Raw genomic sequence first — 72,089 nt, forward strand, 5'->3', positions numbered from 1 at the left:
ATCACACTCCTGACTTGTGCCTTGTAGATGGTGGACAGGCATTGTGGAGACAGGAGGTGAGTTGCTCACTGCCGAATTCCCAGCCTCTGACCTGCTCTTGTAATCGCAGCACAGAGCTGGCTTGTCCAGTTCAATTTCTGGTCAATGGTGTTACCTAGGATGTTGATAGTGAGGGATTCAGCGATGTTAATGCCATTGAACTTAAAGGGGAGATGATTAGATTTTCTCTTATTGAGATGACCATTGCCTGGCACTTGCATGGCTTGAATGTTACTTGCCACTTATGAGCCCAAGCCTGGATATTGTCCAGATCTTGCTGCATATGGACATGGGCTGCTTCAGTACCTGAAGAGTCACAAATGTTGCTGAATATTGTGCAATCATCAGTGAGCATCTCCATTTCTGACCTTATGATGGAGGGAAGGTCAATGACGAAGCAGCTGGAATGGTTAGGCCGAGGACACTATCCTAAGGAACTCCTGCGGTGATGTCCTGGGACTGAGATGATTGACCTCCAACAACCACAGCCATCTCTCTTTGTGCTAGGTATGACTCCAAGCAGTGGAGAGTTTTCCCCCAGATTCCAACTGACTCCAGTTTTGCTCGTACTCCTTGATGCCAAACTCGGTCAAATACTGCTTTGATGTGAAGGGCAATCACTCTAGCCTCACCTCTGGAGTTCAGCTCTTTTGTCCAAGTTTGGATCAAGGATATCATGAGGTCAGGAGCTGAGTGGCCCTTGTGGAACCCAAACTGAGCATCAATGAGCAGGTTATTGCTGAGCAAATGTCTCTTTATAGCACTGTTAATGACCCCTTTCATCACTTTACTGATGATCGGGAGCAGACTGATGAGGCGGTAATTGGCTGGATTGGATTTGTCCTGCTTGTTGTGTACAGGATATACCTGGGAAATTTTCCACATTGCTGGGCAGATGCCAGTGTTGTAGCTGTACTGGAATAGATTGGCTAGGGGCGTAGCTAGTTCTGGAGCACAAGTCTTTCGTACTATTGCTGGAATGCTGTCAGCGCCCAACTCCATTGCAGTATCCTGTACCTTCAGCCATTTCTTGATATCATGTAGAGTGAATCAGATTGACTGAAGACTGGCATCTGTGATGCTGGGGAACTCAGGAGGAGGCCGAGTTGGATCATCCACCCTGCATTTCTGGCTGAAGAAGGATGCAAATGCTTCAGCCTTGTCTTTTGTACCAGAGAGCCGGGGATGTTTGTGGAGCCTCCTCCTGCTGTCAGTTGTTTAATTATCCACCACTATTCCCGAATGGATGCGACAGGACTGCAGAGCTTAACTCTGTCTATCACATGCTGCTTCTGCTGTTTGGCATGCAAGTAGTCCTGTGTTGTAGTTTCACCAGGCTGACACCTCATTTTTAGGTATTGCTAGTGCTGCCTCTGGTATGCCCTCCTGCACTCTTCATTGACCCAGGGTTGATCCCCCGGTTTGATGGTAATGGTAGAGTGGGGGATATGCTGGGCCATGAGGTTGCAGATTGTGGTTGAGTACAATTCTGCTGCTGCTGCTGATGTTCCACAGTGGCTCATGGATGCCCAGTTTTGCATTGCCAGATCTGTTCGAAATCTGTCCCATTTAGCACAGTGGTAGTGCCACACAACATGTTGGAAGGTATCCTCAATGTGAAGAGGGGACTTCCCTCACCACCTGCTGCAGATCCAGTCTAACAGCCATGTCCTTTAGGACTCAGCCAGCTTGGTCAGTAGTGGTGCTAGAGAACCACTGTTGGTTATGGGTATTGAAGGCCCCCACCCAGAGTACATTCTATGCCCTTGTCACCCTCAGTACTTCCTCCAAGTGGTGTTCAACATGGAGAAGCGCTGATTCATCAGCTGGGGTGGGGCAGGGGCAGAGTCGTAGGTGGGAATCAGCAGGAGGTTTCCTTGTCCATGTTTGACCAGCTGTCATTAGACTTCACAGGGACCAGAGTCAATGTTGAGGACTCCGAGGGTAACTCCCTCCTGACTGTATACCAATGTGCTGCCACTTCTGGTGGTTCTGTCCTGCCCATGGGACAGCACATACCCAGGAATGGTGGTAGTTATTTCTGGGATATTGTCTGCAAGGTATTATTCTGTGAGTATAACTATACCAGGCTGTTGCCTGACTAGTCTGTGGGACAGTTCTCCCAACTTTGGTCGAAGCCCCCAAATGTTTGTAAGGAGGACTTTGCAGGGTCGACAGGGCTGGGTTTGCCATTCTCGGTGCCTAGGGCCAATGGCGGGTTGTCCATCCGGTTTCATTATTTTCTGAGTCTTTGCACCAGTTTGATACAACTGAGTGGCTTACTAGATCATTGTAGAGGGCATTTAAGAGTCAACCACATTGCTGTGGGTCTGGAGTCACATGTAGGCCAGAGCAGGTAAGGACAGCAGATTTCCTTCCCGAAAGGACATTATTGAAGCAGATGCTGATGGGTTTTTACAACAATCAATAATGGTTTCATGATCACCATGAGACTATATTTTTAATTCCAGATTATTATTAATTGAATTCAAATTCTACCATCTGCTGTGGTAGGATTTGAACACATGTCCCCAGAGCATTAGCCTGGGGCTCTGGGTTACTAGTCCAGTAACATCACCACTATACCACCACCTCCCCAAATCCGTGGTTATCACCCTTCTCCTAAAAAACAGACAACCCTTGGCCCACTCTGTCCTTACACACTAACGCGTCATCTCCAAACTCCCTTTCCTCTCCAAAGTCCTTGAACATGTTGTCACCTCCCAAATCCATGACCATCTTTCCTGGAACACCATGTTTGAATCCTCCCATCAGGTTTCTACCCCTGTCACCGTACTGAAACAGCTCTTATCAAAGTCACAAATGACATCCTATGTGACTGTGACAAAGGTAAACTTTCCCTCCTCATCCTTCTCGACCTGTCTGCAGCCTTTGACACAGTTGACCACACCATCCTCCTCCAACGCCTCTGCACTGTCGTCCAGCTGGGTGGGACTGCTCTCACCTGGTTCCATGCTTATCTATCTAATTGTAGTTAGAGAATCACTTGCAATGGCTTCTCTTCCTGGTCCCACACCGTTAACTCTGGTGTCCCCCAATGATCTATCCTTGGCCCCCTCCTATTTCTCATCTACATGCTGCCCCTCAGCCACACCAAAAAACACATTCTATCCCCAACACCCCTCCCTATCTCTAACTTCCTTCAGTCCCTACACCCGTCTGCAACTCTGTAACCTCCAGATTTACACCCCTCACTATCTCTGTCACGTCCTTTAACTCTACAGCTTTCCTTATCTCTAACATCCTTCATCCCCGACAACCCTCCCTTTCACCGTAACCTCCTCCAGCCGCTACACCTCTCCCTATCACAATCATCCTCCAGCCCCTGCACCTCTCACTATCTCTAACCTCCTCTGGACCCTACACCCCTCCCTATCACTGTAACCTCCGCCAGCCCCTACACCCCTCCCTTTCTCTGTAACCTCCGCCAGCCCCTACACCCCTCCCTTTCTCTAACCTCCGCCAGCCCCTACACCTCCCTATCTCTGGAGACTCCTCCAGCCCCTACACTCCTCCCTATCTCTGTAACCTCCTCCAGCCCTACACCCTCCTTATCACTGTAACCTCCTCCAGCCCTACACCCCACCCTATCTCTAACCTCCTCCAGCCCTACACCCTCCCTATCTCTAACCTCCACCAGCCCTGTACACCGCCCTGTCTCTGTAACCTCCTCCAGCCCCTACATCTCTCCCTATCTCTGTAACCTCCTCCAGCCCTACACCCCTCCTATCTCTGTAACCTCCTCCAACCCTACACCCTCCCTATCTCTGTAACCTCCACCAGCCCTGTACACCTCCCTATCTCTGTAACCTCCTCCAGGCCCTACACCCCTCCCTATCTCTGTAACCTCCTCCAGGCCCTACACCCCTCCCAATCCCTGTAACCTCCTCCAGTCCCTACACCCCCCCTATCTCTGTAAGCTCCTCTAGCTGTACCAATTTCTGAGATCTCTGCTCTCCTCTAATTCTGTGTCGTTAATCTTCCCTGATTTTAATCGCTGAGGCATTAGCAGTTGCGGTTTTAGTTGGTGGGCCCTAAGCTCTGGAATTCGCTCCCTAAATCTCTCCACCTCTCTCTCTGTCTCCTTAAGGACACCACTTAACACCCGTCTGTTCATCCGAATATCACTTTATGTGGCTTTGCGTAAAATGTTGCTGTATGATGCTTCTGGGAAGCACCTTTGGATGTTCTAGAACATTAAACGAGTTATATAAAAGATAACCTGTCACCCCACTGCCCCTCTCACACCCACACCCTCTCCCTGTCTCCCCTTTCCCTCCTCCTTCTCCTCTCTCGACTTCCTTACCGCTATATCCTCCCTCACCCTGTCCCACTCCCCTTCTCTCATCCTCAACCTACTCTCACTCTACCCAATCTGTCTCTCATCCTCACTCACCACCCTCCCTCACCATTTCCCCATCCCAACCCCTGTCCCACACACTGACTGTCCCCCTCCCATTCCCTGCGTCCCTCCCTCTTTCACTCCTCCCTCTCCATCCAGTCCTCTGCACTGCGTTTGTTATGAAAGTGTACAGAGAGCTTGACTGTGTATCTAACCTTTATTTCTTCTCCAAGCTCCCTTTATGTGTATTTTCACTAAATGAAGAATTAGTGAAGAACCTCACAAGGATGTGGTGCTCAGTAAAATGCTCAATTATGTCAGGAATGGCTGGTCTAAATATCACTTTATGTGGCTTTGTGCAAAATGTTGCTTTATGATGCTTCTGGGAAGCACCTTTGGATGTTTTTTGAACATTAAACGAGTGGTGAGAAATTGCAGGAGTATTTCACATGTAGAAGTGAACTGAGTGTAGATCAAGGCTGTCTCCTATGAGGTTTAACAGTCATTATTCTGCCCATGTTTAGAGAGAGATTGTTAGAGGAACTTCATCAAGAGCACACAGGGATAGTCTGTTTGAAAGCAGTAGCAAGAAGCTATTATTGGTCTCCAAAGATAGATCGAGATATTGAAGAATTGGTGAAAAATTGTGGTGTGTCTCAGAATGAGAAATGATCCAACCAGATTCCTTTCATTCCATGGTCAAACACAAGAAAACCGTAGAAATGAGTACATGTCGATTTCTTTGAAGTGGAAGGGAAAGAGTATTTTGTTGTCGTCGATAGATATAACAAGTGGATTAATGTCGAATGAAGCAGAGTTAGCGTTTCGGGTCAGTGACCCTTCATCGGAACTGACAAATATTAGAAAAGTCACAGGTTATAAGCAAGTGAGGTGGGGGTGGGGCAAGAGATAACAAAGGAGGTCTAGATTGGACCAGGCCACATAGCTGACCAAAAGGTCACAGAGCAAAGGCAAACAATATGTTAATGGTGTGTTGAAAGACAAAGCATTAGTACAGATTAGCTGTTAATATACTGAATACTGAACAGCAGCAAGTGCAAACCTGAAAAAAAAAAACAGTGGGTAAGCAAACTGAACAAACTAAGATGAAACGAAAAAAAATGCAAAAAAAAGATTGTAAAAAAAAAGGGAAGAAAAAAATAACTAAAAATGAAAGTAAAATGGGGGGCTGTCATGTTCTGAAATTATTGAACTCAATGTTCAGTCCGGCAGGCTGTAGTGTGCCTGATCGGGAGATGAGATGTTGTTCCTCGAGCTTGCGTTGATGTTCACTGGAACACTGCAGCAAGCCCAGGACAGAGATGTGAGCATGAGAGCAGGGGGGAGTGTTGAAATGGCAAGCAACCGGAAGCTCAGGGTCCTGCTTGCGGACCGAGCAGAGGTGTTCCGCAAACGGTCACCCAGTCTGTGCTTGGTCTCCCCAATGTAGAGGAGACCACATTGTGAGCAGCGAATACAGTATACTACATTGAAAGAAGTACACGTAAATCGCTGCTTCACCTGAAAGGAGCGTTTGGGGCCTGGGATAGTAATCTGTAACCTCATGGCCTGGCATATCCCCCACTCTCCCATTACCATCAAGTCAGGAGACCAACCATGGTTCAATGAAGAGTGCAGGAGGGCATGCCAGGAGCAGCACCAGGCATACCTCAAATGAGGTGTCAACCTGGTGAAGCTACAACCCAGGACTACTTGCATGCCAAACTGCATCAGCAGCATGCAATAGACAGAGCTAAGCGATCCCATAACCAACGGATCAGATCTAAGCTCTGCAGTCCTGCCACATCCAGTCGTGAATGGTGGTGGACAATTAAACAACTAACTGGAGGAGGTGGCTCCACAAATATCCCCATCCTCAATGATGGGGGAGCCCAGCACATCAGTGCAAAAGATAAGGCAGAAGTATTTGCAATAATCTTCAACCAGAAGTGCTGAGTTGATGATCCATCTCAGCCCCTCCTCAAGTCCCCAGCATTACAGATGCCAGACTTCAGCCAATTCAATTCACTCTGCGTGATATCAACAAACGACTGAAGACACTGGATACTGCAAAGGCTATAGGTCCTGACAATAATCCGGCAATAGTGCTGAAAACCTGTGCTCCAGAACTTGCCGCACCCCTAGCCAAGCTGTTCCAGTACAGCCACAACACTGGCATCTACCCAGCAATGTGGAAAATTGCCCGGGTATGTCCTGTACATAAAAAGCAGGACAAATCCAACCCGGCCAATTACTGCCCCATCAGTCTACTCTCAATCACTAAAGTGATGGAAGGTGTCATCAACAGTGCCATCAAGGAGCACTTGCTTAGCTATAACCTGCTCAGTTTGGGCCTCTCAGCTCCTGACCTCACTACAGCCTTGGTTCAAACATGGACAAAAGAGGTGCACTCAAGAGGTGAGGTGAGGGAGTGACTGCCCTTGACATCAAGGCAGCATTTGACCGAGTTTGGCGTCAAGGAGCAAAACTGGAGTCAATAGCAACCAGGGGGAAAACACTCTGCCGGTTGGAGTCATACCTAGCGCAAAGGAAGATGGCTGTGGTTGTTGGAGATCAATCATCTGAGCTCCAGGACATCACTGCAGGAGTTCCTCAGGGTGGTGTCCGAGGCCAAACCATCTTCAGCTGCTTCATCAATGACCTTCCTTCAATCATAAGGTCAGAAGTGGGATGTTCGCTGATGCTTGCACAATCTTCAGCACCACTCGTGACTCCTCAGATACTGAAACAGTCCGTGTAGAAATGCAGCAAGACCTGGACAATATTCAAGCTTGGGCTGATACGTGGCAACATTCACGCTGCACAAGTGCCAGGCAATGACCATCTCCAACAAGAGAGAAACTAACCACCTCCCCTTGACATTCAATGGCATTACCATCACTGAATCTGCCACTATCAACATCCTAGGGGCTACCATTGACCAGAAACTGAACTGAAGCAGACATATAAATACCATGGCTCCAAGAGCAGGTCAGAGGCTAGGAATGCTGCAGCGAGTAACTCGCCTCTTGACTCCCCAAGGCCTGTCCTCTACCTACAAGGCACAAGTCAGGAGGTGTGATGGAATACTCTCCACTTGCCTGGATGGGTGCAGCTCCATCAACACTCAAGAAGCTCGACACCATCCAGAACAAAGCAGACTGCTTGATTGTTTGTGGATGGTGTGCTATTCACTCCCTTCACCACTGATGCACAGTGGCAGCAGTGTGTACCATCGACAAGACGCACTGCAGCAACACAACAAGGCAACTTAGACAACACCTTCCAAACCAGTGACCTCAACCAACTAGAAGGACAAGAGCAGCAGATGCATAGAACATCACCACCTGTGAGTTCCTGTCCTAGTTACACACCATCCTGACTTGGAACTGTATCGCCATTCCTTCACCGTCGCTGGGTCAAAATTCTGGAACTATCTTCCTAACAGCAATGTGAGTGTACCGACCTCACATGGACTGCAGCAGTTCAAGAAGGCAGCTCACCACCACCTTCTTAAGGGCAACTAGGGATGGGCAAAAAATGCTGGCCTGGCCAGCGATGCCCACATCCCATGAAGGAAGAAAAGAAAAATACAGGTTACCGTCAGCCCAGCTGATCCATATTGGTATTTACCCTCCTGTCCTCCCTCCATGAGGGAATAGTCCTAATCACACATCCCTTCATCCACCTCACCAACCTAACCTCGAATGTCGACAGTTTCTGTGTCAAACCATTAACATTGTAAGTGAATTCTACAGACACAACTTGGGAAAGAATCATTTACAATTGAACACAGGCTGGGAGTTCCATCACCCCTGTTGACCTGGATACAGGATTACTGGTGGAGGCAATGTCATTCATTCATTTACCTTGATGGATGATTTCCTTCATTTCTCTCCATCGTTTATACTGTAAAGGACCTTTGTATGTCCCCAGGCACACATTCCCAGACATAGCAGTGGGCGTCTCCTCAGAAAACCTGCCAATAGCATTAATATCTGTCAGAGAACACAAGGACAGAAGAACATCAAGAACTAGGAGCAGGAGTAGGCTATACACCCCCTTGAGCCTGCACCACCATTCAATAAGACCAGGGCTGATCCTCAACCTCAACTCCACTTCTCCACCCCATCCCCATATCCCTCGATCCCTTAAAGTCCCAAAATCTATTGATCTCAGCCTTGAATATTATCAGTGACTGAACATCCACAGTCCTCAGAGGTAGAAAATTCCAAAGATTTACAACCTTTGAAGAAATTTCTCGTCTCAGTCCTAAGTGGCCACTCCTTTACCCCCTCGTTTGAGACTCTTCAGCCAGGGGGAAAACAGCTTCTTCACATCCACCCTGTCACACCCCCTCATTGAAACAGAAGATTGAGATCAGCTCTAAATCCTGTGAACTTTTGTTCTACTTTGTCTGTGGCATGTAGGTCTGGAGACCAAAACTGTACACAGGGCAGCACAGTGGCGCAGTGGTTAGCACCGCAGCCTCACAGCTCCAGCGACTCGCGTTCAATTCTGGGTACTGCCTGTGTGGAGTTTGCAAATTCTCCCTGTGTCTGCATGGGTTTTCTCCGGGTGCTACGGTTTCCTCCCACAGCCAAAAGACTTGCAGGTTGCTAGGTTAATTGGCCATTAGAAATTGCCCCTAGTATAGGTAGGTGGTAGGGAAATATAGGGACAGGTGGGGATGTGGTAGCAATATAGGATTAGTGTAGAATTAGTATAAATGGGTGGTTGATGGTCGGCACAGACTCAGTGGGCCGAAGGGCCTGTTTCAGTGCTGTATCTCTATACTAAACTAAACACTCTCGGTGTGGCCAAAGCCCTGTACAATTGCAGCAAGACTTCCTTCCTCTTGTACTCCAAGCCCCTGCAATAAAGGCCAATTTTATATGAAGTGAGTTAACACTACAGGATTCAGACTAGAGAACACAGTGGGATGTGGAACTGCTACATCAGCAATAGTTCATTATTGACAATACATATCTGTCCCTCCAAGAACTAACCTCCTTGAAGATAAAACAGAAACAAAGTTAGTTTGTTGTTGCAGCTTCATGGAATACAAAAGCACGTTGAAGTGAATTAAAAGCAAAATGCTGCGGATGCTGGAAATCTGAAATAAAAACAAGAAATGCTGGAAATACGCAGCAGGTCTGGCAGCATCTGTGGAGAGAGAAGCAGAGTTAAAGTTTCAGATCTGACCTGCTGCATATTTCCAGCATTTCTTGTGTTTATTACTGAAGTGAATTAAACTGGGTGAGGTGAAAACCAACTTGGGACAGTGCATTCTCATCAATTCCACACTCAATGTACCCTGGACATACATTCCCAATAGATTTCATCACTTCACTGAAGCTTCACTTTGTTTTTATACTTTACAAGAAGTCCTCTGAACAATTAGAGTTATTAATTAATATCGGCACGTGAGAAAGAATCAAAGTGGATTTTTTATAATCCGTTCATATGATGTGAGCATTATTGGTAAGGCCAGCATTTATTGCCCATCCCTAATTGCCCTTGAGAAGTTGGGGTGAGCTGCTTTCTTGAACTGCTGCAGTCCGTGTGGTGTAGGTGCACTGACAGTGCTGTCAGGGAAGGAGTTTCAGGATTTTGACCCATGACAGTGAAGGAATGGTGATATAGTTCCAAGTCAGGATGGTGTGGGGCATGAAGGGGAACTTGCAGGTGGTGGTGTTCCCATGTGTCTTCTGCCGTTGTTCTTCCAGTTGGAAGAGTTCACAGGATCTGGCTAGAATTCCAGGACCAACATAAAGCTGGTTTGTGCTGAGGAATGTCAGGTTGGCAGCTCAGCTCCAAGTCAGAAATATGTGGGGCTCGAGATGGGAAATCAGGATAAGAAGCACTGCAGCCCAGTGCTGAGGGGCTGCTTTGCTGCCAGAGGTGCTGTCCTCATCCAGCAGTGATAAGCCAAGGCCCCTCTCCCCTCATTTTCCCCATTCCAGTAATTAATATCAGGATGTTAAAGATTCTATCACACCATTCCCCCCTGAAGTGATGCTAAACCTTTATAAAATACTAGTTTGGCCCCAGCTGAAGAATTGTGACCAATTCTGGGCCCCACACTTTATGAAGGATTTGGTGAATGTACAGAAGAGATTTACTAAAATGGTTCCAGGAATGAGGTTATTACAGTTACACAGATAGACTGGAGAAGCTTGGGTTGTTCTCCTTAGAGCAGAGAAACCTAAAAGGAGATTTTATCGAGGTGTTTAAAATCATGAAAAGGTAAATCAGGAGAAACTGTTTCCAATGGCTGAAGGATCGATAAGCAGAGGGCACAGATTTAAAGTGATTGGCTGAAGAACCAGATACGACATGAGGAAAACATTTTACACAACGAGTGCTCAGGGTTTGAAATGTACTGCCTGATACCCCCTTTTAAACCCATTTAATGCTTCAAAAAATAATAAATAAATAAATTAGAATTCAGCAAAGTTGAGCCAGAGGAAGGGAAACTACGAGTCACTGTTCAGACTTCTAAGGAGGGAGCAAGTGAGAGTTGAGAAGTTATGTGATATAATGGGTGACATTAAGAGATGAATGAAGATGAATTCAAGGTAAATGATGACAGGTGGATAAAGGGACACATATTAAACAGGGGGAAGTTAAATTTAGGATGGTCAGGAAGTTCTTCACTCATTGAGGACACATGGGATGGATTTCCAGATAGAGGGTGGAGTGAAGAATCCAGGAACCATTGCACAGACAGATCAGTGTGATCATTGAGCAAAGTGAAGAAGAAGAACTGGAGATTCTGGAGCTGGGATGGGGAAAATGGCTCCCCCTCCCCCACCCATCAGCTCAGAGTGTTCAGATGGATTTACTCTGCTGTTATTATGTAATTATTTTTGTTTTAAAGAGTAAAGTATAAGTTTGGAATGTAATAAACAGCTAATATACTGGTAACAAAATTAAACCCCATGGGATTAATAGGGATATTGGGTGCATGGATATAAAATTAACAAAAAGACAGAAAGCAGAGAGTAATGGTCAATGGTTGTTTTTCATTCTGGAGAGAGGTTATACAGTGGTGTCCCCCAGGAGTCAGTATTAGGAAACTGCTCTTTTTGATAGATTAATGACTTGGAGTTGGGTTGACAGGGCATCATTTCAGTTTATAAAGGACATAAAATTCAAATGTAGTAAACAGTGAGAGGGACAGTAACAGGACATGGACTGGTAAAATGGGTAGAAACATGGCTGGTGAAATGTAACAGAGAAATGTAAAAAATTGCATTTTGGGAGGAAGAATAAAGTGAGACAGTATAAACAGATTGAAACCAATGGATGTCAGCAGCAGAAACCCTGGCTTAGGTTCCCCTTTGTTGCTGAGCAACCTGGAAGCCAAGTTACAGATATCCACCATTGCCATGGCAACGAATCATTGGGAAGGGACAGATACCTTCAACCAGAATCAAGGGGAGGTGGGGAGGGAGAGGAGAAGAGCACAGTGTGGACCTTCAGAACGGTCAAGTCACTTTGATCCAGTTTGACCTCAATGTTAGTGATGTCCAGCTCAGTGGAGAAGAATATCATGTGCATTTCTGTCAGGTGTCTTTCCATTCCGGTCAAGTTACTTTCCACCTGAGCTTCCAGCTTTTCCATCAACCATTGCTCTTGGTCATTGAGGAACTGGTGCAGGTCAGCAAACTGCTGTGTAACATGGAAGATCAGATTACACCCCATTTCCTTAATGAAAGAGGAAGAAATATACACAGGTACTTTAGAATTAAGCAGAATTGACAGAGAGATCACTGGTTTCCAGTCAAGAAGAAAATAAGACAAGTCCTACAATATCCTCAACATTCTCCAAACTAAACAATTGTGAGACCCACACTTGCAGCCTTGGCCCAATTGGCAGCCTCTCTGACAAAAGTTCATGGTTTCATGACCCACTCAAGAGACTGGAGCACATGATCTTGGCTGAAACCTTCAGTTCCGTACCGAGGGAGAGCTGCACTGTCAGAGCTACCAACCTTTGGATAAAATATTAACCTGAGGCCCTTTCTGCTCTCCCAGGCAGATGTTCAAGATCCCTTGGTCCTATTGAAAAGAGCAAGGAGTCCTCCCAATGCCCCAACTGACATCCCTCCTTCAAAACTGTATCAGAAACAGATTAACTACTCAGTCATTTATTTCACTAGCACATGCAAAATGGCTGCCTCATTGAAGGAAAACTTGCATTAATATTACACCTTTTACAACCTTGAAACTTCCCAAAGCACCAAGTGTAGTCACTGTTGTCATGCAGACATTAGCCTGTGTAACAGCCACAACACACACACAGTGACTGCAGATTGTAAACCTCTCTGGACACAGGTAGATCAGACCAACTTACTTCAGTTTGTAGAATCTCAAGTCCTTGTTTCTGCAGCACAACTTTCAAAGAGAGCACCTTCTGGTTTAGTGAGTTTAAGAAAGCAACTCCTTTATTCTGCAGTGGAGACAGGAATGACATGTCATGAACTGTGATATCTGGATACCAGACTCGTTCTGTAAAGTTACTAAGTAGAATAGAAGTCAGAATTACCCCATGATAAAGTATACAGGAGACCCCAGTCCACCTTCATGTACTGACTGAGTTGTACATTTCCACCATTCCCCCCATCACCATTCTCACCATTGAGAAGGGATCCCATACCTTACATTTTGCGATGAATTCAATTCTCTCTCTAAATTTGTGCTGCTTGCAAAGTTTCGAGTCCCTGCACACCAGGCAGATGAACATCCCATCCAACTCACAGATCAGGGTCAGTTTCTCTTGGTGTTCCTGGCACAGACGCCTCTCCTCCTCAGTCACCTCCTGTGGACCGGTCAGCCTGTGAATCTTGTCCACCACATTCCTCAACACACAGTTGGGCTGCAGGGTCAACTCTGCAGCATCCTCACTGCAATGGGAACAACAGACAGACCCTCCCTGCATCTTCCTGTCGGACACAATATCGGAGCAGCAGAAATTACACTCACAGACCACTAGGACAGGATCAACAAATAACCCGAAGCAAAGGGGACAGATGAGGACTTCTCCATAACTCCTATTCTCTGCACTACAATCCATGAAACAATCAATCCTGAACCTAGACAGTTACTCATATTAACCCAACAGCTCTTCCCCTCCTTTTAACAAACTGTGCACTCACAGCAGAGGAATAAATCAGATACATTCCTTCCACATGAATGTACTTTACTGGATCCCTTTCCATCTAATTGAGTTTAATTCATTCCCCAATGCTGCAAAGTTGGGTTGCCTGGTAAAGTGGATCTCAGAACTCAGCTCCAATGATGATTGACAGATGTAGCAACTTCCCCATTAACCCTGTCAGTACCTTTGACTGGAACCTGTTGAAGGGGCCAATTGTCCCAATCTCTCCAGCACAGGAGCAATACATTCTACAAGTGCCCTTCCTGAGATACAATTGGACCTGACAAACTAAAATGATATTGTGATGTTAAATGAGGATTTGATTCTGCCGCTCAATGACACCGTCTGTATCCAGCGGAGCTCACTGGTCATGGAGTCTCTTGGATTGGGGAATGAAGCCGCTGACATTGGTGCCAAAAAGCTGGATCTCCTGCAGTTACAAAGTGGTGAAGTGTCTGTGTTCCCAGTTAACAGTCTGCAGGACTATAATAACAGGGTGATAATCACTGTGGAGGATGTTTAACTCCTTTCCTCAGCTGTCGGTGCATCTCAATCTGAAATGTGATGCTTTGATACCTATTAAATGTTAAAGATTGAATTTTCACTGAATGAATGTGGCCCCTGTATGATTTGATACTGATGTGACCCTGAATGATTGTGTTCCATACATACATGGCTCTACAACATTCCCACAGTGTGATGTGCCAGGATATCTCTTCAAGGCAATTAATGAAAACAGGGAGATTCATAGAAGGAGGCCATTCGGCCCATCGTACATTTTAAAGAGCTATCCAATTATTCCCACTCCCTTGTTCTTTTCCAGAGCCTTGAAAATGTTCCTTTTTCATTTATCCAATTCCCTTTGGAAAGTTACTATTGAATCTACTTCCACTGCCCTTTGAGGCCATACATTCCACATCAAAACAAACTCAATCCAGTCCGGATGGGATGCATCCTCAGTCACTGAGGGAAGTAAGCATGGAAATTGTGGAGGCTCTGGCCACAATCTTCCAATCCTCCATGGATATGGGGGTGGTCCAGAGGACTGGACGATTGCAACTGTTACACCCTGTTAAAAAAGGGGAGATGGAGAAATCTGTCAAATACAGGTCAGTCAGTTTAACGTCAGTGATGGGGAAACCTTTAGAGGCAATTGTCTGGGACAAAATTATTGCCATTTGATAAAATATGAAATGAAAGCCAGCATGGATCTGTTAAAGACAAATTGTGTTTGACTAACTTGATTGAGTTCTCTGATTCAGTGAGGGAGAGGGTTGATGAGCCTAGTCCGGTTGATGGGTGGTACAGTGGCGCAGTGGTTAGCACTGCAGCCTCACAGCTCCAGTGACCTGGGTTCAATTCTGGGTACTCCCTGTGTCTGCGTAGGTTTTCGCCGGCTACTCTGGTTTCCTCCCACCACCAAAAGACTTGCAGGTTGTTAGGTAAATTGACCATTATAAATTGCCCCTCGTATAGGTAGGTGGTATAGATAGTATAGGTAGGTGGGAGGGGAATAGAGGGACAGGTGGGGATATGGTATGAATATGGGATTTGTGTAGGACTAGTATACATGGGTGGTTGATGGTCGGCACAGACTCGGTGGGCCGAAGGGCCTGTTTCAGTGCTGTATCTCTAAATAAAAAAAATGGTGTGTAGATGGACTTTGAAAACACGTTTGACAAGTTCCACATGATAAATTTGTTTGCAAAATTAAAGCCCATGGTATTAAAGAAACAGCATGGATACAAACTTGTCTAAGGAACAGAAAGTAGAGAATAGTGGTGAGTGGTTGTATTTCAGATTGGAGAGAAGTATACAGTGGTGTTCCCCAGGGGGGTGGTATTAGGATCACTGCTCTTCTTGATATTTATTAATCACCTGGGCTTGGGTTTACAGGGAATAGTTTTAAAGTTTACAACTGATACAAAACTCTGAAATGTAGTCAATAATGAGGCAGATAATCACAACGTCAGGAGGACAGAGATAAACTGATGAAATAACAGATGAAATTTAACACAGAGAAGTGTGAAGTGATACATTTTGGTCGGAAGAATAAGGAGAGACAATATGAACGAAATGGTACAATTTTAAAAGGGGGGCAGGAACAAAGAGAGTGGGTGTTTGTACACAAATCTCTGAAGGTGAGAGGACAAGTTGAAAAGGCTGTTAAAAGATCCTCAGCTTTATGAATAGAGGTGTTGAGTACAAAAGTAAGTTGTTGTTGTTATGCGAAAGTTCTGCTAAATCTTTATAAAACACTGGTTAGGCCTCAGCTGGAATATTGCATTCAATTCAATTCAATTGAGGGCACCACACTTTATAAAGGATGTCAAGACCCTGAGGAGAGTGAAGAAGAGTCAGAGAGGCATAACAGCACAGAAGGAGGCCATTCAGCCCATCGAGTACATGCTGGCTGTCAATAGAGCAATCCAGTCAGTCCCATCACCCGCTCTAGCCCCATAGCCCTGTAAACGTATTTCCGTCAAATGCCCATAAAATATTCTTTTGAAATCATTCATCATCTCCATTTCCACCAACCTCATAGGCAGTGAGTTCCAGGTCATTACCACTCGCTATGGAGGAAATGTTCTTCCTCATATTCCCCCTGCACAAAACCTTAAATCTGTGTCCTTTATGTTTGATCAGCGAATGGGAACAGATTTTCTTTGTCTACCTTATCTGCAGTTATATGGAGACAGTGGAGAAGCTGGGATTGTTCTCCTTAGAGCAGAGAAGGTTAAGGGGATATTTAATAGAGATGTTTAAAATTATAAATGATTTTGATGGAGTATATAAGGAAAAGCTGTTTCCACTGGTAGGAAGGTCAAAAACAGAGGACACAGATTGAATATGAATGAGAGAGGAGGAAGAGAGAGAGTGAGAGAGAGAGTGAGAGAGAGAGGGACAGAGAGAGAGCGACAGAGAGAGAGGGTCAAAGAGATGTGGGAACAGAGAGCCAGGGGGGACAGAAAGAGAAGAGACAGAGAGAGGGAGGGATCTGGGGACAGAAAGAGTGTGATGTGGGAACAGAGAGAGAGAGATAGATGTGGGGACAGAGATGGGGTGATGGTGGTGGTGGACAGAGAGAAACAGGGAGACAGAGACAGGGATCAAGATAATTCCTGACAGATGGACATCTATCTGGAATACTCTGTATCGTTACATCAAGCATGCAGGCAGACATTGTCTACTTCTGCAAGCAGAAACAATGTGAAGTCTTCCACTACATCAATGTTAAACATAGTGATGAGAAAGTTAATAAATTAGTCTTCTCATTTAAACCTTGTTCACAAAATAGCACATTTTTTGTGATTTTGATGAATAGTAAAATACATTTCTAATGCCTTTATCTTTCCGAAACTTGCTCACGGACCCCCTGTGTAGAACAACAATTATTACGCGGCCCCTCATGCAAAAACGTTGGACACCACTGGGTTAGAGTCACACCTAATAGTAAGGAGGATGGTTATGGTTGTTGGAGGCCAATCATCTCAGCTCCAGGCAATCATTGCAGGTGTTCCTCAGTCCAGGGTTCTCGGCCAAACCATCTTCAGCAGCTTCCTTAATGACCTTTGTCCGTCATAAGGTCAGAAATGGGGATGTTCACTGATGATTGCACAATGTTCAACAACAATCGCAATTGTTCAGACACTGAAGCAATTCATATCTATATGCCGTTAGACATGGACAACATTCATGACTGGGCTGATAAATGGCAAGCCGCATTTGCACCACACAAGTGCCAGGCAATGACCATCTCCAAAAAGAGAGAATCTAAACATCTCCCCTCAATGTTCAATGGCATTAACATCACCGAATCCCCCATTATCAACATCCTGAGTGTTATTATTGACTGAAGCTTAACTGTACCAGCCCAAATAAATACTGAGGTCAAAGAGCAGGTCAGAGACTGGGAATTCTGCAATGAGTAACTCACATCCTGACTCCCCAGTGCCTGTCTATCATCTCCAAGGCACAAGTCAGGAATCTGATGGAATAATCTCCACTTGCCTGGATGGGCACAGCTCCAACAACACTCAAGAAGCTTGACACCGTCCAGGACAAAACAGCCCACTCGATTGGCACTCCATTCATCCCCTCCATCACCAACGCACAGTGTAGCAGTGTGTACCATCTACAAGATGCACTGCAACAACGCACCAAGGCTCCTTCGACAGCATCTTCCAAACTCGCAACCTCTACCACCGAGAAGGACAAGAGCGGCAGACACATGGGAACACCACCACCTGCACATTCCCCTCCAAGTCACACACCATCCTGACCTGGAAATATAACGCCGTTCCTTCACTATCACTGGATCAAAATCCTGGAACTCTCTTCCTAACAACACTTTGAGGGTACCTACACCACATGGACTCTTGTGGTTCTAGAAGGCAGCTCACCACCACCTTCTCAAGGGCAATTAGGAATGTGCAATAAATGCTGGCCTTGCCAGTGATGCCCACAAACCATGATTGAAAGAAATAACCTTTCCGCCTCTCTATTTTCCTTTGAGGCCCTCCTTAAAACCAACCTTTTTGACTCAGCTTTTGGTCATCTGCCCTCCTATCTGCTGTTGTAGCTTGGTGTAAAAGTTTGTTTGATAGTCACTCCTGTGAATCATCTCTGGAGGTTTTACTATGTTAGTGATGCCCTATAAATACAAGTTGTTGTTGTTGATTAGAATGATTAAAATTTACTTGGGAGGGTGGGGAATTGGGACAGCTGGAAGTCAGGGGGATTCCTATAAAATTAAAGACCAATCATATCTCAGGATTTGGTGTGTTAGTGCTGTATAATCTCCCAAATTAAAGCCTGGCTTTCCCTCTGACTGATGCTGATGGGGAAGGGGCCTGTGGGCTCAGTGTCCACTGCCGGAAGTGACCTCACTGCATAGACACCATGGTCAATATGATCACTGCTGCCTCTTCCCCTCTTCAGTCACCATCTTGTCAATACCCGGAAGTTATTTCACCATGCAGACATTACTTTTTTCCAAAAATATAGTTTATTCATAAAATTTGTAAAATTATATTACTTAGCAGTTCAAACTTACATTACATAAAAGTGCAATACAATTGAATTTCTTTCAATACAGTATGTGTCAATCTGAGGTGCTACACCACACTGACTTATATCATGTGTACAAGGTGTGTGATGATAATAAAAATTACTGACAAAATCTGAAGAGTTATCAAAAACTGACTTGGTCTTTTAAAAAATGGACCTTTCTTTAAAAACTGAGCAATGCTCCAAAATGGCCACCAAAGGCCAACTTGGCCTTTGGACATTTAAACTGTCTGACAGGGCCAAATGAAAATGTTCAAAGCTCAGGGGTGTCAATCGCATCTATCCTACACCCATTCTAAAATATTTCAGAATTGAATGGGTTCTTCATAAACAAAGAAGGTGTGAAGTAGCCACATCCTGCGCCATTGTGCGATCACCATGGGTAGAGACCAATGCATCTCCCACCCAGAGGTGAGATGTAACACATCTTTACTTTGGAAAAAGCAGCCTAGAGAGAGAGAGGATGAGAGACACCCAGAACGCAGCATCCAAGAAGCTTGTTACCAGCAAACCAGAAGGCATGTAGAATTCTACATCTGCACCTATACAACAGTGAATTATAAGTAATCCACTGACTTTACCTGAACTTTCAACCAAGAGAGAAATCTACAATCACGTCAGGCCTGCAACCAATGAGAACTTGACTTCCAAAAGAATTCAACAGGTTATCATGAGTCACCCAAAACCTACCCCTCACCTGGCCACTTATAATTGCTCACCCCTTTTTTCTTCTCCATCAGCGTCTTCGTGTCTGTGTGTGTTTGTGAGCATGCACAAGCGAATGCAAGAGTGGATGTGGATGCAAACATTTCAGATTAAGGTGTATTCTTCTGTTTGTTCTCTACAGTGTTAGAAACTAAAGAGATGCACCAGATAGACTAATAACTACACTTCTTAAAGAAGCAACATGATAAAAACATAAATGGGTGTGAATCTAAACCAAATACCTTTTGATGGCCACATTTAATGCTCAGAGGTTTGTAAATCAGGAAGAAATATCCCATGACAAGTTAAACAAATTAAGTATTGAAGATTTAAAAAACATAGCTACAGATATGGGAATCACTTTCAAAAAAAAGGAAAGGAACTTGAACTGGTGAAAAGTTTAGCTAACCATTTTAAACTTACCACTGAACCAGAAGAAGAAAGCCTGGAATCAGAGTGCAAAAAAAATAATTCTAGCTGGATTTCAGTTGCAGATGAAAAGGGAGGAGATGCAGTTTCAAAAGGAAAAGGAAGAGATAGAGTTTCAGCTTCAGAAGGAAAGTGAATAAAGGGAGTTTCAGCTTCAAAAGGAATGAGGAAAAAAGAGAGTTTCAGAGGGAGAAAAAGGAAAGAGAGGCAAAACAGTTTGAGTCAGCAAAGCTGCAAATCCAAAATGAGAATGCTACCAGCCACTCAAAACTTATCCTCAATTCAGAGCAAAACTTTGATGTATTGAGAAATAAGTTCCAACATTTAATGAGGAGGAGGTGGAGTCATATTTTATTTCATTTGAGAAAATAGCTACCAGGCTAAAATGGCCAAATGAATTTTGGACTCTCCTCTTACAAGGTAGGTTCATGGGTAGGGCTCGTCAAACTTTTTCTCTGTTATCAGATGAAAGTTCTTCTGATTATGAACAAACTAAAACTGCAATTCTATATCCATATGAGCTCGTACTGGAAGCAGATAGATAGAAATTCAGATACAGCTGGAAAAGACTCACAAAGACTTACATTGAATTCGAAAGAATTAAACACATGGCTTTTAATCACTGGATACGATCTCTCAAGCTAGAACCCTCATATGAGAATTTGAGAGAAGTGATGTTGCTGGGCCTTCCAGCCACGGACTTAATTTGGGTGGAGGTGGGAAGGTGGCGGGGTCCCCATGTTCTTCCTACCTCCAAACTCACTGCGGGGGAGAGAATAAAATTCCCAAAACTGAACCAATCAACTGGTAAGACTCGATAAAATACCAAATAAATCAGATCTCCTACTGAGGTCCCTGGCATCACAGATGCCAGTTTTCAGTCAATTCGATTCACTCCATGTGATATTGTTAGAATTTGCTTGCATCCTATCAAAGTTAATCACATCTCAATGTGATTGTCAGGTAAGGATTTGTGTTAACATTGGAGATTAGTCAGAATAATGGAAGTAGCAACTAGCAGACATATTGTCTACATCCCATGTGAGGTGGGAGTGTGAGGTATTGGCCAGAACACTGGAACATCACAAGAAGTATTGCATTAACTATCTGCTATTGTCTAGGTCGTCCTGTTCAGGTCAGGTTGAACTGCTTCACAGTTAAACTATCAAGATGGCAATGATCTCAAGTCTGGCGTTTCGCCATGAAGGAACCTAGTTTCAATATGCATTCTGGGCATCGTGTGATATGACTCACAAAAAAGGGGTTACAATGATCAGGGAACAGCCTTCTAGAGAGGGAGAGCTCTCAGGATGATCAGAACTTCAACCCGTACGGAGGTCAAGCTTGATCATCTCGGGTCTTCAGGAAACCAGGTTGCATGAGTCCATTGGACAACTGTAATAGTTATTGTACTATTAGTGTCTGAGTAATAAACTTGCATTTGAACAATGTGCTCAAGCCTAAATCACGGAAATCATTTAATTGGGTTTAAGAGATTTCCTAACATACTGGCATCCCCGGGTGGGCCTTGAGTAAAAGTGTTGAAAGAAACACAAGGTGTTTTGCTAGCCATGGTTCCGAAGAAAGGGGTATGGGTCGTTACCAAGTGAAATAAATGAGTGGACGGTCTCTCAGTCTCAGTTACCAGTTGAGTACAGGAGGTAGGTGTCATGGTAGAAGAGTTAGTCATTACTATTCAGAAATATGTGGACAAGAAGCTAGGAGCAGGTAAATCATCAGTGCCTGAGGTAAACAGTCTGGGACAGGGGTCAGAACTACATCAAAGGTTACAGAAGGAAAAGAAAATTAACGAGCATGATTGAAACACCATGATTATTCTGTGGCAAATGCAGAAAATAACCAAATTAAAAGATGAATTAAAAGGACAAAAGGGAGTGTTGGAGATGAACCAGAGTCAGGTTGAGTGAGGTTAAGAAGCAGTTAGAAGATAAAAAGCAGCGATGTGAGTCTCTGTCCAGATCACTTTCTTATTTAAAGATTGAGATTGGTGATAAGATCAGAAAATTGATGCAGTGTGAGGCAGAGCTGGGAGAAAAGAGAGGGCTGGTAGAACAATACCAAAGGAAAACCCATGAGCTTAGTCCTGTCCTAAGGGGTGTTCTTAGGCAACGTGTGGAGGAGCAGAAAATTACTGGAAAGGGAGACAATCATGTTGTTTGTCAAAAACAGATTTGGGAGTTGAAGGATAATTTGGAGCAACAGCGGGGTCTAATGTTCACTGTATCAGGGAGACAGGTTGGGAAGCAGGAAGGTTTCATGGGAGGAATAGAGTGCAATGATCTCACATGCTCTACATGGGAATATGAATGTAGAAGGGAAGAACAGAGTGATCTGAATGTGAGTTATGATAACAGTGGCTTAGAGGGAAAAGGGGTGATGATGCCCCTTGAGGTAACAAAGAGGGGAGGATGTGGGAACCACCACAGTACTGTTTGATGTTCTGCAGTTAAAAGAGAGAGCTCAGAATATCCCACAGATTAGACATAGGGAGGATCTGAGTCCCAGTATAACAGCAATAGAGCAAGTAGCTGACTTATATAATTGTGATGAGGGAGAGAGGGTGAAATTGGTACTGCATGTGTGCCATCCAGATGTGTATAAGTCTCTTCCTACCTCCATTAAGAAAGGCACTGGGACCTGGAGAGGGGTGAAAGAGGCAGTGTGGAAAGCCACAGGTCATGGGTCAGCATCTGATCACAGCTCCCTAAAGGGCCTGCTGGAATGCAAGCAGGAGGCTAGCGAGTCCCCGAATGTGTTTACAGACTGATTATGGAATCACTATCAGGCAGCCTTTCCTGGGCACGATCGTGATAGTGATGACCCTTTCAAAGTGAGAGGGGAAAAGTTTAGGGGGGATATGCGTGGAAAGTTCTTTACGCAGAGGGTGGTGGGTGCCTGGAACGCTTTGCCAGCGGATGTGGTAGACGTGGGCACGATAGCGTCTTTTAAGATGTATCTAGACAGATACATGAATGGGCAGGAAGCAAAGAGATACAGACCCTTAGAAAATAGGCAACATGTTTAGATAGAGGATCTGGATCGGCGTAGGCTTGGAGGGCCGAAGGGCCTGTTCCTGTGCTGTAATTTTCTTTGTTCTTTGTTCTTTTTTTAAAACAGTGGATTCAATACCTGATTGGGGCTGTGTATGAAAGATATAATGTGATTAATGATGGTTATGATCCCTCTAATAAAAACCACAATGAGGAGTGGGTAAAGGGGTGGATAAACCAGAAGTGGGAACAAGTAAAATCCCAAAAGGCAAAGATCCATGTGATCCAGCCCCCAGGTGTACGTCCCACAGAGCCCCCATGGAGAAACGAGGGGAGCCCACAGTATGGGCCTCCTGCCCGGCACTCCCCTAAAACCCAGACTCGGTTATCTCCAGGGTGTTGGAACTGTGGCCAAAGGGGCCATTTTTCCAGGCAATGTCCAAATGGGGGATCTAGCAGGCCTCATGGGAAGGCCTGGATAGGAAGAAGGACCGATGAGGTGGAATATTTATGGAAAGAAATTGAGGAATTAAAACGATATGTGAGCGAATCCAGGAAGGTGGGAGACCAGGTGATGGCCCAGGTCGATTGTCAAGAGGGGAAATGGAACCCAAAGTTCCAGCGTCCTTACCCGATTATTGACAAATTAAATCCACAAGTATATAAAATACACTGTCCAGGGTCCAAACGGAAAAATGCAGACTGGTGGATCCATGTTAACCAGCTGAAACTGTATAAAGGTCCTGTACCTAAGGGGAAAGTAGACAGTTTAAAAATGATCATGCTGGATAATGCTGATGAATGGTGACCACATGATGAACCAATGGCCATTACTGACAGGGAGCTGTGGCCCCGTCCAACTACCCAGCCCGTGTGGGTACGGTCCGGTGACTATACGGCCCCGGGACCCTCTCCTTCACCCCAGTTACCCTCACACCAACCAAAACAGGGCCAGAGGCGAGGCCAGAAGAAACAGTAAACAGACTGATCAGTAACCAGATACTGTGTTTGATCACTTCCCAGGTATGGTGAGAATCATTGGGTGTATGTGTGTGATAATCGAATTGAGCCTGATTCATATGTGCCACTCAGCAGTGATTAAGGGTTAGGGCCGGAGTGACCCTCAAGATGAGCGATATAAATACAATCCGACCAGAGAAGAAGAAAGGGTGAGAGAAATTGAGGAACGACTGAGTCGACAGTGGAACTGCCGCTGGGAGGTGGCAAGTCCTGGTTACATGGAGGAACTCTTGGATGGGAATCGAACTATTGGTGCACGTGTGGAGGAAGGGAATGGGGTTCGGGTAAAATGTATTTGTAATGGTAATGGAACAGCAGTGGGGATCCGGTGGCGGTGGTTTCAAACCAATTCAGCATGTTTGCTCCTCCTGTAGGGGATGTCGGGGTGCCCTATAAGGGGAAAATATCCAGACAATCTGATGGAAAGAGTGGCCTGCTACTAATTCAAACACTAAACTGGTCTCAGTTCTGGAATAGACACAGTGGTAACATCCGTTGTGAACCGGGTGATGACAGTGCCTATGTCAGCTCTCGGGTGAGGTTAGAGACCATTGGGAAACCAGGTCAAATCATGGCCGGAAGTCCAGCTCCACCTTGTCCCATGTTACTCCATAATCCACAAACAAATGAATTAGAAGTGATGGAATCAGGTGATTTGCTCTATAATGATGTGCGCTTTGAAATTGTTCTGGTTGTTTTTAATTTAACCTCTCTGCCTGTGCCTGACGGATTGTGTCACAGTAACTACCTGAACTTGTTTCACCTCATGTTAAATGAAGTGTTCGGGGAGGTGCAGGTGAGGAACCACTGGACAGATTGGAGGAGCCCTGACTCAGACATGGGTGAAGGGCTGAAGACCCAACACAAACGAGGTTTAGCCGAATGGGTAGGGATAGGAGTCACCGCCGGTGTGGCCGGCCTGAATTGTATAGATGTCGAGTCTATGTGGGAACATGATGAAGTCATGTAGAGGCAACTGAAGGGGCTTTTAACCAAATTAAATGACCAAAGTGGGATCTAATCCATGAACAAGGTAAAACCCTGTTATCCACCCGAGAGATAGTAGCGGCCATGCAGTCCCTCTCGGATAAGTTCAATGAGATTATTGGTTCTGATGCAACATGAATGAGATGCATGGAGTCCATTTGGTTTAAGATCTCTAACAGCTTTATTACAGTTAATCTGTTAGCTACAGTACAGAGCAATCTATTTCCAGAACCTTCATTTGGGTATTACATTTGCAGAGTGATGCTGGCTTTGAGTCACATGACTGCATCCTGGTACTTAACTCATTTTCATACTGAGATCTGAAAGGGACATCACTCTTCAGGCGTTCACACAACATTCCATTTATTTCCAAATATAAGTCTTGCATGCTAAAAGTAAAATCACACAATATTACATCACATCAAAATTAGTTATACGGGATATAGATTATAACATTTACAGGTATAAGGATAGGAATTGTGAAATTTACAAGTGCAGAGGCTTAACGATCCATATATCCTTTCAGTGGTTTGACAACACTTGCTTGGGGAATTTGCATCTCAGCTGTTGCTGTTTTTTTGAGGTTTCTCTCTTTCTGCATTCAGTTTCTGTTGTTCTGCCTTCAGCCTGCTGACATACTCTGTTGCTTTTCTCAAGGTGACCATTTCTGAGGCCTTGTCATTCTTGGAAAGTTCCGGCACCTCATCTTGAAGAGCCAGGAGACAATGCTTCAACTCATTCCTCCTCTGCTTCTTCAGGGCATTGTGTGTCCTTTGCCTCTCCTCATCCACCACGACAGAAGGCCTGCGGCTCAAGGTTGAGGACTTATCGAGGGAGCAGCCCTTGGCCTCGTGGAGGTACCTGTCAATTCTGGTTTGTTGTGGTGCTGGCAGTTCTCTAGAGAGCAGAAGTGAAGGCGCAGTACAGTTGTGCTGTCGTTGCATTTGCAGACTGCACCGTTTGATGCTGATGAGAGTCTGCGAGCAGGATCTGGTCCTTGGAGATTTCCCCTTGGCAAAGCTCCCCACTACCAGCCTCTGCTTCTCAGTAGTGACAATGTCAATCTCTTCTTCTGAGTCGCTGGAGGAAACACTGCCTGTTGACAAAGAACTTTCACCATCTGAGTTTGGATCTTCATTCTCTTGGTGTGGCGTCTCTGAGATGAAGCTGATACATTCCAAACCAGAAGCACTGAGATCCTGGAGGAACTGGGACTCAATGCAGACACCATTGGTCTCTTCTGCTATAATTGGTACCTTCATGACCTCGTGGATGGTTATAATGTTGAGGTCCTTACATGCTGGTAGTCCTGTCACTGCTGGTTCGCTCATGTCAACCAGGTAACATATTAGTGATTTCCATGCTGACTTGCCATAGCAGCATTTCATTGTCAGTGTGTCACTGCAAGGGATGGGTGACCCATTGTATGTAGATAACTTGGCAGTTGCCGGTTGTATTATTAATTTCCAACGACTCTGGTACATATCCTTCAGGATTTGGACTGGTAGGATATTTGCACGAGCCTGGGTGTCATTCTCAACCCTGAGTCTTATCGAGTCATAGAGTTATACAGCACAGAAACAGGCCCTTTGGCCTATCGTTTCTGTGCCGGCCATCAAGCACTTAACTATTCTAATCCTATTTTCCATGGGTTTGGATATGCGGCACTGGTGGATCAGGAGGGGTGCTAGGTTATGTCAAAGCAGGTCATGTGCCTTCTCTCGCAGCTGGCCTGTTATTTGAGACGGCGGTAGGGTTTGGTGCCTACCGAATCACACAAGAACATATGGTTGTTTCTGATTGCTTCAGGAGCACTGACTGGAATAATAGGATTGAGATTATACAATTGAGGAAATTTTGTGTTGTCATGGAACTGTATTTAATTTCTCCTTGGATTATAACAGTGTGCCTTTAAGAATCTGTTAAAAACAGTGCACCTTTAAGAGAGAGAGAAGTGTGCCACAGCTGCATTTTTTACCTAGGCAACAGCAGGAGAGTGAGGAGATCACATGGTATAATGTTTCAATTTAACTGTGCAAAAACCAGCAAAAACCAGTTTTGAAAGACACCAGTGAAGCATGCTTACTGAAAAAAGAGCTGTCTATTTCTCTCAGCAGAAATTCTACAAGGAGCTACAGGCCTAGTTACCTGCCTAAGGAGGGAAAATCCCTTTGAAGAGACCATTTGTATTCCTGAGGCAAAGTTTCGACTGAGAGACTGTTGATTTTAAAATTCAAGTAGACCTATTGCTGTGCTCATCATTGAAAGAACTGTTTGATGTCTGCTGCAGCTGAAGTGTTTTGAATGCCTATCTATTGAAGGACTATTTCATCAAATCTGCATGGAGACTTCAACTGGCACCCGATTATTTTTACAGTAAGATACCTTACCCATCAGGAATCTAACCCACAAAGACTGATAACCCAGTTATTAATTTATTCTTAAGAAACAGCTCTTTTTGAAAAAATTGTTCCTTTTTAAAACCGGTTAACTGTAGATTTTTGAGTGTATGTGTGTGAATAGGGGAAGTTAGGTTAAAATAAGAAGTTATAAGGTCTTTAGACATAGGTTAATCTTAATAGTGTTTAAAATTTAGTTTCATAAATAGTTAACTCTTTGTTGTCGAAGGATAGCTGGTTTGATCTATTTTATTCCAGGGGTTACAATAGTGTTTAATTTGGCTGTTTTCTGGTTGGGTGGGAAAATTTCAATATGCTGCGACATGTGGAGTGACGGGACTGAATTGACAGTGTGTTGCTCCCATCTCAGTCGTAACAGTGTGTTTGCCAGCTTTCTTTGGGCACATGGTGTTAATAACGGCAAAAAGTTCCAGTTGTTTGACTTCATCAACGTTATGTATCAGGTTCACAAAGCGAAATCCCTGTTTGCCCTCGGGCTGAAAATTGTTCCATTCTATGTCTTGTCTCAGGTCTGTTGCACTGTGGACTTAATGTATCAGCTTGCATTTTTGTCGGTCTTTGGAGCTCTCCTTGCTGCTGTTGCCCTGTTTCTGCACCTGCCCTCTGTTTGTCTGTGGTCTACTGTGAATTCTGGCAGCGTCTTTGGAGACAGATTTATTGCATAGGCAGGCCAGTGTCCTTTTGCACTGTATGCCTTGCACAGGTCTTGAAATGCAGGACAACTTTGCTGTGAGTGGGACCAAGTACACTTACCACACAGCTTGCTTGCTCTTTTCGACCTGGTCATGGTCCCAATACTGTTAGCTTCACCGAATGCTTGCAGGTGCTGTTGTCCAGCTACAATGGCTCCATATTTCCTGCCATCTTCTAGCAGTGCATGAATGCTGTGATATTTCTTTTTCCACAAGAGGTCTTTATAAAATATTTCAATGGGTATTGATGCAATAAACAGCTCTATTATTCGGTCAGGCAGCTCACTTCCTGAAAAATCACATTTGTTGCCATTAATACTGGTCTGTTGATTCCTGGGGCTGTTGCCTGTAGGACATAAATTCCAGGCAGTGAATTCTAAAATTCACTCATTACCTCTTCCAGCCCTACATCCCTCCCTAGCTCTGTAGCCTTCTCCAGTCCTTCAAGCCATCTGTAACATTTTGCTTTTGTAAGAATAAATTTGTTTTCTGAGCAGATGTGAGGAGCTGAGAATCGAACCAGTGGAGGTGGAGGACAGACTTCTGCTGCAGTTTCCGTACCTGTCCTGCAGGGGGCACTCTGACTCTCCTCCAGCCCCCTTTCTGTCATCTCCTCTCAAGGTCACCTCTTACATGCAGCCTCAATGCTGTTTGCTGTGTGTAAGCCACACCACTGGCCCCTTCCTGCCAGTGTACTTTGGGTTGTCCAGTTGACAGTCGCCTCTTGCCGGCTGCCCTGCTGCTCTTCGCCATGTGTGACCCACCCCACCCCCGTCACCCCATTCCCCACCCCCACGGGCCTGCCGCGTCAGTGTTTAGTTTAGTTTAATTTAGTTTAGAGATACAGCACTGAAACAGGCCCTTCGGCCCACCGAGTCTGTGCCGACCATCAACCACCCATTTATACTAATCCTACACTAATTCCATATTCCTACCACATCCCCACCTGTCCCTATATTTCCCTACCACCTACCAATACTAGGGGCAATTTATAATGGCCAATTTACCTATCAGCTTATGTGGGACCTTATCAAAAACCTTCTGAAAATCCAAATACACCACATCCACTGGTTCTCCCTTATCTATTTTACTGGTTACATCCTCAAAAACTCCAGTAGATTTGTGAAGCATGATTTCCCCTTCGTTAAACCATGCTGACTTTGTCCAATCCTGTTTATGCTTTCCAGGTGTTCTGCTATCACATCTTTTATAATAGACTCTCGCATTTTCCCCACTGCTGATGTAAGACTAACTGGTCTGTAATTCCCCGTGTTTTCTCTCCCTCCTCTTTTAAATAGTAGGCTTACATTTGCCACACTCCAGTCTGTAGGAACTGCTCCAGAGTTTGTAGAATTTTGGAAGATGACCACCAATTGATTCACTATTTCCAGGGCCACTTCCTTTACTACTCTGGGATGTAGATTATCAGGCCCTGGGGATTTGTCAGCCTTCAACCCCATTAATCAACCAGCAAGTCTTTGGCATGTGGGAGGAAACCGGAGCACTCGGAGGAAACCCACGCAGACACAGGGAGAATTTGCAAACTCCACACAGGCAGTACCCAGAATTGAACCCGGGTCGCTGGAGCTGTGAGGCTGCGGTGCTAACCACTGTGCCGCCTCACGTTCGACTCCTCACACAGCCTCCACTCCCAATGCTGGGGGTATTTTCACATCCCAGCGATTCCTGCTGTCATTCTGTTGATGGAAGTCTGGGGATAAAATATGCCATTCATGGACTGGAAACACTGGGACCTGCCTCTGGGCTGTTCTCAGTTGTTTTGTTCATTCATTAATTGAATAATTGATGTAACTGGATATTTCACCGCACTCTTGACCTGCTCTCTGAACTTGGACTGAGTCGCCCCGTAAATAAATGTGTTTGTGCAGCAACTTAAAGTCAGCAGCATCCATCCGACTTGTTGAAATATAGATTCCGAATCGGTGTAATCCATGTGTTCTGTTCCTGTAATGTGATAATATAAGAATTCGATAACATTTACCAACCACAGAAGTGTGAAGTTGCCGGATATGGTGAAGAGTAAAATCACAGACTTCCTTCTGCTCTCCATCTCTGGGTCACTGTGATTCTCTCCCTTGCTCTGACCCCTCAGTTCCTTACGGACTCGACTGGCCACTAAAATGTATCTGACTGTCAGAGCGTTGAACAACAGGATTAAAGCGAATGGGATCAATGGGGTTAAAACCTTATCAAACCAGTCAAATCCCACCCATTCGGGCTCTGAAAAATAGCTTTGCTTGACAACACAGAACCACGGTACATTGTCAATTATCTTTCCAGGTTCATATGTAAAGTAGAAAGTGACATTTTTTGAACAGAGCAGAATGCAGGTTGTTGCCAGAACCACAGCCGCAGTTTTCTCGGTGCAATATTTTGTTTTCAGCTTCTGGCAACAAATGGCCACAAATCGATCAAAGGTGAAAGTGATGGTGAACCAGACAGAACAGTCTATGGCTGCAAAGAGTAGGACAGCGTTAACACTACACACAGGGGTGATGTCCAAGAAAGATCCTGGGAAATAATAATAACTGATTTGCCACAGTATGACCTCAGTGATGATGACCAGTAGATCCGCCATTGCCATGGCCACCAGGTAGCGAGTGGTGCAGGTGGAGAGGCCGCACTTTCCCCGGGACAGGATCACAATCGCCAGTAAATTAACTGTAAGAGAGAGAAGGGAAAAGAGTCTGGAAATTACTGATCAAACATTCTCCGTGTCTGACCCAGACAGTAAGGGCAGGATTTTAGCACCAAAAACAGGGGGGAATTGGGGGTGGTTCAGAGGTTAAAATTTTAAAATCTCAATTCCGACCGCAAGCAACCTCCAGCGCGCCTACTTCCGGGTTTAATGGAGTCGGGAATGAGGATCATTCCCCCATCGTGTCTTGCATCAGACACTACGCCCGCCTGCTTCACTAACCAGATTGCGACCACTCTCCAGAATAGGAGACGCCTCCCCGGGGTTGAGGATCGACAGACCAGTGATTGGAGATGTCACCACTCTCAACCCCTCTGGAGATACTGACTGGACACCCCCCGATATCAGGCATTTCCCCAAAACACTGGGGTCAGCATTTGGACCGCCCTGGTCCTGAGGCCTGCTCCAGAGACTGCCCGGCCCAACTGAAAGCCAAGCCTGTCAATCAGGCTGACTTCAGGGCGGGGAACCTGTCAAGGATAAAAGAGGCAGTCTGTGGAGTTAAAACTCTGAAACTCCGCTCCCCACCTATGTCACTCACCCCTGTTAATAACCAGGCCAAAACATTGGAGTAAAAACAAAATACTGAAACTGCTGTAAATCTGATAAAAATAGGAGAATGTTGAAAACACTCAGCAGGTCAGGCAGCATCTGTGGAGAGAGAAACAGAGGTAATGTTTCAGGATGATAGACTTTCATCAGAACTGGAAGATATCAGAGATTAACAGTTTTAAAGCAATCATGTAGTCAGTGAAAAGTGGGGTAGAGGGGAAGGAAAGAACAAAAGGGAAGGTCTGTGATCGGGTGGAGGGCAGGAGTGATTCAATGAGAAAAGGGATGATGGTGCAAGGAAAATAGGATAATTAAAGAAACAGAGGATGGGTCCAGAGGAGGTGTAAATGGTTACAGCAGAATAACAGAGGGAGAGGGGAGCATGGAAAATCTGGCAAAGAGGAGAAGGCTCCAGTGGCCTGGAAAAGTGATGGAGAATGGTGGGTAGACCCCAGGGGTGTGGAGCAGCCTGCCAGCTGTGTATCAATAGGGGGATCCCCACCCCAAGCACCAGCCCACACCCCCTCCACTCCCAGTGACTCTGGTGTCGCCATCCTCCATTACCAGCACAGGCTGTCCCAGAAAGTGGGAGTAGTGGTTACAATCTGAAGTTTTTAATCTCAGTGTTGAGTCTGAGAGGCAATAAAATGGTGAATTAAAAAAATACAATACTGCTCCTCGTTAAACTTCAGTGGAAGAGTGTAGGAGGTCGGAGATAGAGAGGTCAGAGTGGGAGTGGGATGTAGAATTAAAATGGCAAGTGACCAGAAGCTCAGGGTTACACTTGCAGACTGAACGGAGGAGTTCAGCAAAGTAATCACTCAATCTGTGTTTGCTCCTCTCCCAATGTCCAGGAGATTCCATCTTCCATCAGGAGATTCGTGAGCAGCGAATACTGTAAATAAATTGAAAGAAATCCAAGTAAATCACTGTTTCACCTGGAAGGAGTATTTGGGACCTTGGACAGTGGGAAGGGAGAAGGTAAAAGAGCAGGTGTTTACATCTCCTGTGCTTGCACGGGGAGCTTCCTGGGGAAAAGGAGCTGATGTTGAGGGTGATTGAGGAGTGGATCAGGGTGTCACAATGAGTGCGGGGGAAGGGAGGGGATCAGAATATATGTTTGGTGTTGGACTTAGCTGGATGTGGCAGAAATGTTGGAGGATGATGTGTTGAACGTGGAGGCTGGTGGGGTGGAAGGTGAGGACAAGGGGAACCTTATCATGGTTCTGGCAGGGAGGGAAGGGGTGAAGGCAGTAACATGGGAAATAGGATGGACATGGTCGAGGGCCCTGTTAACCACAGTGGAGGGGAATCCTCAGCTGAGGAATAATGAAGACATTTCAGAAGCACTGGTGTGGAAGGTATCATTGTCAGAACAGATGGAACGAAGGAGGAGAAACTGGGAGAATGGAACAGAGTCTTTACAGGAGGCCAGGTGGGTGGAAATATAACCAAGGTAGCTGTGGGAGTCGGTGGGATTATAGTAGATATTGGTGGACAGCCAATCCCCTGAAATGGAGATAGAGAAGTCGGGCAAAGGAAGGGAAGTGTCAGAGACGGACCATGTGAAGACGAGGGAGGGCTGGAAATTAGAAACAAGGTTGATGAAATTTTCCTATTCAAGGCAAAATAAGGAAATGACACCAGCACAGTTATCAAAGTATCAGAAAAATTTGTGAAGGAGGGGAGCTGAGTAGAATTGGAACAAAGAATGGTTCACGTATCCTTCACAAAAGGCAGCATAGCTAGGACCCACACTGCTCCCATAGTGACAACATTAGAGTGTGGAATATCCCAGTGTTTACACCCAAGGTCCACACACCTATACTTTACAACAGGGTCCAAGCACATGGATCACGATCAGGAACCTGTGAGGGTTTTCATTCCCAGACTAGAGCCGGTGAGGAAGAGAGGAATTCCAGTGGGAAAGGTGAGTGAATTAAACAAAATGAATCAATTCCAAATGGGGCTCTCGGAATGTCCCAGCTGGAGATGGTGGAGGGAAACTGGCCGGGAAACGGCCTCATGGTGTCTGTCAGGCAAGATCCCATCCACTGTGAGTTTAAGGAGAGCTCGGGTTTACTGGACTTTGGAGCAGAGAGGGGCTGATTGACAGGGAGAGAAATGTAAATGGAATTCTGCAGCACAAAATACAAAAAAAGAAAAAAAGAGGTAAAGATAGCAGATGCATGAATACCTATTCATTAATCATCATCAGAACATAGAACAATTCCAAAAAACTACAGACCAGTTAGCATAATGTCAGTGATAGGAAAAATAATGGAATCCTTATTCAAAGATGTAACAGAAAAACATCTAGAAACACATAATATAATAAATAGTAGTCAGCACATATTCCAAAAGGAAGGTCATACTTGATCAACCTTATTCAATTCTTTGAATTTCAGAAAGAGTGGATAAGACTAATACAGATGTCATATACATTGATTTTCTAAAGGTCATTGATAAGGGTCCACACAGCAGACTCACGACTAATCTCAGAGTAAGTGTCTGGGACCAATGTCCCAGACACTGCCATCACAATGCCCGGGTATGTCCTGTTCCACTGGCAGGAGAGACCAGCAGAGGTGGCGGCACAGTGGGATACAGTCGGGAGGGAGTCACCCTGGGAGTCATCAACATCAACTGCGGACCCCATGAAGTATCATGGCATCAGGTCAAACATGGACAAGGAAACCTCCTGATACCCACCTACTGCCCTCCTCAGCTGAGTCAGTACTCCATGTTGAACACCACTTGGAGGAAGGGTGGCAAGAGCACAAAATGTACTCTGGGTGGGGGACTTCAATGTCCATTACCAAGAATGGCTCGGTAGCACCATGACTGACGGAGCTGGCCAAGTCTGAAAGGACATAGCTGCTTGACTGGGTCTGTGGCAGGCTGTGAGGGAACCAACGCAAGTGAAAAACACACTTAATATCGTGCTCAATCTGCCTGCCACAGTTGCATCTGTCCATGACAGTACTGGTAGGAGTGACCACCGCACTGTCTTTGTGGAGACAAAGACCCGCCGTCACATTGAGGATACCCTCCTTAGTGTTGTGTGGCACTCCCACCATGCTAAATAGGATAGATTTCAGCCAAATCTAGCAATGCAAAACTGGGCATCCATGAGGTGCTGTGGGCCATCAGCAGCAGCAGAATTGTACTCAACCACATTCGGTAACCTCCTTGCCAGGTATATTCCCCACTCTACCATTACCATCAAGCTGGGAGACAAATCCTGGTTCAATGAAGAGTGCAGGAAGGCATGCCAGGAGCAGCACCAGGCATACCTCAAAATGGTGTCAACCTGGTAGAGCTACAAGCTAGGAATAATTGCGTGCCAAACTGCGTCCCTATCTAACATGGACTGCAGTGGTTCAAGAAGGCAGCTCACCACCACCTTCAAGGACAATTAGAGATGGGCAACAAATGCTGGCCTTGCCAGATATGCACACATCCCATGAATGAATAAGAAAAAAAGTGGAGTTAGGGGACAAGCAGCAGAATGGACAGTGAGTTGGCTACAGAAACAGAAAACGGAGTAGGTGCAAAAGGTATTTCTTCAGATTAGCGGAAGTTGGGAAGTGGTGTTCCACAAGGATCAACGCTGGGAACATTGTCGTTCACCATTTACATAAACAATATGGACTCGGGAAACAGAAGCACGATGTCAAAATTTGCAGAGGAATCCGAGTTGTGAGTGCAGTTAATACTGAGAAAGAAAGCTTCAAAATAGCTGAAGACATTATTAATAATCATTCATAAACTGTGCAACGGACATTTAAATGAAAACATGAATTTCAGTCAAGAGAAGTGAGGTGCTGAATATTGGTCAGAAGAATAAGGCTCTGCTTGGAAAATAAGCAGCTGAATGGTGTCAAGGGGAAAAAGGGGTTCAGGGGGACAGATTCACAAATCATTTAAAGTAGCAACACAGGTTAACAGGGCTATAAAAATACCAACAAAGCACTGGAGTTCATTTCTAGAGGAATGGAATTGAAAAAGAAAGGAGCTGATATTAAACTAATATCGAACCTTGGTTATACAACACTAAGTGTGCTGTGTAAAGTTCTGGTCTCCATATTACAAAAAGGATATTAATGCACTGGAGAAGGTGCAATTATTTTAACCAGAATGATACTAGAACTGAGAGAAGTGTATAATTTATATCATTAACAGTTTATTAATATTATTTACAGATCTCTGTCTGATCTCTATTCTGAAAACTCGATATGTCTGTTCCTCAGTTATAGGTGTCTCTCCTCACAGGAAGACACCTCACTGAGTTAAGAGTGGGGATTGGTACAGGTTACATGTGTCGAGACTTTGAATGATATTTAAGAACTGATCCGTCACACCATAATCAGTTACAGAAGTGGATGATTCAATAAACACAGCCCAATATTCATCCTGTGTAATCGGCAGATAATAAAATTCACCACTCATGACCCACAGATTCTCAGGACCAAGTTGGGGGAAGGGGATTAATCATCACTAAAATACCTAAAGTGTTTACAGTAACTATACTCAGAAAGAAATGTCATTATCCAGAGGATTAGAATGCAGTAACAGTGCTGCCCTGCTGTTTCACTGTCAGTAAGTAGTTAACATCTGTTTCTGTTGGAGCAGTTCAATCGGAGACAGAGCAATATCAATACATTTCACTTTATACACTTATTACCAAACATCAGCAAAAGCCACTTTGCAATCAATTACATTGTTAAAACAGAGGTAGCTTCATGGAATGGCAAGATCAGATACCTGAAACTACGATTTCAAAATAGAACCAAGTTGTACAATTGTGCTCAGTACAATTCCACAGTGACAGATACTCCCAGTAATACACGGTCACTGGGATCAGGTATTCCACTCTGGTTAGTGACCCACACATTTTAATTTTGCACTGACTGAAACTCGCACTAATACCTTCACTCAGAGTTGCCTTCACTGAGGTCTATTTCAGCATTAGACAATATTCTACTAAATGCAATAACTTGGTAATTCAGAGAGCCTGTCAGTTACAAACAGAGGTTTATTATCAGCTGAGACAATGGAATAAAACTGCAGAGATAATTCAGGATATTTGACGTATGAAACTGATATCACTGATCGGGTGTCTGTATAACGGTGACCACTAGATCAGCATTTAACATTTATCAGTCACAGTAAACCAGATACCAGCTCACACACAGATTTGCACAACTTCAATGGTTATAGTCACTTACCAACAACACCAACGACAGCAAGAAACGGGTAATATATTTTCAAGATACTGTCAATTGGAAGATACATTTTCTGTGTGAAGTGTTGTGTCCCTTCGTGCTGCAGACAATCTCTCCGTAGTAAACTGAGGCAATACATTGCCAGAGCCTGTAATTTATACCCTATGGGATCTCCCCAGGGATATTGAGGTTGCAACATTTTTCAAACTGTTATTTTTTTTTAAATTGAACAAACAGATTACGACATCGAGTTCAGTCCGTGTTGTGATATATATTTATTTCGGAGATTGATTTGGAAATCTCCAAAGACTGGACAATTCTGATCACATTAATTAACCAATGAAAATTCAAAACTGTATTCTCCCAGCAATGAGGTTGTTCCTTCAAACACCATCAGTCCCATCTCTAGATCTCATGTTGTTTCAGTGATGTCCTTCACTCGACTGTGGTTTGGCTGGTGAAGAGCAGATTGTGGCCATCGTCCATCTGAGCCTTGAGCACCAGGCTCTCATTGTAAAGCACAGAGAACTGGGACTGCAGGCAGTGAAACTCTGGGGAGTCCTTCACCATCTCACTGGCAAGAGTCTTCAGCTGTTCCTGGGGAGGGGAGAGTGGGGAGGAGACACAGGACAAGGACAAGGTTAACCAGAGAGAGATTCACTGCCTCACACCACGTCTGTCCAATCAGAGTAAGTAATGGAACAGGAGGAGGCCATACAGCCCCAAGAGAGTGTTACACAGGAACAGGAAGAGGCTATTCAGCTCCTTGAGTCTGTTCTGTCTTTTGAAGGAAGTTGCAGGGAAGTCGTGGGGGAGGTAATTGGGGAATAAATGAAGAGTGTTAAAGCTACAGAGGATCTCTTGACAGGGAGGATGGGCTGTGGAATATTCTAATTTCACCTCAGAGGACAAACAGGACCTCGGTATGCAGGAGTGAGGTGATTTTATCATAGGAATGTTTGAACTTAGTTGTTATATCCTGAAGTATGATGGTTAAAATTGTTTTCTCTATTTAACAACCACAGAGCATGATGTTAGCTAAAGTTCTGTACAAGCCGCGACATCTCAGAAACGATGGAAAGAGTTAATTCAAACTATCCAAAGACACTTTGTTTCAAGCTGCGTTTGCTGAAAACACAGCCACTAGGTGGCGCAGTACTGGCACATGTGCAAATGCAGCCTCTTCCACTGAAAAGTCACCGTCTGCGACATCTCAGTCAGCTGCCAGGAATAAAGATGGTGCTGCTCAATTTATCACAAAAAAAGACATGAAACACAAACCCCCTCAGTGACTGCGATCGCCACCTCCATCGCACCTCCAGTCTCTCGCTCCCTCACAATCACGCTTCTCTTTCCTACTCCCTCCCGCACCAATCTGCTTGCCGCTTGCTCCCCCAGGCCATTCCCTCCCTGCGTCATCGTTGCCTCACCATAGCCACACCCTCCCTGTCTTGCTGCCACCTCCCCTCAGCCACTCCCTCACAGAATCACAGAATAATACAGCGCAGAAGAGGCCCTTTGGCCCATCGAGCCTGCACCGATACATTAAAACACATGACTTGTCTACCTAATCCCATTTTCCAGCACTTGGCCCATAACCTTGAATCTTATGACGTGCCAAGTGTTCATCCAGATACTTTTTAAAAGGATGTGAGGCAACCTGCCTCTACCAGCCTCTCAGGCAGTGCATTCCAGACCGTCACCACCCTCTGGGTAAAAAAGTTCTTCCTCAAATCCCCCTTGAACCTCCCGCCCTCACCTTAAACTTGTGACCCCTCGTAACTGACCCTGCAACTAAGGGGAACAGCTGTTCCCTATCCATCCTGTTCATGCCCCTCAATCTTGTACACCTTGATCAGGTCACCCCTCATTCTTCTCTGCTCCAGTGAGAACAACCCAAGCCTATCCAACCTCTTTTCACAGCTTAAATGTTCCATCCCAGGCACCATCCTGGTGAATCGCCTCTGCACCCCCTCCAATGCAATCACATCCTTCCTATAATGTGGTGACCAGAATTGTACACAGTACTCTAGCTGTGGCTTTACCAAAGTTCTATACAACTCCAACATGACCTCCCTGCTTTTGTAATCTATGCCTCGATTAATAAAGGCAAGTGTCCCATATGCCTTTTTCACCACCCTATTAACCTGCCCTTCTGCCTTCAGAGATCTATGGACAAACACACCAAGGTCTCTTTGTTCCTCGGAACATCCCAGTGTCAGGCTATTCATTGAATACTTCCATGTCACATTACTCCTTCCAAAGTGCATCACCTCACACTTTTCAGCGTTAAATTCCATCTGTCATTTTTCTGCCCATTTGACCATCCCATCGATATCTTCGTGTAACCTAAGACACTCCACTTCACTGTTAACCACTCGGCCAATCTTTGTGTCATCCGCGAACTTACTGATCCTACCCCCCACATAGTCATCTACGTCGTTTATGTAAATGACAAACAATAGGGGACCCAGCACAGATCCCTGTGGTACGCCACTGGACACTGGCTTCCAGTCACTAAAACAGCCATCTGTTATCACTCTGTCTCCTACAGCTAAGCCAATTTTGAATCCACCTTATCAAGTTACCCTGTATCCCATGTGTATTCGCTTTCTTGATAAGTCTCCCATGTGAGACCTTGTCAAAGGCTTTGCTGAAATCCATGTAAACTACATCAACTGCATTACCCTCATCTACACACCTGGTCACATGCTCAAAAAATTCAGTCAAATTTGTTAGGCATGACCTCCCTCTGACAAAGCCATGCTGACTATTCCTAATCAAACTTTGCCTCTCCAAGTGGTGATAGATTCTCTCCTTCAGAATTTTCTCCAATAGTTTCCCTACCACTGACGTGAGACTCACTGGTCTGTCGTTCCCTGGTGTGAGAACAGAATTTTTGAGAACAATTTTAAATTTCTAAATTGACAGATATAAGTGGACAAATTAACCCATTGGGCTCAGGGGCAGAGCCACGATGGATTCTTTGTGGGTTTTTTTAAGCAGGTGACGGCAGTTTCCAAGGCCACATGAGAACTGATGCCACAGCAAGAGATCCAGCAGCTTTGAGAATTTAAGAACTGAATTGGAGACATCAAATGTCACAGCATCTTTATCAATGAGACAAAGTGCTTGAGAAGGAGAGATAGTTGCAAGCACTTCTGTCTTTAACGCACAAAAAAATACCACCAAGTCTGGGCATAGGAAATTGGAATCAATAAACAAAATTTAACTGATATGAGTGGTTATTTAAAGCACTCAAAGGGAAATTTATCTGATATTTAAGAGGACAATCAAAGTTTTAGAAAATAACAAAACAGTGGTTTACTGTGTTGGATATTAGCAATGGGTTCTGGTCCATACTGTTGGCACAAGAGTGTCTATATAAATTTGCGTTTACGTTCAAGGGACAACAGTACATCTGGACATGTCTCCCCCAGGGATTTTATAATAATCCATCGATATTCCACCTTCCTTCAGAAGGTCGGAGTGAAAGTTAAGCTGAAAATGACACAGATAATGAAGGAAAAGGTTTCTTATTTGGGAATAGTAATAACACAGGGAAAACATGAGATAGAGCAAAAGTGAGTGCAGACAATCCTCGAACTCCCCCAGCGCAAGATATTAAAGCTCTAAGATAAAAAAGGACAGTTCCTATTCCAGGTTGTGAGATTAAACAGACAAGAAGCACCAAACCCTACGGTTACCCCCACATCCGAATCACCGACGAGTAAGGTTACGACCCAGCAGCCACAAGTGACTGATCTCCCTTGCCCTACCTTAACTGCAGGACCAGAAAATGGACTTGCGATAATAAAAACTAATAAAATTGTATATGATAATATAAAGCTTGAGTTGGTACCAGTAATATTGAATATCTCAGATATCCAGCTACCTGGCTGATGCCCTGAGAAGACCCGAAAGTTGTACAAGGTATTACTGTAACAACTGCTAAGACAAGAATTTGGTGATGAAGGAATAATAAAGGGAAAGAGACGTAAACGTAGTTTAGTGATTAATACGGGATCCTCAATTGTCAATACTATAGATTTGGAAAAGGTGGACCAGAAGGTTAGAACTCTTAGTCAGCCAGTAAAGGATATTTTGAAAAAGCATCAAAAGGGACAGAGTGGTGTAGCTAAAGTAGGAAAGGACTTGATGAATACGGTGACAGGAAGGGTGATGAGACTGCCAAGGTATTTCATAGCAGGTAGTAAGGAAGTAGGACCCATGAGAGGAAGGGTGATTTGTGAAGGAGCTGTGCAGGCAACTGTATGAGCTAAGGCAGGAGATTCTATAGAAACAGACATGAAAGAGGAACAGACAAAAGTGCCTGTTGTGGGAGACAAAGTAATGGTAAAAGGGAAGGGCCGATGGAAACACTGGTCCCAAATGAAGGTATATAAAGTCTACAGCAAATGACAGACTCCAAAATAAAAACCACTTGGTATGCAAAGAGATACCGGGAATGGAAGAAAATGTGATTTATTACATGCAGAGCAACTGAACTAATTACAGGACTGATGGGAGTACCAGAAGGTCATGCTCATACTATTAATGATATCATGTCAAATAATGAAAGTGTTTGTAATACATACAGTTCGTGAATGTTAGAACAAATAAAGGAAAATTTGAGGCAAATTGATGCGGGACAGGTGCCAGTTTGGATCAATGACACCCAGTTGGAGGACTTAGCTAGTTACACAAATGATAAAATTACCAGGTGCCAAATCAGAAAATTTAAGTTATGGAAAGGTCAGGAATGTGTAAATACAGGATCTATGAGTATTGGAGTAGTGTTGGAAATACTTGTAATTCTGAGAGATAAGTTAGGGATGCAATTATACAAAGTAGAAAATATAGGGGTGATAAGCGGAAAAGATTACATAAAATACGATGATATATTACCCTATGTTATGGAAATGTTGTGGAAATTGGAAACGAGGTAATTGGAACAACATTGTCCATTGTCTGAGTGGAGTCTGGAAAACCAGGTGGTCATATGTCCTCATCCTATAAATAAAATGGCAGAATCAAAATGTGGATTTAATGCCACTGTAAATTGCACCATGAAGACTAGGAAAGCATTGTCAGGACTAACCCATGTGGCCTATATGGGAAAGGGGAGATATTGCTTAACCACCACAGCGAAGGAGTACCAGTATGGACATAAACAGACTTGTCCGGTGAGCAACAGTACATTTTGGTTCAACCCACAAATACCAACCCAAGTAGGGAAGATGGAGTTGGTAGAGATACATAAACAAAAGACAGAAACGATAACTGTGACAGAAAGTATTAAGGAGGATTTGACAAATTACCTCCGGGAATATAAATATACTATCCAGCCATTGCCCACACGCTTGGGTAAAGAGAAGTCATTGCTGTAGTGTACTACAATCTGGAACAACAGTCCAAGATGCTACAAGATAAGATTGACGAGATAAATGATTCTACCTGGCAGGAGGACTTATGGAACTGGGGGTCAGACGTGCAGATCCACCCCTGGTTTAGAATTATCTCCCATGTCCTGATAGTGGTTTTGGGTATCATGGTGTTATATGTGATCTACTTAATTTGGCAACTTAAGAAATTAATTAGGCGATGTAAGAGGATGTATGAACACAGGTTGGACAGCTACCTGAAAAGCAATTAGTGTTCGAACTTGCTCTATAAAAGGAGAGACAATTAGTGATGCCATAAAAGGGTAATTGTATAACCTTTTCATATATACTTAAAATGAATTAATGAATGATCAATGTACTCTAAGAATGGAATTGTATTATGTTTGTACAATCGATAATGTAATAGTGATGCTTAAATGAAATTGTAATTGTACAAGTGTACTACCTTTTATGTTGTAAACAAGTAATTGAAGCCCCTGCAAAACTTATGCCTTTACAGAGTTCCCACGGGCCCCTCCTGTGGCACAAGCAGGCAACGTATTGAGTGTGACTCCTCCGGGTGTTGAAAGCTGTTTCTAAACAAGTAGAGACCATTAAAGGCACCGAGGTGGGATCAAGGGAATAATTCTTAAAAGTGTTTTGAAGAATCAAAGGGGGGGACTGTGAGAACAGAATTTTCGAGAACAAAATAATATGGGGACATTTAAGATGAAATATTTAATCAATCATGTATTACTAACAAAATAACCTCGGAGCTGCAGAGACAGCTTATCAGAAATGACTTCAGAACTTCAGGGCTGCAGAGGCAGCTTATCAGCAGAAACTAACAGGACAGCTGCAGACTGCTTAATAATAACCCTTTGTATAACAGTCAGCCTAACGGTTCACAAGGAGATAAGGGGATGGGAGACTGAAGTAAGAAATTAAAAACAAATTGACAAGGCAGTACCCCAATCAGGCCCTGACACCAAGAAACTGCAGAAGTTTGTAGACCAATTGGGAACAAAGAGTAGGTGTTACTGATTTGTATGAATAATGTAATAAGGCTTGATTTGGCGTGAAGAGTGAGTTCAGTTCAGTGGGGGGGGGGGTGGTTAGTTCGGGGGTTAGTTTAGTGTGTGTGTTGCTTTTAGTTTTAGTTCAGTTCATTGTTAAGTTTTCTGAAGATGTAACAATTAAGTACTGCAATAAAGTTTCTTAAAGCTATAGTCGGACTTCGTCTCTTTTCGTGTAACCCATGAGATCATAAAAAACTGAGCTCCAACACCTGGCTTATCTCTACAACCTTTCTTAAATAGTGGGACCACATTAGCTGTTCTCCAGTCCTCTGGCACCTCCTCCGTGGCCAGAGAGGAATTAAAAATTTGGGTCAGAGCCCCTGCAATCCCCACCCTCGCCTCCCACAGCATCCTGGGACACAAATCGTCCGGACCTGGACATTTGTCCACTTTTAAGCCTGCCAAAACCTCCAATACCTATGACAATTTGCTCAAGAACCTCAGTCTCTCCCTTTGAATTTCATATCGACATCCTCATTCTCTTAGGTGAAGACAGATGTGAAGTATTCATTCAACACCCTATCAATGTCCTCTGGCTCCACACACAGATTTCCCCCTTGGTCCCTAATGGGTCCTACTCTTTCCCTGGTTATCCTCTTCCCATTGATATACTTATGGAATATCTTGGGATTTTCCCTACTTTTACCAGCCAGAGCTTTCTCATATCCCCTCTTTGCTCTCCTAATTGCTTTCATAAGCTCCATCCTACACTTTCTGTACTCCACTAATGCTTCCATTGATTTGCTCTCCTTGTATTTGCTAAAAGCCTCTCTTTTCCTTCTCATCATACCCTTAATGTTTCTGGTCATCCATGGTTCTCTGGGCTTGTTGCTCCTACCTATTACCCTAGAGGGAACATGTTGGGGCTGTAACCTCCCCATTTCCTTTTTGAATGCCCCCCACTGCTCTTCTGCAGACTTCCTGACAAGTAACTCTTTCTAGTCTACCTTGGCCAGATCCTGCCTTATTTTACTAAAATTTGCTCTCCCCCAATCCAAAACTTTTTTTGCAACTTGTCTATTTCTTTCTCCATAAGAAGCTTAAATTGTACTATGTTATGGTCGCTATCACCAAAATGCACCCCCACCAACACATCAACCACCTGTCCAGCTTCATTCCCCAGAATTAGGTCCAGCACTGCATCCTCCCTTGTTGGATCCTCTACATATTGAGCTAAAAAGTTCTCCTGTATACATTAAGAACTCCACTCCACCTAAGCCCTTAACACGATGACTATCCAATTAATGCTGGGAAAGTTGAAATCACTTAATATAATTACCCTATTATTTTTACACACCTCTGCAAATTGTGCACATATTTGCTCCTTAATTTTCCGCTGACTATCTGGGGGTCTATAATAAACACCTAGCAATGTGGCTGTCCCTTTTTTATTCCTAAACTAGACCCATAAAGCTTCATTTGATGCCTCCTCCAAGAGATCATCTCTCCTTACTGCAGTAACTGACTCCTTAACTAATATTGCAATGCCCTCTCCTCTTTCTCGCCTGAAGATTCTATATCCCAGGATATTGAGCTGTCAATCCTGCCCCTCCCTCAACAATGTCTCTGTGATGGCTACTATATCACAATTCCACGTGTCAATCCTTGCCCTTAACTCATCCATTTTTTTGTAATAATCCTGGCATTAAAGTAGAGGCCTTCCATCCTGGTCTTACTCCCTTGAAACTTACTTCTGCTGTATTCCCTCTGACTTGTTCACTTTCCTGTGTTTAGCTGTGTCCCTATTCTGCTAGGAGTCTGTGTCCCCTCCCCCTGCTAAATTAGTTTAAACTCCTCCCAACAGCATTAGCAAACCCGCCAGCAAGGATGTTAGTCCCCCTCTGGTTCAGATTCTGGACAGGTTCTACCTTCCCCAGAAACGGTCGCAGTGCTCCAGGAATCTAAAACCCTCCCTCCTGCACCAACTCTAAAGCCACACATTCATATGTGCTATTCTCCTATTTCCATACTCACTAGCACCTCGCACTGGGAATAATCCAGAGATTACAACCTGAGAGGTCCTGCTTTTAAGTCTGCTGCCTAACTCCCTGAATTCTTGATGCAAGACTTCATCCCTCTTTCTACCGATGTCATTGGTACCAACATGTACCATGACCTCTGCCTCATTACCCTCCACCTTCAGGATGCCCTGCAGCCGTTCAGTGACATCCCAGACCCTGGCACCAGGGAGGCAACACACCATCCTGGAAACATGGTGACAGCTACAGTAGCGCCTATCTGTCCCCCTGACTATAGAATCCCCTATTACTATTGCTCTTCCTCTCTTTCCCCCTTCCTGTGCAGACAGGCTGCTTGTTGTGCCAGAAGCTTGGCTCTGTCCGCACTCCCTGGAGGAACCAACCTCATCAGCCTTCAAAATGGAATACTGATTTGCAAGCGGGACTCCTGAGCTACCTGCCTGTTTCTCTTGGACTGCCTGGTGGTCACCCATTCCCTTCCTTCAAATCCCTTAAGCTGTGGTGTGACCACCTCTCTATACGTGCTATCCACAATGCTCTCAAACTCGCAGATGCTCCACAGTGTTTCCAGCCGCTGTTCCAGCTCTGAAACCAGAGCTTCCAGAAGCTGCAGCTGGACACACTTCCTGCAGACATGCTGGTCCCGCACTGTAAGATTGCTCACTTTTATACTGACTGACTCTCGCCCCTGAAAACTGATTTAAGCCAATTCTCTAATTAACAAGGTGCAGCTGCAAGCAGAGCTTGAGTGAACCCTGTTTAAAGTTGGTCTAAATCTCACCTTCTCCAACCCAAACAGCAACTGTTAAATTAATCTGCTAAATAAAAGACAGACGAGACTGAAGATAAAATTAACCCTTAATTATCCTCAGTTACCAAACTTCCACGATAGCACTCCAATGCAACCCAAGTCAGCACTCCAGTGTTCCTCCCCTCAACCACTCACTCCCTGCCTCACTGCTGCCTCCCCTCAGACACTCTCTCCTCACCTCATTGCTTCCTCCCTTCAGCCTCTCCCTCCCTGCCTCTCCCTCCCTGCCTCACTGCTGCCTCCCCTCAGCCACTCCCTCCCCACCTCACTGCTGCCTCTCCTCAGCCACTCCCTCCCCACCTCACTCCTGTCTCCCCTCAACCACTCCCTTGCTGCCTCACTGCTGCCTCCCCTCAGACACTCTCTCCTCACCTCATTGCTTCCTCCCTTCAGCCTCTCCCTCCCTGCCTCTCCCTCCCTGCCTCACTGCTGCCTCCCCTCAGCCACTCCCTCCCCGCCTCATTGCTTCCTCTCCTCAGCCACTTCCTCCCCGCCTCATTGCTTCCTCCCCTCAGCCACTCCCTCCCTGGTTCATTGCATCCTCCCCTCAGCAACTCCCTCCCTGCCTCACTGCTGCCTCCCCTCAGCCATTCCTCCCCACCTCACTGATGCCTCCCCACAGCCACTCCCTCCCCGCCTCATTGCTTCCTCCCCTCAGCCACTCCCTCCCCGCCTCATTGCTTCCTCCCCTCAGCCACTCCCTCCCTGCTTCATTGCATCCTCCCCTCAGCAACTCCCTCCCTGCCTCACTGCTGCCTCCCCTCAACCACTCACTCCCCACCTCATTGCTTCCTCCCCACCTCACTGCTTCCTCCCCTCAGCCACTCACGCCCTGCCTCACTGCTGCCTCCCCTCAGCCTCTCCCTCCCCACCTCATTGCTTCCTCTCCTCAGCCACTTCCTCCCCATCTCATTGCTTCTTCCCCTCAGCCTCTCCCTCCCTGCCTCACTGCTGCCTCCCCTCAGCCTCTCCCTCCCCACCTCATTGCTTCCTCTCCTCAGCCACTCCCTCCCCATCTCATTGCTTCTTCCCCTCAGCCTCTCCCTCCCTGCCTCATTGCTTCCTCTCATCAACCACTCCCTCCCCATCTCATTGCTTCTTCCCCTCAGCCTCTCCCTCCCCACCTCATTGCTTCCTCTCATCAGCCACTCCCTCCCCATCTCATTGCTTCTTCCCCTCAGCCTCTCCCTCCCTGCCTCATTGCTTCCTCTCCTCAGCCACTCCCTCCCCATCTCATTGCTTCTTCCCCTCAGCCTCTCCCTCCCTGCCTCACTGCAGCCTCCCCTCAGCCTCTCCCTCCCCACCTCATTGCTTCTTCCCCTCAGCCTCTCCCTCCCTGCCTCATTGCTTCCTCCCCTCAGCCACTCACTCCCTGCCTCACTGCTGCCTTCCCTCAGCCACTCCCTCCCCAATTCACTGATGCCTCCCCTCAACCACTCCCTCCCCACCTCATTGCTTCCTCCCCTCAGCCACTCCCTCCCCACCTCATTGCTTCCTCCCCTCAGCCACTCCCTCCCCACCTCACTGCTGCCTCCCCTCAGCCACTCCCTCCCCACCTCACTGCTGCCTCCCCTCAAGCACTTACTCCCTGCCTCACTGCTGCCTCCCCTCAACCACTCCCTCCCCACCTCACTGCTGCCTCCCCTCAGTCACTCCCTCCCTGCCTCACTGCATGCCTCTAGTCAGCCAGTCCCTCCCTGTCTCACTCCTGCCTCTCCTCAGTCACTCACTCTCCGCCTCACAGCTGCCTCTCCTCAGCCACTCACTGCCCCTGTTGCCCCGTCACCCCTCGGCCGCTCGTTCCCTGTCGCTTCTCCGGTTGGTGCAGCAAGAAGCAATTGGCCAAGGGGGGAAAGCAGTGAGACTTGCAGCGAGTGGCCGAAGGGTGGTAATATTGGGGGGGAATGGAGGTGACGGTTGCAACCATTGAGGAGTGAGGCAACACTCGGACATCATTACGTCTGGCGTCAATGCATGGTGACATCCATGTGTGCATGTACAGATTAATTCTGACAAGCTGGCAAATGTTCAGACGCACTGATGACTCTGGCGATCGATATGTGCATGCTCTGCATTGTCAGGAGACACCCTGCTGTTTTGAAAGATGTTAGACTGTGAATTACCACAGGGAGACTGTTAGCTTTTGAACTGGTAAAAGACTGTAAACATGTCCAGTCAAATAGCTGTAAAACAGGACAAGTGCAGATCAGTCTCATTAAATGGTCATTGTTGATGAATAAACAGCAAGGAGCCCCCCTGAATGACAATGACAATGACCTAAACCAGGCTCAAGTTGCCTTCATAGAAGGGCAGTTAGGCAATGACTGACCAATCAGATGGTCAAATATAGGGTTATATCTAATATGGCACACAGCCAAGCTGGGAAAGGTATATACAATAAGGATTTGTAAGACACTAAGCGTGCATCATCATCAAGAAGAGAAGGAGGATCTCCAAGAGGTGAAGAGCCAGCAGGCCTCACTTTTGGCTATAGAGGCCTCCAAGATCATCTTCCGGTCCAGAGACCGCTCCGTTGAGCAGGATCAGACGTGCTGGCGTTTTTTCTTCCAGAAGATACATAGAAAGATTTCTGTGATCAGCAGCCTGAAGGAAGAGGATGGCTCGATAACATCATCGCAGTCTGACATACTAAGGATCAGCAAATCCTTTGAAGCTGGGCTGTACGATGTGAAGCCCACGGCAGCATGGTCTCCCAGTCATTCCTGTCATCTATCACGGAGGTCTTAGATGACAGTATGCAGGACAGACAGGACAAACTGCTGTCTCTGGACGAGCTGACAAAGGCTGTCAGGTCCTTCGAGATGAGTAAAACTCCCGGAAGCGACGGCTCACTGGTTGAGTTGTATTTGACTCTGTGCGATTGGATCGGCCCAGATCTGCTGGAAGTATACGAGAGTATGCTTCTGGCTGGCAGCATGTCAGAATCCATGAGGAAAGGCATCATCACCCTCATTTACAATCGGATGGGGGAGAGGGCAGAATTCACAAATTGGTGGCCCATCTCACTGCTTAATGTTGGCTCCAAGACTCTGTCCAAAGTCATAGCCAGTCGAGTCAAGTCTGCTCTGGAGTTGGTGATTCACCCTGACCACACCTGTACTGTACCTGGCAGGAAGTCTTGCGTTACTCAGGTATACGATCACCTATGTACGGGACAGGAGGGTGGACATCTGCCTCATCAGCTTGGACCAGGAGAAGGCTTTTGACAGGATATTGCACATCTACATGATGGACGTGCTCTCCAAAATGAAGTTTGGGGAGGGAATCACAATTGGATCCAACTACTCTACACAAACATCAGTAGCGCAGTCTCAATCAATGGGTGGGAACCAGAAAGTTTCCCAATCCAATCTGGAGGCAGACAGGACTGTCCTCTCTCCCCTGTCTTGTTTGTTTGCTGTATCGAGCCTTTTGATGAGTCTATTAGGAAGGATGCGGGCATTAGAGGGGTGACAATCCTAGGCAGCGGAGACACTCGGGTTAAAACCTCCCTATACACGGATGACGTCGCCATCTTCTGCTCGGATCTGCCATCCGTTCATAGACTAATGAGCATCTGCAACCAGTTCAAACTGGCCTCGGGAGCCAAAGTTAACCACGGCAAGAGTGAGGCCATGTCCTTTGGGAACTGGGCTGACCGATCCTTTGTCCCCTTCACCGTCAGGTCAGACTACCTGAAGGTGCTGGGGATATGGGTCGGAGGGACCGGGGCATGCTCCAACATCTGGAAGGAGCATATATCCATGGTGAAATGTAAACTGGGCATGTGGGAGCAGCGTTCTCACTCCATTGTGGATAAGCACCTTACCACAGGTGCAAGGTGCTCTCGATGTTGCTGTACGTGGCGCAGGTCTGGCCCATACCGCACTCTTGTGCCATGGCGGACACCCGAGCCATCTTCCGCTCTATTTGGAGATCGAAACTGGACCGTGCAAGCAGAGACACAATGTTCAAACCTCTAGACAAGGGAGTAAAAACATACTCATCCTGATGGTCACCTTTGTGTATCGCTTCATCAAGCTGTGTGTAAGTATGCAAGCACCAAGTGTCACTACACGCTAAGTTCTATTTGTCCCCGGTTTTGCGAAGGATGGGTCTGGCCACATTGCCGCGGAATTCTCCATTCAGTTGGACTGTGCCGTACAACCTATCCTTCATGGAAAAGTTTGTGCAGAGAAACACCTTTGACCACAAATCCATTAGGCAACGGTCTGCACAGAATGTCCTCGAGGCCCTGTGGGAAACCGAGATGGTGGATCCTATTGGATGGTTCCCCGAGCAGACTGCCAGTCATTTGGCAGAATGTCTCATCGCCAGAACTTTCAATCAAGCACCAAGACGTAGCTTGGCTGTGTTGTGCCTAATCTGCACTTACTCTTAAAGAATTCACAACAGCGGACTGGTGAAAGGTATATTATGTTTTGTTCTCATATCAAATCATCAAGTACAAGCTCTCACCACTTGCACAGTATACTACTCGTCAAGACACGAGGTGATCAGTCTCGGATTTGCAGCTGCCCTTCTGTTCTCTGAGTCCCTGACTCAGGGTACCTTCTCGAGTGTTGATCCCTGGGGTCCTCGTGCATCCCACATTTCAGTCAGGGGTTAATTCTTGTTTCCAAGACAATACCCTCTTACTTATTCATAGGGGTCTTGTATAATGACATAATGATAATTCCTTATTTGGTTCAGTAGGAGCACTTCTCATTTCTTACACTCTCCCATTGTTTAACTGTGGGTCTAATCATACCTCATGTCCATAGCAATTCCTTTATCTGGTACATGCAAGGACACTGAGTCTGCTAGCATCGTGGCTAATCTCATCCTGTTTCAGCCTGTTTTTCTGGACTGTCTGCAATTCCTTTGGGTCAGCTTTGTTCTGTTCCCCTTTCTACCCAAGCCCCCTACGTTTCAACACACTGTGTATTGCTGTGTGACTGGCTCTGCATTCTCAACGAAGTTCTGCCTGTTTTTACTTGTTCCACAGCTGGTGGTGAGAAGGGCTCTCCCTGTCAGATCCTTCCTGCACATCCAGAGTCTCCCTGCTTCCGCACGCTGCCCTGGAGGTGGTTGTGGTAGGGAAGAGAGCGTCATCCACCTCCTTCTGGAATGTGCCTTTGCAAAGCAGGTGTGGAAAGAGATGCAGTGGTTTTTGTCGAAGTTCATCCTGAGCGGCTGTGTAACAAGCAGCTCCATAACACAGGACTCAGTGTTCTCTGGGCTGTTCCCGGGGACACACACCAAGATAAACATCAACTGCTGATGGAGGACCATAAACCCGTGAATGATGTTCTTTGGTCTGCTGGAAACCTGCTGGTCTTCCAGTGCAAAGTGTTGTCCACGACCGAGTGTTGCAGACTGGCACGTTCCAAGGTCCATAACTATGTGCTGAGGGACGCACTAAAGCACAGGCAATCACCGCAAAGGCTCAATGGGGCAAGGCCACTGTGTAAGGTCCTCTCGCCATAGTGAACCGAGAAGTTGGAACCCTCAGGCTGTATGCACCCAAATATAATTTTGCTGTGCAATACAATTCTACATTGCATAGCAAAATAGAATGGCAAGAGTTGTGAGACAACTCACGTTCTGTATCGAAAGAATCTGTAAAATTTAAACTGTTTTGTAATGTATTTTCTACAGATTTGCATGAATAAAGTATATTTTTGGGAAAAAAAAACAAGAAGATAGATTTCCATCAAGTGACAAACCGCCCAGTTAACCGAAGGTTGAGGACTGATGTTCCATCGTGAACACAACTGCCCTTTGCTAAGTATCACGATTTTGTGCTTATTGTGGAAAACTTAATAAAGTTTGTTAAGGTTGTGAAAATACCCTCGGACCCCATGTGGTTTTGCAGCTAGTCTGAGCTGGAAGTGCCTTTCAGATCAACTGTCCCAACTTGGACTGTAATTGTAATTGACCTAAGTCTTACAATTAAACTAAAGCTAACAGCACTGCCAACAGTGCAGCACTCCCTCAGTACTGACCCTGCAACAGTGCAGTGCTCCCTCATTACTGCCTCTCTGACAGTGCAGCACTCCCTCAGCACTGCTCCTCTGACAGTGCAGCACTCCCTCAGTAATGACCCCCTACCAGTCAGCACTCCCTCAGTACTGACCCTCTGACACTGCAGCACTCTCTCAGTACTGACTTTCTGACAGTGCAGCACTCTCTCAGTACTGACCCTCTGACTGTGCTGCACTCTCTCAGAATGGCCCCTCTGACAGTGCAGCACTCCCTCAGTACTGACCCTCTGACAGTGCAGCACTCCCTCAATATAGGTTTAATGCAGTATTTATCTCTAAATCAAGATCAAAGCAGAAGTAAAATGCAAAAATATAAAAAAGTGCAAAAAGTGGTGACTCCAGGCCTCAGGCCTACACCAGCACAGATCTGTTAAATACAAATTGTGTTTGAAAAACTTGATTGAGTTCTGTGATGAAGTGAGGGAGAGGGTTGATGAGGGTAATCCGGTTGATGATATGTAAATAGACGTTCAAAAGGTATTTGATGAGTTACACGTGTTAGATTTGTTTCCAAAAGTAAAGCCCATGGGATTAAAGAAACAATGGCAGCATGGATACAAAATTGGCTAGGGAACAGAGAGCAGAGAATAGTGGTGAGCGGTTGTTTTCTCAGACTGGAGGGAAGTATACAGTGGTGTTTCTCAGGGGGTGGTATAAGGATCACTGCTCTTTTTGATACATATTAATGACCTGAGTTTGAGTTTATAGGAATAATTAAAAAGTTTACAACTGATACAAAACTCTGAACTGTAGTAAACAATGAGGCAGATCGTCACAACTTCAGGAGGACAGAGACAAACTGATGAAATAGGTAGACACGCAGCAGATGAAATTTAACTCAGAGAAGTGTGAAGTGATATATTTTGGTCGGAAGAATGAGGAGAGACAATATGAACTAAATTATACAATTATAAAAGGGGGGCAGGAACAGAGAGACCTCAGAAATCTCGGAAGGTGACAGGACAAGTTGGGAAGGCTGTTTAATAGAAGCTTAAGGGATCCTTGGCTTTATAAATAGAAACATAGAGTACAAAAGAAAGGAAGTTATGGTAAATCTGTATAAAATACTGGTTAGGCATCAGCTGAAATATTGCATTCAATTGTGAGCTCCACACTTTAGGACTGATGTCAGGGCCTTGGAGAGGGTACAGAGGAGATTTACTAGAATGGGACCAGGGATGAGGGAGTTCAGTTAATGTGGAGAGACTGGAGAAGCTGGGATTGTTCTCCTTAGAGCAGAGAAGGTTAAGAGGAGATTTGATTGAGATTTCAAAAATCATGAGGGGTTTTGATGGAGTAAATAAGGAGAAACTGTTTCCACTTTGGGAGGGTCAGGAACCAGAGAATACAGATTGAAGGTGATTTGGTAAAAGAACCAGAGGTGACATGAGGAAATATTTTTTACACAGTGAGTTGTTATGATCTGGAATACACTGTCCAAAAAGGGCAGTAGAAGCAGATTCAATAGCGATATTCGAAAGAGAATTGGATAAACACCTGACAGGAAAAAATACAGAGCGACAGGGAAAGAGCAGGGGAGTGGGATTAATTGGACAGATCAACTAAAGGGCTGACACAGACAGGATAGGCTGAATGGACTCTTTCTCTGTTGTGTGATTTTATGATTCTATCACCCTGGTTCTTTTGCCAATTATCTTAAATCTGTGTCCTCTGGTTGTCAGAGCTTTTCAGTGGAATCAGCTTCTGTTTATTTACTCTATCAAAATCAGATGATGTGAGAAAGAACTTTTTTACACAGCCAGTGGTAACAACCTGGAACTCGCTGCCTATGAGTGAGATGGAAGCAAAAACGATGAATGATTCCAAAAGGGAATTGGCTGGGCAGTTGAGTGAAATACATTTTTAGGGCTATGTGGATAGAGCATGTAATGGGACTGACTGGATTGCTCTGCAGAGAGCCTGCATTACTTGATGGCCGTAATTCACGAGAATAGTTCCATGGATGAGGAACTTCGGGTATGAAGATCGATCGGAGAAGTTGGGACTGTTTTCCTTGGAGAAGAGAAGGCTGAGAGCAGATTTGAGAGAGGTATTCAAAATCATGAGGGGTCTGGAGAGTAGATGGGGAGAAACTGTCCCACTCATGAAAGAGTTGAGAATGAGAGGGCACAGATTTTAAGTGATTGGCAAAAGAAGAGAAAGTGACATGAAGAAAAACTGTTTCACGCAGCATGTGGTAAAGGTCTGGAATGAACTGCCTGAGAGTGTGGTGGAGGCAGGTTCAATTGAAGCATTCAAAATGGAATTAGACTGTTATCTGAAACGGAAGAAAGGATAGGGTTACAGGGAGAAAGTGAGGCAAAGGTATTAGGTGAAATGTTCACTTGGAGAGCTGGTGCAGATATAATGGTCCGAATGGCCTCCGTCTGCACTGTAATGACTCTGTGACTGGAACAGAGCCTTGTCATGTGACCCTCTAACCCCTCGAGTGGTTGGGGCTTGGGCTGCTTTGTGACATCATCCTGGCTGCTGTGTGATTGGCTCCTGGCTCCTTTGTGATGTCAGCCGGAGGCGGGTTTACGGCCCTGGTTCCACATCAGTGGAGTTATTGAGGGAGGAGCTGGAGTTGGCAGCTGAAACTGTGAGTGACTTTAGACCATATCAATAAGGAAATGGAAAGAAAAGAACAATTTCATATTAAAGTAAGTAATTCAACGAAAGTTATTTTTTATTCATTTTCAGGGGATGTGGGTGTCGCTAGCTAGGCCAGCCTTTGATGCCCATCCCTAATTGCCCTTCAGGCTAGCTTGTCAGGGCGATGGCAACTTGAGGGGTAGCTCAAATTGGAAAATTGGAAGCAAGTAAAGCTGGTAACAGGAAGTAGAAAAGTATCAAGTTACATTAGAAGGCAGGCGAAACAAATGTCACGATCAAGGCGGGAGGAGTTCACTATTAATTCAGTCCCACTTCTTCACGGGTCACAGCATATCAATACATTTTCCCGCTGACTGAAAACAGCCAATTGGAGATTCTATTTTGATAAAACAGGATCTGGCCAAAGTGGACTGGGAGCAGCTACTAGTAAGAAGGCCTTCATCAGACCAGTGGGAGTCATTCAAAGAGGAAATAGAGTTCAGGGCCAACATGTACCCGTTAAGGTGAAGGGTAGGACCAACAAGTCCAGGGGACCCTGGATGTCAAGGGATATATAGGATTGGATCAGGAAAAAAAGGCAGGCTTATGGCAGATTCAGAGTGGTGTAAACAGCGGAGGCACGAGAGGAGTATCGAAAGTGTGGGGGGCGGTACTAAAAAAAGTAATTAGGAGAGCGAAGGGGAGAAATGAAAAAACACTGACGGACAAGATAAAGGAAAATCCTAAGGCGTTTTATAAGTATATTAAGGGCAAGAGGTTAACTAGGGAAAGACTGGGGCCCATTAGGGACCAAAGTGGCAATCTGTGTGTGGAGCCGGAGGACATAGGTGAGGTAATGATTACTTTTCATCTGTGTTCACTTTGGAGAAAGACGATGTAGGTGTAGAGATCAGGGAGGGGGATTCTGATATACTTGAACATATTAGCATTGAAAGGGAGGAAGTATTAGCTGTATTAGCAGGCTTAAAAGTTGAAAATCCCCAGGCCCAGATGAGATGTATCCCAGGCTGTTATGTGAGGCAAGGGAGGAGATAGCAGGGGCTCTGACACAAATTTTCAAATCCTCTCTGGCCACAGGAGAGGTACCAGAGGACTGAAGGACAGCGAATGTGGTATCATTATTCAAGAAGGCTAGTAGGGATAAACCACATAATTACAGACCAGTGAGTCCAACATCAGTGGGAAACTATTGGAAAAAATTCTGAGGGACAGGATCAATCTCCATTTGGAGAGGCAGGGATTAATCAGGGATAGTCAGCATGGCTTTGTCAGGGGGAGATCGTGTCTAAATAACTTGATTGAATTTTTCGAGGCAGGGACTAGATGTGTAGATGAGGGTAAAACAGTTGATGTAGTCTACATAGACTTCAGTAAGGCTTTTGATAAGGTTCCGTATGGGGGATTGGTTCAGAAGGTAAGTGCCCATGGGATCCAGGGCAATTTGGCAAATTGAATCCAAAATTAATTGGTGGTAGGAGGCAGAGGGTGATGGTCGAGGGTTGTTTTTGCGAGTGGTAGCCTGTGACCAGTGGTGTACCGCAGGGATCGGTGCTGGGCTTGTTGTTTGTAGTGTACATTAATGATTTAGACATGAATATAGGAGGTATGATCAGTAAGTTCGCAGATGACATGAAAATTGGTGATGTCGTATACAGTGAGGAGGAAAGCCTTGGGTTACAGGATGATATAGATGGGCTGGTAAGATGGGCAATGCAGTGGAAACAGAATTTCATCCTGAGAAGTGTGAGGTGATGTATTTTGGGAGGACTAACAAGGCAAGGGAATATCCAATAGATGGTAGGACCCTAGGAAGTACAGAAGGTCAGAGGGACCTTGGTGTACTTGTCCATAGATCACTGAAGACAGCAGCACAGGTAGATAAGATGGTCAGGAAGGCATATGGGATACTTGCCTTCATCAGCGGAGGCATAGAATATAAGCGCTGGGAGGTTATAATGGAGCTGTATAAAATGCTATTTAGGCCACAGCTGGAGTACTGTGTACAGTTCTGGGCACCACACTATAGGAAGGATGTGATTGCACTGGAGAGGGTGCAGAGGAGATTCACCAGGATGTTTCCTGGGCTGGAGCATTTCAGCTATGAAGAGAGACTGGATAGGCTTGGGTTGTTATCCTTAAAGCAGAGAAGGCTGAGGGGGGACATGATTGAGGTATACAAAATTATGAGGAGCATTGATAGGTTAGATAGGAAGAAACTTTTTTCCCTTAGCAGAAAGGTCAATAACAAGGGGGCATAGATTTAAGTTAAGGGGCAGGAGGTTTAGAGGGGATTTGAGGAAAAATCTGTTCACCCGGAGGGTGGTTGGAATCTGGAATGCACTGCCTGAAGAGGTGGTAGAGGCAGGAAACTTCAGAACATTTAAGAAGCTTTTAGATGAGCACTTGAAACGTCAAGGCTATGGGCCAAGTGCTGGAAAATTGGATTAGAATAGTTAGGTTTCTGTGCTGTATGACTCTATAACCCTATGCCTCCTCAAGCCTGTCCCACCATTCAATAAGATCATGGCTGATCTGCCCCAGACCTCAACTCCTCTTTCATGCCAGCTCCTTATACCCCACAATTCCCCTATATTTCAAAAATCTATCTACCTCCTCTTTAAATACTTTCAGTAATCTAGCCTCCACAGCTCGCTGGGGTAGAGAATTCCAGACATTTACTACCCTCTGAGAGAAGAAATTCCTTCACATCTCAGTTTTAAATGAGTGTCCCCTTATTCTGTAATTATGTCCCCTAGTTCGAGATTCCCCCACTAGTGGAAACATCTTCTTAACATTTACCCTGTCAAGCCGCATCAGAATCTTGGACGTTTCAATAAGATCTTCCTTCATTCTTCTAAACGCTAATGAATAAAGGCCTAACCTGTTTCGCCATTCTTGATAAATCAACCCCTTCATCCCAGGAATCAGTCCAGTGAATCCACTGCCTCCAATGCCAGTATATCCTTTCTTAAATACAGGGACCAAAACTATACGCAGTACTCCAGGTGCAGCTTCACCAATACCGTGTACAGTTGTAACAAGTCTTCCTGTTTTTAAACTCCAACCCCCTAGGAATAAAGGCCAAAATTCCATTTGACTTCTTAATTACTTGCTGCACCTGCATGCTAACATCTGGTGTTTCATGCACAAGAGCACCCAGATCCCTCTGTGCTGAACTTTTTTGAAGTCTCTCTCCATTTAAATAATAGTCTGCCTTTTGATTCTTCCTACCAAAGTGCATGACCTCACACTTTCCTGCATTAAACTCCATCTGCCAAGTTTTTGCCCACTTACTCAACTTATCTATATCCCCATGCAGATTCCTTATATCCTCATCACAACATGCCCTCCCACCTATTTTTTTATCATCAGCAAATTTGGATATATTACACTCTGCTCCCTCCTCCAAGTCATTCATAAAGATACTAAATAATTGAGGCCCTAGGGCTGATCCTTGCAGCATTCCACTAGTTATGATTTTCCAACCTGAAAAAGACCCATTAATCCTGACTCTCTGTCTTCTGTGTGTTAACCAATCCTCAATCCATGCTAATACATTACCCCAATGTCGTGAGCTCCTATCCCGTGCAATAATCTTTTATGTGGCACCTTATCGAATGCCTTCTGGAAATCCAAATACACTACATCTACTGGTTCCCCTTTATCAACTCTGCTTGTTCTATCTTCAAAGAACTCTAGCAAATTTGTCAAACATGATTTCCTTTTCACAAAATCATGTTGACTCCGTTTGATTGCAGTAAGCTTTTCTAAATGTCCTGCTATTTCTTCCTTAATAAAGAAATCTAGCATTTTCCCAACAATCGTTTTAGGCTGACTGGCCTATAGTTTCCTGCTTTTTGTCTCCCTCCCTTCTTGAACAGGGGAATTACATTAATGGTTTTCCAATCCGCTGGGACCCTCTCGGAATCCAGTGAGTTCTGGATCTGCATCTCTGTATCCACTTACTTTAAAACCCTTGGATGTAGGCCATCAGGTCCTGGCAACTTGTCTGCCTTTAGTCCCATTAGTTTGTCAAATACTTTGTCCCTAGTGATAGAGGCTGTTACAAGATCTTTCCTCCCATGACTAACCTTAATAATTCCTGGCGATACTTAGGTGGTACGACTACCTGTCGAACAAACGTCCATTCTTCGTCCGCAGGTCTGTGAGGTGGTCTCCATTTCCTCATCAGAACTCCATATTTAACATAATAGCCTTCTGGAATTCCTTTTGCTTCAGTTTTCGTCAGAGCTGATTGTGCCATTTTATTTAACTCTGGGTCAGCTTGCTGTGCTGTGATTAGCGAAGATTTGTTAAACATCTCATTGGTATTGTCTAATTCCCCAAGGAAAGTTTCAGATATTCGGCTATCTGTCTGTGGTGCCAATTGTACTTCCGCCAATGGAACTTGTTTAGCTATTGCTCCGGTTACTACACATGCAGGAAAAATTCCTGGAACTTGTTCCTGTAATTGTTCTGTTTCTTTATATTATTTCTCTGTGACTACGGGAGAAATTAATACTTTTGCTCCGGCCAAATCATTCCCAAGGAGTAGGACAATTCCATCTACCGGCAAACTATGGACAACTCCGACAGTTACTGTGCCAGACATTATGTCACACTCTAGGTGCACGCGATACAAAGGTATGGGTATAAAATCCCCGCAAATACCCCTCACTAAGACTTTAGCATTCAGTGCACTCTCTGGTGGAAATGTTATACCTTTCCCCAGCAAAAGAGTTTGGGTTGCTCCTATATCCCTAAATACAACTATAGGTGTGCCTGCCTCACTTGAGAGATAAGGAGTTACTTCTCCATTCAACTGTAATTCTCTATAACTTCCAGGTATCTTATTTTCAAACTCACATTGGTTTTTGTATCTGGTTTTATAGCTGCTGTCACAGCTACAGCCTGATCTGCTGCACTCTCAGTTAGGGCCCCTTTCTCTGCATTAGCTTTGTGTACCCCAACAAGTCCCATGGGTTTATCTTGCAATTTCCAGCATTCTGAATGAAGATGTTCCACCTTGTGACAATGATAACACTTTGGCTTGCAGATCTCAATTCCACCCTCAGCACCTTCCTTTCTGGCCTGAGAAGGGGGTCCTGGGGTATTCCTAGCTGTCCCTTCTTGTCTCCAGCTACTTGCATTCCTTTCACTCTCCCACCTTCTATCCTTCTGAGGTTTGTGGGGGTGACAGTCAAAGGGCTTATACACAAGCTCAAAATCATCAGTGATTTCTGCTGCTTGTCTGGTTCTTGAAAGCTTCTGTTTCTCTACATGAGTTCTCACGACTGGAGGGATTGAATTTTTAAATTCTTCTAAGGGAATCAGTTCTCTAAGGTTCTCAAACATAGCTTTCATCTTTACTAACCGTATCCAACAATCAAAATTAACTTGCTTTACCCTCTCAAATTCTACATCGGCCTGTCCAGCCAAACTCTGGAGGTTACAAAACTTCTGTCAGCAAGCTTCAAGGACTAACTGATACATAGCCAGAATAGCCTTTTTTGCCATCTCATAATCTGCAGAAGCCTCTTCAGAAAGCATGACATAAACATTATGTGCTCTACCTGCTTTGCATAAGAAGTGTCCAGCTTTCCTTTGGCCATTTCATTTGTTTGACTATTTTTTTCCAAAGAAATGAAAACTGCCTCCATAATATAAAACAAAATAGTGTGAATGCTGGAAATCTGAAATAAAAACAGAAAGTGCTGGAAAAAAAACTCAGCAGGTCTGACAGCATCTGTGGAGAGAGAAGCAGAGTTAGCGTTTCAGGTCAGTGACCTTTCATCAGAACTGACAAAGGTTAGAAATGTAATGGGTTTTAAACAAGTAAAGTGGGTGTAGGGGGGGCGGGGGGGGGGGGGGGGGTAAGAGAACAAAAGAGAAGACGTGTGATAGGACGTGTGAGGACCGAATTAACTGACAAGGTCATGGGGCAAAGGCAAAGAGAGTGTGCTAATGGTGTGATGAAAGATAAAGCATTTGTGCAGAAGGAGTGTTAATGACAGAATAATGAGCAACCCTAGCCAAAAACACAAATGTGGAAAAAACAGTAGGCAGGCACCTGGTTAAAAAAAGATAAAACAAAATAAAATGAAATAAAAAGGGCCAGTCATGCTCTGAAATTATTGAACTCAATGTTCCGTTGAGTAGGCTGCAGCATGCATAATCAGAAAATGAGGTGCTGTTACTCGAGCTTGCATTGATGTTCACTGGAACACTGCAGCAGGCCCAGGACAGAGATGTGGGCGTGAGAGCAGGAGGGCATGTTAAAATGGCAAGTGACCGGAAGCTCGGGGTCCTGTTTTCGGACTGAGTGAAGGTGTTCCGCAAAGCAGTCACCCAATCTGCGTTTGGTCTTCCCAATGTAGAAGAGACCATGTTGTGAGCAGCGAATACAGTACATTAAATTGAAAGATGTACAAGTAAATCGATGCTTCACCTGAAAGGAGTGATTGGGGTCTTGGATAGTGAGGAGAGAGGAGGTAAAGGGCAGGCATTACATCTCCTGCAATTACGTGGGAAACTGCCATGGGAAGGGGATGAGGTGTCGGGGTAATGGAGGAGTGGACCACTCCTTTGGAATCCTGATAGGTGAGGAAAGGCCGAAATAAAGGTAAATGGGTATGATTTAATTTCCATTATGGAAACATGACAACAGGTTGACCAAGACTGTGAACTGAATATTCAAGGATATTTGGCATTTAGGAAGGACAGGCAAAAAGGAAAAGGAGGTGGTGTTGCACTGATGATAGGGGATGGGATCAGTACATCAGTAATGGAGGATCTCAGATTGGAAGAACTAAATGTGGAATTTGGGTGGAGCTAAGAAACAGCAAGGTGCAGCAAACATTGGTAGGAGTTGCTTATAGGCCACCAAACAGTAATGATAGTGTGGCATGATATTATTGAGGGGATTAGAGCAGCATGTGGCATGGATAATACAGTAATCATGGGTGACTTCAATCTGCACATAGACTGGGTAAATGTAATGAACACTAATGTTGTGGAGAATGAGTTTCTGGACTGTGTTAGGGATGGTTTTCTAGAGCAGTATGTTGAGGAACAGAGTAGAGAACAGGCTTTTTTAGATTTAGTATTATGTAATGAGAAAGGGCTAATTAATAATCTTATTGTAAAAGAACTTTAGGGGTGAATGACCATAATATGATAGAATTTTATATTATGTTTGAAAGTGAGGTAGTTCAATCTGAAGCCAGGGTGTTAAAGTTGAACAAAGGAAATTATGAAGGTATGAGGGGCAAATTGGCTGACGTGGATTGGGAAAATACATTCAAAGGTATGACAGTACAAAGGCAATGGATAGTCTTTAAATAAATATTACATAGATTACAACAACTATACATTCCTTCAAGGCACAAAACCCCCCAAAAGAAAAGGCAGTCAACCGTGGCTAACAAAGGAAGTTAAGGATTGTATAAGATTAAAAGGCCTATAAACTTGCCAGAAATAGTAGTAAACCTGAGGATTGGGAGGGTTTTAGAATACAACAAAGGTGGACCAAGAAACTGATAAAGAAAGGGAGAATCGAATATGAATGCAAACTAGCAAAAAATATTAAAGACTATAAAATATTAATAAAGCATTTGTGCAGAAGGAGTGTTAAAGACAGAATAATGAGCAACCCTAGCCAAAAGCACAAATGTGGAAAAAACAGTAGGCAGGCACATGGTAAAAAAAATTAATAAAAATATTAAGGACTATAAAAGCTTCTGTAGGTACATAAAAAGGAAACGTTTGGCGAAGACAAATGTGGGTCCATTACAGGCTGAATTAGGAGAATTTATAATGAAGAATAGAGAAATGGCAGAGATGCTAAATGATTACTTTGTATTTGTCTTCACTGACAAGAAATCTCCCAGAATTAGAAATCCAAGGGACCAGGGAGAATGAGGAATTGAAGGAGATTAGTATTAGTAAGAAGTTTGTATTGGACAAATTGGTGGGGCTGAAGGTTGATAAGTCCCGGGACCTGAAGGAGGTAGCTATGGAGATAATGGATGCATTGGTGATTATCTTCCAAGTTCTATAGATTCTGGAATGGTTCCAGTCATAGTCAACATGGATTTATGAATGGGAAATCATGTTTGGCAAACCTGTTGGAGCTTTTTGAGGATGTTAATAACATAATTGATAAAGGCGAGTCAGTGGATGTAGTATACTTGGATTTTCAGAAGACTTTTGATAAAGTCGTCCACAGGAGGTTGTCTAGCAAAATTAAAGTGCATGGGATAGGAGATAATATATTGGCATGGATTAAGGATTGACTAACAGGCAGAAAACAGAGGATCATTCTCGGGTTGGCAGGCTGTGACGAGTGGCGGACTGCAGGGATCAGTACTTTGGCCCCAGCTGTCCACAATATCTATATCAATCATTTGGATGTGGGGACCAAATGTAATATTTCCAAGTTCATGAATGACACAAACTAGATGGGAATGTGTGTTGTGAGGAAAATGCAACGTGGCTTCAAGGGGATTTGAAGAGGCTAATTGAATGGGCAAGAACATGAAGATGGAATATATGTGGAAAAATGTGAGGTTATCCATTTTGGTAGGAGGAATAGATATGCAGAGCATTTATTAATGGTGTGAGATTAGAAAGTGTAGATATACAAAGGGACCTGGGTGTCCTCATCAATAAGTCACTGAAAGCTAACATGCAGGTGCAGAAATCAATTAGGAAGGCTAATGATATGTTAGCCTTTATCGAAAGAGGATTTGAGTACAGGATTAGCAAAGTCTTGCTTCAATTGTATAGAACCTTGATTAGACCGTACTTGGAGTATTGTGTGCAGTTTTGGTCGCCTTACCCTAGGTAGGATATTATTGCCATAGAGGGAGTGCAACGAAGGTTCACCAGACTTGTTCCCAGGATAGCAGGACTGTCCTATGAAGAGAGATTGGGGAAACTGGGCCTGCATTCTCTAGAGTTTCAAAGAATGAGAGGTGATCTCTTTGAAACCTACAAAATACTTAAAGAGTATAAAAGAATACTTATAGACAGGGTAGATGCAGGTAAGATGTTTCCCCTGGTTGGGAAGTCTAGAACCAGGGGACACAATTTCAAAATAAGGGGGAAGCCACTTAGGACAGAGATGAGGAGAAATTTCTTTGCTCAGAGGGGTATGAATCTTTGGAATTCTCTACTCCAGAGGCTGTAGAAGCTCAGTCATTGAGTATGTTTAAAGCAGAGATTGACAGACTTCTAAATACCAATGACATAAGGGGATATGACGATAATGGCAGACTCGATGGGCTGAATGTCCTACTCCTGCTCCTACGTTCCTATGCTTTCTTGATCTGCTGTAGTTCATCTTGTGTAGGTACGCCCACAGTGCTGTTAGGGAGGGAGTTCCAGGATTTTGACCCAGTGACACTGAAGGAATGGCGATATAGTTCCAAGTCAGGATGGTGTGTGCCTTGGAGGGGAAGTTGCAGGTGTTAGTGTTCCCATGCATTTGCTGCCCTTGTCCTTCTAGGTGGAAGAGGTCGCAAGTTTGCAAGGCTCCGTTGAAGGAGGTGAGGTGAGTTGTTGCAGTGCATCTTGTATATGGTGTAGACTGCTGCCACTGTGTATCGGTGGTAAAGGGAGTGAATGCTTAAGGTTGTGGATGGAGCGCCGGTCAAGCGGGCTTCTTTGTCCTGGATGATGTTGAGTTTCCTGAGTGTTGTTGGAGCCGCACTCACCCAGGAAAGAGGAGACTATTCCACCACACTCCTGACTTCCACCTTGTAGATGGTGGACAGGCATTGGGGAAGTCAGGAGGTGAGTTATTCGCTGCAGAATTCCCAGCCTCTGACTTGTTTTTGCAGCCATAGTATTTATGTGGCTGGTCCAGTTCAGTTCCTGGTCAATGGTAACCCCCAGGATGTTGATAGTGGGGTATTCAGCAATAGTAATTCCATTGAATGTCAAGGGGAGATGTTTAGATTCTCTCTTGTTGGAGATGGTCATTGCCTGGCACTTATGTGGCACGAATGTTACTTGCCACTTATCAGCCCAAGCCTGGATGTTGTCCAGGTCTTGTTGCATCTGGACATGGGCTGTGTGTAGTTGTAAATGGTACAGGACACTGTGTAATCATCAGTGAACATCCCCACTTCTGACCTTATGATGGAGAGAAGGTCATTGATGAAGCAGCTGAAGATGGTTGGGCCTAGGACACTACCCTGAGGAACTCCTGCAGCAATATCCTGGGGCTGAGATGATTAGGCTCCAACAACCATACCCATCTTTATTTGCGCTAGGTATGACATCAACCAGTGGTGAGATTTCCCGCTGATTTCCATTGACTTCAATTTTGCTAGGGCTACCTGATGCTACACTCGGTCAAGTATGCCTTGATATCAAGGGCAGTCACTCTCACCTCACCTCTAGCATTCACCTATTTTGTCCATGTTTAGACCAAGGCTGTAACAAGATCAGAAGCTGAGTGGCCCTGACAGAACTCAAACTGAGCATCAGTAAGCAGGTTATGGGTGAATAAGTGCTGCCTAATAGCAATGTCAGTGACACCTTCCATCACTTTGCTGATGATTGAGAGTAGACTGATGGGGCAGTAATTGGCCGGATTGGATTTGTCCTGCTTTTTGTGGACAGGACATACCCGGACAATTTTCCACAGTGTTGTAGCTGTACTGGAACAGTTTGGCTCGAGGTGCAGTTAGTCCTGGAGCACATGTCTTCAGTACCAGAGCAGGGATATCATGGCGGCACATAACGTTTGTTGTGTCCAGTGTGCTCAGTCCTTTCTTGATATCACATGAATTGAATCAAATTGGCTGGAAACTGGCATCTAGAATGCGGGCGACCTCAGAGGAGGTAGAGGTGGATCATCCACTTGGCAATTCTGGCTGAAGGTGATTGCAGACACTTCAGCTTTGTCTTTTTCACTCATGTGCTGGGCTTCCCCATCATTGAGGATGGGGATATTCATGAAACCTCCACCTCCTCCCATTAGCTGTTTAATCATTCATGTGCAGGGTTACAGGGAGAAGGCCGCTGGGAGTATTTTCACATCCCCAGTGATTCCTGCTGTCATTCAGTTGATGGATGTCTGGGGATAAATATTCCATTCATGGACTGGAAACACTGGGACCTGCCTCTGGGCTGCTCTCAGTTGTTTTGTTTATTCATTAATTGAATAATTGATGTAACTGGATATTTCATCGCGATCTTGACCTGCTCTCTGAACTTGGACTGAGTCACCACATAAATAAATGTGTTTGTGCAGCAACTTAAATTTGACAGCATCCATCCGACTTCTTTAAATGTATAATTAGAATCAGAATCGAAGTGAACTGCGATTCCAAAGTGATATAAAACGTATACCAACCACAGAAGTATAAAGTTGCCGGATATGGTGAAGAGTAAAATCACAGACTTCCTTCTGCTCTCCATCTCCGGGTCACTGCGATTCTCTCCCTTGCTCTGACCCCTCAGTCCCTTACGGACTCGACTGGCCACTAAAATGTGTCTGACTGTCAGAACATTGAGCAACAGAATTAAAGCGAATGGGATCACTGGGGTTAAAACCTTATCAAACTTGCGAAATCCCACCCATCCAGGCTCAATATAATAGCTTTGCTTAAAAGAACAGCGCCACGGTAAATTGTCGATTATCTCTCTTGGTTCATATACAAAGTAGAAGGGGATATTTTTTGAACAGAGCAGAATGCAGGTTGTTGCTAGAATCACAGCTGCAGTTTTCTTGGTGCAATATTTTGTTTTCAGCTTCTGGCAACAAATGGCCACAAATCGATCAAAGGTGAAAGTGACGGTGAACCAGACAGAACAGTCTATGGCTGCACGAATCAGGACAAGGATAACAGTACACACAGGGTGGAAGTACAGGAAGGACACCAGGAAATAATAATGATTGATGTTGAGCAGTATGACCTCAGTGATAATGACCAGTAGATCCGCCGTTGCCATGGCCACCAGGTAGCGAGGGGTGCAGGTGGAGAGGCCGCACTTTCCCCGGGACAGGATCACAATCGCCAGTAAATTAACTGTAAGAGACAGGAGGGAAAAGAGACTGGAAATTACTGATCAAACATTCTCCGTGTCTGACCCAGACAGTAAGGACAGGATTTTAGCACCAAAAACAGGGGGTTGGGGGCGTGTCAGAGGTTAAAATTTTGAAATCTCAATTCCGACCTCAACCGACCTCCAACCTGCCCACATCCAGGTTTAACGGAGTCGGGAAAGATAATGGACAGACTACGGCTCCCAGGAGGCGGGTTGGTAATTTAAATATCTGAATGAGGCTGGAAGTCTCTGATTTAATCTGTTTTACAGGTTTAACTCTGTCCGGCTGGGTTTCCCTGTTATACCCCACAACACATCGAAAGACACCCGGATTGACTCTGGCGCAATCCCCTCCTCCAGGATCGGACTGCTGCCTCGGGCTCATCCCCCCTGACCCTGGGACCGTAGCCCACCTTCCCTAAGATAGGACCCCACCACTCGCAGGATCGGACGACACCCTCACCGAAAGGACACCCCCCAAGGATCAGACCATAGTACCCCCAGGGATCGGATCACAACCCCACGGATCAGATCTCACCCTCCCTGGGATTGGACACTCCTCCCTTGATGGGACCCCCTACAGTGCCGGAGTCCGTATTCCTGGGAGCAGACCGCCGTCTCTCATTTAGAAGCCCCGAAAAATCAGGTCCCCCCATTGTGTCTTGGATCAGACACTCCCCCAACCTGCTGCCCCAAACTGGACTGGGAACAGTCTCCAGGCGAGGAGACCCCAACCCAGGGTTGAGGATCAGACACTCACCCTCCCCCTTCCCTCACACTCCTCTTGCGCGACACGGACCACGCTGCAGAATAGGAGACCCCACCCCGAGGTTGAGGATCGACAGACCAGCAATCGGAGATGTCACTACTCACTCCCCCTCTGGAGATGGTGATTTGACACCCCCGGCCCTGGTTCTGAGGCCTGCTCCAGTGTCCGCCCTGCCTGACTGGAAACCAAGCCTGTTAATCAGGCTGACTTCAGGGTGGGGAAACTGTCGAGGATAAAAGAGGCAGTCTGTGGAGTTAAAACCCTGAAACTCCGCTCCCCACCTAAGTCACTCACCCCTGTTAATATCCAGGAATAAACATTGGAGTAAAAACAAAATACTGAAACTGCTGTAAATCTGATAAAAATAGGAGAATGTTGAAAACACTCAGCTGGTCAGGCAGCATCTGTGGAGAGAGAAACAAAGTTAATGTTTCAGGCTGATAGGCTTTCATCAGAACTGGAAAATATTAGAGATTAATAGTTTTAAAACAATCATGTAGTCAGTGAAAAGTGGGGTATAGGGGGAGGAAAGAACAAAAGGGAAGGTCTGTGATCGGGTGGAGGGCAGGAGTGATTCAATGATAAAAGGGATGATGGTGCAAGGTGAATGGGACAATGAAAGAAACAGAGGATGGGTCCAGAGGAGGTGTAATTGGTTACAGCAGAATAACAGAGGGAGAGGGAAGCATGGAAAATCTGGCTAAGAGGAGAAGGCTCCAGTGGTCCGGAGAAGTGATACAGAATGGTGTGTAGACGCCAGGAGTGTGGACCAGCCTGCCAGCTGTGTACCAATAGGGGATTCTCACTCCAAGCACCAGCCCACACCCCCTCCACTCCCAGTGACCCTGGTGTAGCCATCCTCCATTACCAGCACAGACCATCCCAGAAAATGGGAGCAATGGTTCTAATCTGAGGTACTTAACCTCAGTGTTGAGTCTGACAGGCAATAAAGTGCCTAACTGAAAAATCTGATGCTGTTCCTCATTGAACTTCAGTGGAAGAGTGTCGGAAGTCGGAGATAGTGAGGTCAGAGTGGGAGTGGGATGTAGAATTAAATGACAAGTGACCAGAAGCTCAGGTCACACTTGCAGACTGAATGAAGCAATCACTCAATCTGTGTTTGCTCCTCTCCTAATGTCCAGGAGATTCCATCATGAGCAGTGAATACTGTTAATAAATTGAAAGAAGTCCAAGTAAATCACTGTTTCACCTGGAAGGAGTGTTTGGGGCCTTGGACTGTGGGAAAGGAGGAGGTAACAGGGCAGGTGTTACATCTCCTGTGCTTGCACGGGAAGGTGCCTGGGGAAGAGGAGCTGATGTTGGGGGTGATTGAGGAGTGGATCAGGGTGTCACAATGAATGGGGGGGAAGGGACGGGAGCAGAATATATGTTTGGTGTTGGACTTAGCTGGATGTGGCAGAAATGTTGGAGGATGATGTGTTGAATGTGGAGGCTGGTGGGATGGAAGGTGAGGACAAGGGGAACCTTATCATGGTTCTGGCAGGAAGCGAAGGGGTGATGGCAGTAACATGGGAAATGGGATGGACACGGTCGAGGACCCTGTTAACCACAGTGGAGGGGAATCCTCGGCTGAGGAATAATGAAGACATTTCAGAAGCACTGGTGTGGAAGGTAGCATCGTCAGAACAGATGGAATGGAGGTGGAGAAACTGGGAGAATGGAACAGAGGTTTTCCAGGAAGCCGGGTGGGAGGAAGTATAATCAAGGTAGCTGTGGGAGTCAGTGGGATTATGGTAGATATTGGTGGACAGCCAATCCCCTGAAATGGAGGTAGAGAAGTCAACGAAGGGAAGGGATGTGTCAGAGACGGACCATGTGAAGATGAGGGAGGGATGGAAATTAGAAGCAAAGTTCATGTAATTTCCAGTTCAAGGCAAAAGAAGGAAATGACACCAGCACAGTTATCAAAGTATCAGAAAAATATGTGAAGGAGGGGAGCTGAGTAGAATTGGAACAAAGAATGGTCCACGTATCCTACACAAAGGCAGCATAGCTAGGACCCATACAGCTCCCATAGTGACAACATTTGAGTGTGGAATATCCCAGTGTTTACACCTGAAGTCCACACATTTGTTCTTCACAACAGGGTCCCTGCACAAGGATTGCACCTCAACACACCCCAGGGTGTGGAAAAAACATCTAGAAACACAGAATATAATAAAGAGTAGTCAGCACATATTCCAAAAGGAAGGTCATACTTGAATTCTTTGAATAATATCAGAAAGAGTGGATAAGACTAATACAGATGATGTAATATACATTGATTTTCTAAAGGTCTTTGATAAGGGACCACACAGCAGACTCATGACTAATCTCAGAGCAAGTGGAGTTAGGAGACAAACAGCAGAATGGACAGTGAGCTGGCTACAGAAACAGAAAACAGGGAGTGGGGCTTAAAGGGATTTCCTCAGATTGGGGGACGGTGGGAAGTGGTGTTCCACAAGGATCAGTGTTGGGAACATTGTCGTTCACCATTTACAAAAACAATATGGACTCAGGAAGGATATTGATGCACTAGAGAAGGTGCAATTATTTTAACCAGAATGATACCAGTAATGAGAGAAGTGTATTATTTATTACAGCATTAAGAGTTTACTAATGTTATCATTTACTGCCCTCGTCTGTTCTCTGTATTTTAAAAATCCGATATGTCTATTCCTCAGTTGTAGACGTCTCTCCTCACAGGGAGACACCTCACTGAGCTAAGGGCAAAGATTGTTCCAGGTTACTTGTTTTGAGACTCTGAATCAGAGATAAAAAGTGATCCATAAAATCATAATCAGTTGCAGAAGTGGACAATTCAATAAACACAACCCAATATTCATCCTGTGTAGTGGAGAGATAATAAAATTCACCACTCATAACCCACAGATTCTCAGGACCATGTTGGGGGAAGGGGATTAATCATCACTAAAATAACTAAAGTGTTTACAGTAACTATACTCAGAGTTCGAAACATCATTATGCAGAGGATTAGAATGCTGTAACAGTGCTGTCCTGCTGTTTCACTGCCAGTCAGTGTCTGTTGGAGCATTTCGATCAGAGATAGAGCAATTACAAGACATTTCACTTCATACATTTGTTACTGAAACTCAGCAACAATCACTTTGCAAACAATTACATTGTTAAAACACAAAGACAGCTTCATAGAATTGTTACGACTGAGGCGGGAGGAATGCACTTTTAATTCAGTCCCACTTCTCCATAGGTCACAGCATATGAATAAATTTTGCCAATTCCAGAAACAACCAATTAGATACTCTATTTTTCCCAAAATGAAGCATCCCAACCAGGTTTCTTTAATAAACAACAAAATTATCCATTATTATAAAAACAAGTCTTAACCTATGCAAATTGAAATATTAAAGCCCTGTTTTTTTATATCTTCACCCTCACACACATTCACATGCAACCAAAAACTGGATTTTTGTTTGCAGATGCTACAAAGACAAAGAAGAAATAAAAAAACCTTTACTGAAGAGAAGAGATGCAAATCTTTTGTTTTAGCGAGGTGTCCCAAAGTTGAATAGTTGTCTACCACCCGGAGTCTTTCCAGGGGAGGTTGATGAACAAGCTGTTTTTGTAGGTGTTCAAAGCAATTCAACTGCAGAAGGTTTTACATAGTTCTTCCATCAGGGGTGCAGCAACAGAGGTGTCAGTTCCTACACATTTGATGCAAACTGCTTTTTTAAGATGCAAGGTTTCTGCAAGCATTCAGGATGTCTTCAACAACACAGGAGGCAACAGTACAACTTCATACAACATTTTGCTTTTCAAGAACAGGGATTCTTCAAAGAGAGGTAACAATTTTCTTCTGGAATCCTGGCAACTCCAGAGTTCAAATTTCAAAAGTCTGCTTTCGTCCAAACCCACTGGCGTTTAACAGTTCAAAATGAAACTAACTTTTTCAGACAAGTTTCGTGCTAGTCATAAATTCTCTCTTGATACAACAAAGAGTAGCTCTTAATTCAAAACCCCTGTTATGTTTACTAGAAATCAACTGTTTTCCAGTATTTCTCAAAACCAGGAACCTCCTGTTGACCTTCCTTTTTCAACAAAAAATCCATAAATTTCAGCTCCCTCCAGATGTTTCAATTACCATGAAACCCTTTTTTACTTTTGAAAAATATAGATTCCCAAGTTTTAAACCAAAAAAATGGAAATTCTGTAACAGAACCGGAAATCACATAACTGAAACGGTGATTTCCAAATAAAACTGGGTCATATAGGTACTCCCAGTAACACATGGTCACTAGGGTCAGGTGTTTCACTCCGGTTAGTGACCCACACACAGTACAATTTCACAGTGACAGATACTCCCAGTAATACATGGTCACTGAGGTCAGGTGTTCCACTCCAGTTAGTGACCCACACTCAGAGCCAACTTCATGGAATTGAGAGATGAGATACCAGAAACAATGATTTCAAAATAGAACCGGGTTGTACAAATGTACTCAGTACAATTCAACAGTGACAGATACTCCCAGTAATACATGGTCATTGGGATCAGATGTTCCACTTCGGTTAGTGACTCACACTTAGTACAATTCCACAGTGACAGATACACCCAGTAATAAAAATAGAACATGTCGGAAAACCTCAGCAGGTCTGGGAGCATCTGTGGAGAGAGAAGCAGAATTAATGTTTCAGGTCAGTGACCTTTCTTCAGAATTCTGAAGAACTGTGAAGACCGAGTTCTGAAGAAGGGTCACTGACCTGAAACATTAACTCTGCTTCTCTCTCCACAGATGCTGCCAGACCTGCTGAGATTTTCCAGCACTTTCTGTTTTTATTTCCGATTTCCAGGATCCACTGTATTTTGCTTTTATACACCCAGTACTACCTGGTCACTGGGATCAGGTGTTCCACTCCAGTTAGTGACCCACATTCAGTTTGATTTTACACTGACTGATGCTCCCACT

General features: G+C 44.9%; 2 protein-coding genes across 2 annotated transcripts; both read right to left on the bottom strand.

Moving 5' to 3' along the window:
• Positions 1 to 5,101: 5,101 nt before the first annotated feature.
• LOC137345737 (nuclear factor 7, brain-like) lies at positions 5,102 to 13,484 on the bottom strand. Its single transcript, XM_068009001.1, has 7 exons — positions 13,068 to 13,484; positions 12,765 to 12,860; positions 11,885 to 12,115; positions 9,393 to 9,414; positions 8,272 to 8,385; positions 8,100 to 8,154; positions 5,102 to 5,252 (listed from the first exon to the last, which is right to left on the bottom strand). Exons 1-7 carry the CDS (start codon positions 13,482 to 13,484, stop codon positions 5,102 to 5,104), a joined length of 1,086 nt encoding a protein of 361 aa, XP_067865102.1.
• A 15,258-nt stretch (positions 13,485 to 28,742) lies between these two features.
• Positions 28,743 to 36,504, bottom strand: LOC137346245 (probable G-protein coupled receptor 139). Its single transcript, XM_068009693.1, has 2 exons — positions 36,405 to 36,504; positions 28,743 to 30,584 (listed from the first exon to the last, which is right to left on the bottom strand). The coding sequence occupies exons 1-2, from the start codon at positions 36,469 to 36,471 to the stop codon at positions 29,674 to 29,676; spliced, it is 978 nt and encodes a 325-aa protein (XP_067865794.1). The 5' UTR covers positions 36,472 to 36,504; the 3' UTR covers positions 28,743 to 29,673.
• Between the last annotated feature and the right edge of the window lie 35,585 nt (positions 36,505 to 72,089).

This window comes from Heterodontus francisci, chromosome 29 (genome assembly GCF_036365525.1).
Source record: "Heterodontus francisci isolate sHetFra1 chromosome 29, sHetFra1.hap1, whole genome shotgun sequence".
NCBI classification, from domain to species: Eukaryota; Metazoa; Chordata; class Chondrichthyes; order Heterodontiformes; family Heterodontidae; genus Heterodontus; species Heterodontus francisci.

Coding starts and splice junctions, on each gene's coding strand:
- LOC137345737 (XM_068009001.1), bottom strand. CDS start 13,484: ATGGATTGTAGTGCAGAGAATAGGAGTTATGGAGAAGTCCTCATCTGT. Junction 9,415..11,884: donor GTGACTTGACCGTTCTGAAG/GTCCACACTGTG, acceptor TTTATCTTCAAG/GAGGTTAGTTCTTGGAGGGA. Junction 5,253..8,099: donor CTGTCGACATTCGAGGTTAG/GTTGGTGAGGTG, acceptor AATATTTGTCAG/TTCCGATGAAGGGTCACTGA.
- LOC137346245 (XM_068009693.1), bottom strand. CDS start 36,471: ATGTATCTTCCAATTGACAGTATCTTGAAAATATATTACCCGTTTCTT. Junction 30,585..36,404: donor TGCTGTCGTTGGTGTTGTTG/GTAAGTGACTAT, acceptor TCTCTCTTACAG/TTAATTTACTGGCGATTGTG.